Here is a 55067-nt window from a genome sequence, read left to right as displayed (position 1 = left end):
TTAAATACAAAATGAAATATACCAAAACTACCCAATGCTACCCAGAAAGAAAGAAACAAAAACAGGCAAGAGTATAAAATAAAATATCTGGAAGTCTACAACTACAAAAAAAAGTTAGAAAAACATTACTTAAAAAGAAGGCAAGTATCCACCACAAAATGTGCCACTTTACCACAATCAGCTTGCACATCTTTCCTCGAATATAAAGTAATGCAAATACTTTACAATAAGTTAACGCAGGCGCATCTCCCTATGACTACAGCAAAACAGTCTAATGTATCACATGGAAATACACTTTTTTTTCTCCTTTTTTGTTTTGTTTTTGGCAACAGTTTCAACACATCACACAGAGAAATCAATCTAAGACTTCTGGGTAGCAATGTTTTTGTTTTATGTTATTTTCTTGTTTTTCTTTTCTTCTTTTGGTTTCTTGAGAACATATGTTGTGTCCACAACATCACACACTGCCTTTATGAGTTTCAGAGGCTTACAAACTGTATACTATGTATTCAAATCATATAAATATATAATATAATATATATATATGTATATATATATATATATATATATATATATGTGTGTGTATATATATGAACAAAAATATACTAAAACTATTTGTAATACAAAATGATTTAATGCCAAATGGAAGCTTACGATAGAAACTTCAATAACTTAAAAAAAATGAATAGGTTGATACTTTTCAGAAACATGACAATTTAGCCCTAATCTCCTTATTACAAAGGTTTTTGCGTTTGTTTTACTTTTTAAATTCTTGTTCACACAGCACTGGCAAAACAGCACTCCCCCTAGTGCCAAGAATGCGTCAAGTATAAATACTAAGAAAACACCTGTACAGTACTGATTCCTGTCAAACCTACAAAATAAGTTAATGTCAGCCAACTGTACACAGTATTTACATTTACAATACAAATGGAGCTGACTTGAGAATGTAAAGATAAGCATAACATCAACACAGGCTTTGGCCACAAATTTGATGCCAGTAAAAAGCCTCTGTGAAAGCATGAAATGTACGATCTCGACCGCTTGAGAAGTTTTGCGGCCCACTTTTAGCATGAGGACGACTGTGGCTGGATGCCAAATTAACGGTTTAAAGTTTAAGTCAGTGTGACAGTTTTCGTTTTACTCCGAGTCTTGACACCACAGACTGATTTGGTAAAAGGCTACCAAAAACGTATGAAATTAATCACTGACACTTTTTTTTTTTGCCTTGAAATGATAAAACGACAGTCATGGGTGACTAGAGTGACTAGCAGTCTCTAAGCATGGAGGTGGTGAGGAGAGATCGACACATTCATTTCAGCAGCAGCCGTATCCCGTCGGAACGTGGTAGGAGCGTGTACAGACAGGAATGGATAAGGAAGAGACACCACCTGTTACAGCAGGTGCCCAGTAAACATTTCAGTCTCCTGCAGAGACAGAGGGAGTCCGGGATGGGTGTGAGGGTAGTCACAAGCTATTTGGTACAGGAGAGGTACAAATCTGTGTGTGTGGCAGAGAGTCAGAGTCAGTCTACGTCGCTGAGGTCGCTGACTGGCTCGTCCTGCACTATGCTCAGGTGGTTCATGGCACGGCTGAAGGCGATCTGGACAGCCTTACGGATGCTGGATGTGCGTCCTTCCATCATTTTAATCTTGTCTATGGTCTTGTCTATCCCCAGAGGAACCATCTTGGATCTAGGAAGCCATTGCCTGAAGGGGAAAGCAACACTAGTGTCACATCATTGGAAAAGCAGCTAGAGGTCAATATTTCCTATGATTCTTGACAGGAAAATAGCACCCTGCTCACAGGAAAAAGCAGAAGAAAAGCTAAAAACACAACCTTAACATGACAACAACCATATATATTCTGGGTTTTGTTTATTTATTTTAAAGTAACTGACCACAAAAAACTCTTTAAAAAAAAAAGTTTAATATTTATGGAATACAATAAGCATCTATAATTATTTTTCCCTTCACAAACAGCTTTAATTATGACCGTTTTATCATTATTAGAAATGTTAATGTCTACACTGGCCCTGCGACGTATCAGCAAATATCTTGGTATTTACCAGCATCAGTGGAGACTAAGCTGTTGTGTCATATCAACTTTGTGCTTGGTTTAAAAAAAAAAAAAAAAAGAAAAAGAAAGAAAAAGATGTGATGAACAGCTGAAAGACTAACACAGGTCAGTTCTGTCTAATATAGAAAATGTTCTTGTAAGAAAGCACAAAAAAATACATTTTGCAATCAGTGCATCCCAAGTGTACATACAGGAAAGCTAAAAGGTTTTCTGCACGGTGACGGGAGTCATGCCAAAATAAATGTGTGTGTTTAGGAAGGTGTGAGGTTTTGGAGGGTTTTTTGTACACTATTTAAATGATCCAACTACCCACTTTACTGACTGATAAATACAGACACTGGCACTCACCAACTGCGCTTGTTGTCGAAGAAGAGGACGAGGTAGAGTTTCTCTTCTGCTTTGTACTGCATCTGTTCTCCAATGCGCAGCACGTCCAGGGGAGGCATGGGGATGGAGACCCCATTGTGCTGGCAGCCCACACGTGGCATGTGGGGGTCGATGATCTATTTGCAGTAGGGGAGGTAAAAAGGGACGTTACAAACACACACACTTATAAAACATGCAAAGATATAGCAGAGAGACGTTTGCAATTTACACACACATGCACCTCCACTACCAGCTTGTGCCACTAAAATTTTGCTTCCTCATTTGTCCCTTCATGCAAAGCTCAAATTGCTGGTTTACAGAGAAATGCTGCCACCTAGAGCAAAAACTGAATATTTTTACAAGCAGCAATCTAGCCACGTTGCTGCTGAAAACAACAGCTGTAGTGAAAGGATTGCTTCGTCCTGTGGATAAAAGTGTCATAAATTTGCTATCAGTGTGTCCTCAGACTGGGAAGGAGGCAAGAAAACGTCAGAATAAAAAGATTACAGTCAGCGACTGTCATGCTTTCTCTCCCACAAGCACTCACCAAGGCAGGGTAGGAAGGGTATCCACTACATTTGGCCCAAACTAGCTTTAGGGGTTCCAATGCAACAGTTGCAGCACTAGCAGGCATCCAAATATTGCTGTTGCCAACCTCTATGGAAGTGGGAACAACACCAGACAAGTTATGTGTGAGAGTTTAAATGCACACAGAAACACATTTCAAAAAAATAAAGCCATGCTGCAAGTGCAGGGGCACCAAATCAGGGTGGGAAATTAACTTTGGGAGCCACGGTGAGAGACAGATATTAAAATTTACCAGCCACCCTCAGCTGTTAATTAACCAAAAGGGAATTTCAGATGAGGGCCGAGTCTCCAGATGCTGACTGGTTAGATGCCACGGTGGCAGCAGCGTATAAAGACTAGCCAGTCAGTACCAAAATTCACAAGAACTTGGCTGGTAGCTGCAGTTAATTTCCAACCCTGATTTTATATGTATGTATGAATACCAGGTGTCTGCTGGTTAAATCAAGTTAAACCTCTGAGAGTGCTTTGACACACAGTAGCACAAAAACACAGTTCAGCCACATTATTTAATTTCAGAGACGTTTTGAAACGTACGGGACCAGCAGACAACTGGGAGTATACATAACGATGTTACTTATTAGTCGTACCAATTCAAACAGACTACAATACATATTTTGTTAATGTTGTTAATATAATCCCATTTTCACATATTTACACTGGATTGTCACGATACACACTGTATATTTTGGTCAAGAAGAAATTGGAGCCTTTTAACCCTTTAATACTAAGTTAATCATATTTTATGCAGTTTTTTTGTGAAACTTTGGGACATCTATATCATCAGGGTAATTATTTTTCCTGAGAAGGCTGCAAATTCACACGTTCACATATAATCAACCATGTCAACGACTCATTTTGAATGCCTTTTGAAAAAGAAAAAAAATCCATTGTTATTCAGTATTTTTTTTTGCACCTGCCTTATTAAGAAACGGTTAATAGCCAGGAGGCATGGCCGACAAGAGCAAATATAAGAAATTCCCTAAATGTAGGCTGTCAAAATAACGCGGACAGTTAACCTGCCATTGTCTGTCATATGTTTATTATAATAATAATAATAATAATAATGGATTGGATTTATATAGCGCTTTTCAAGGCACCCAAAGCGCTTTACAATTCCACTATTCATTCACACACTGGTGGAGGCAAGCTACGGTTGTAGCCACAGCTGCCCTGGGGCAGACTGACAGAAGCGAGGCTGCCATATCGTGCCATCGGCCCCTCTGGCCAACACCAGTAGGCGGTAGGGTAAAGTGTCTTGCCCAAGGACACAACGACCAGGACAGAGAGCCTCGGGGATCGAACCGGCGACCTTCCGGGTACAGATACGCTTCCCAACCCCCTGAGCCACGGTCGCCTGTTTAGTTAAGGGTAATGTTTTAATCCAATAAAAACAGGAATTTTATCGCCACTTTTTCAAAACCATGTTGATTCTCATCCGATTAGTTTGTTTGCTTTAATCCCATCTGGTTGCAGTTTAACAATAAAAGCTGTCTTTAATATTTGAAATGAATACTAGGATCCCCAAACACCAGCTTCGTCAAAAATAAACTTCTCTAAAGGGATCTTATTTTCTGCTTTTAAGGTAAATGACCTGCTCGGCATTGTTTTCAGCAATATTAATCTTTGGCTCTATTCTACAGTGCGTCTTTTTCCCCGTCTCCCTCCCCTCACCACCAACCGTTCACAGCAGCCTGGACCTGCCAGAGGCTTCTTCCTGTTAAAGTTTTTTTTCTTCCCACTGTCACCAAGTGCTTTGCTCACAGGGGGCAGTCTGATTCTTGGAGTTTTCTTTGTATAACTTAGAGCAGAGGTTGGGGAAATCCAGGCTTCAAGGGCCGGTGTCCTGCAGGTTTAAGATGTGTCCTTGATCCAACACAGCCGATTTAAATGCCTACATTACCTCCTCAACATGTCTTGAAGTTCTCCAGAGGCCTGGTAACGACCTAATCATTTGATTCAGGTGTGTTGACCCAGGGTGCTATCTACACTGGCCCCTGATGACCCCTGACTTAGAGGATATTTATCTTACAATAAATCACCTTGAGGTGACTATTGCTATGATTTTGGATATATAAATAAAAGTGAACAGAACTGAAAAGACTGATAATAACCAAGTTTAAAGACTACTCGTAAAATCTGTTTACACCCTAAAGTTGTTTAAAAAAAAATAAAAAAAAGTTTCCTCTCTGTTGTTAACCTTGCATTTACCTCAAAAACCCAGTTTCACTATGGTTTTAATAGATTTTGTTTGCAGGACTGAGTAAGTTAATAAAGTATATTACAATTTAAAATAGTTAATATTTGTATTTCTGTGAAAGATGTCTACCCACTCCCCACACATGCATAAAAATTATTTTGACAATCTGGTCACGTTACCAGCAGCGATTCGTGCAGCTTTTGCAAAATTCCCAGTTTCGATGCAGGCGATTAATTCGCTCTTGTCATCCACAGTGTTTCTCCGGACTAAGGCGGGTTTTCCCTTCCCACATTTTGGAAGACTGAGAATGGTGCTAAAGGAAAAACACAAGAAAAACACAACACAAAGTCAACTTTCAAAAATATCTGGTGGCACGCATGCTTTGATAATATAGATCAGATACACAGCTGCCTAAACAGGCAAACTGCCTGCAGCAGGCCTGTGTTACATTAGCTGCTCCTTCTTCATTTGTATTCAGCTGCAGATTATCAATGGGGAGGGGAACAAAAATTTTTACCTGGTGTTTCCTTGCAGACTGCTACATGAGGATATGGATGACTCAGAGGCGCAGCGTCTTCGAGGCTCCGCAGGTCTACTAGTTCTGCTGGTTTCTTCTACTTTTTTCTGCTCCTCAACCTGAAGAGCACCACTTGGCAGGCCTAAAAGAAGCAGAGCAGCGAATTCCAAAAATATTAGACTGAGATCTAAAGGCCACAATCAAATGACGATGATCAAGCTACAGATTGTTAAGCCATTCTCTGATTAAAGCCAACAGATAAAAAGGAGTAAACAAGGGAAGTTAATTAGGACTGACTGAGATGACTTTTATGACAACTCTCTGCATTGTTTGTGATGATAGATTAAGAGGTTGGAGGTATAGCTCAATATTAATGTAGTAATTTAATCAGAACCTTTCTATTTGTTAAATACCAGAACACAAAAGCAGAATTTACCCCATGTAAGAACGTTAAAACAAGAGACCATATGCAGAATCAATCAATGTTTATTTAAAATCTTGTGTTTTCAGAGGACTTCCTCAGTAAACTTCTCACCAGTGTCGAGTCGTTTAACTGGAGACTCGCCTGACTCTTCACGCTCTTCCTCTCCACCCTCCTCCTCTGCATCCCTGCTGCCGCTGTGCTTCCTCTTCTTGCCATGAAGCAGAGTCTCCAGCCTGGGTATGACCACTGACAGGAAGGACTTGGAACCTAGCTGTGCGTCATCTTCATCTTGCTCCTCCTCGCCCTCTTTTCCGTCAGTCCTGTCGGACTCTTCGTCTCCGCTCCTGGGTAGCTTCTGCGGGCTGGCTGCCTTCGACTTGCGGAAGAGAACGGCGGTTCTGCGGTTAACTGCGCCTGTGGGCTCTGCGAGGGTCGACGTTGCCACCACGCTCACATCACCTTCTAACAAAGGGTCCTGGAGGCTGTTGTGTGCGTGGCCATTGAGACATGCGGGAGAGGAGAGCAGGTCTGGTATTTCCCCATCCAGCTTGGCTCGCTTGCCATGAACCTTGTCTTCACAGTCAGGGGCGGCATCTATTGGTTTTAGGGTTGGGGGTTCGGGATCTGTGTCTGAGTGGATGAGGGGAGGAATGGTATCCGATGGCTCCAGTTTTGGAGGAAGAGACTTATCTCCTGTGGGGCAGAGAACAATGAAACAATAAACAGTGGTGAGCTTTATCATCACACAGGGTTCTAACAGTGTAGTGGTAGCTCAGTCGCCTGCCAGGCTTAAGTGAACCACTAAGCACAGTGGATATTTTTTAAAGACCAAAGCAACTACTATTTAGTTAGCTATTGTATAGGTCTCTCTGTGTCTCTCCTCCTGGGTGCAGGACTGTTCTGGTTGAGGCACTGCACAATTACCAATTAGCATTACAGTGATGGAGGGCTGCACATGAGTCAAATACAAAATTAAACTATATATGAACCACTAGCGCTTCCCAGTGCTGCAGCAGCAGACGGGTCTAACAGTATTCCTTGTGGAAAAATGATTTTAAACATCTAAGTTTTATACATTGTATTTAATGTAAAGGAATGTTAAATTACTAACCACTGACACAATGAGTTCAACTTACATCCTAAAGTGTCCATGACGGAGACCTTTCACTAACAATAATTTGCTGCAGTGCCCACACTTTCTCCTTGTGTTTGCACAAATGCTGATGTTGCACATTATTATATGACCTTTTGTTTATCATACAAGTAAAACAAGCAGTGTTTAGCATAAACAGGGTGATCTTTATAAAAAAAATGAACAATGAATTTTTCCTTTGCACTAGCAAAGGATGTAATGCCATCTTTGAATTGCAAACTCTTAATTTCAATAAGTGGCTTTAAGCTTGAGAAAGCCACAGCAGTCACACTCTGTGTGTGTGTGTGTGTGTGTGTGTGTGTGTGTGTGTGTGTGTGTGTGTGTGTGTGTGTGTGAGAGAGAGTGTGTGTGTGAGAGTGTGTGTGAGAGAGAGAGTGATCATGTCAAAATGCTGGAAGGTTATTTTTCCATAGATGTGGACAATGCCACTTCCTCAGACCCATTAGGGGTTTGAGTTCCAAGAGGGAACACGCTTGTTTTCGGGATTTAGCAATAACACCATTTATCTGATGCTAAAGCACAACCACCACTGACAAGTAAACCTCGAGTTGTTCCGATTTGGTTCAGCGAGTCGGAATAAAGACTTCGCAAATCGCTTTGTGTATCAGAAAGCACTTTGAACAATTCTAGTTTTAAAGTTTAGCCATCCTTTACAGAGTATAGATCAAAGCTAGTGAGTTTTGTTTTTCACACATCTACAGTTTTTTTTAACCACCTGTGAAACTCTTCCTGAATAAAAATGAAACAATACTGTATTTTTATACATTTTGTTTCTACAGTCAGACTCGTGGGAGTCTGCAGTAACTATTTAGTGTTTTATTTCATATTATTTATTTATCAAAATATACACTCATGGTGTCCTTAAAGCAAGGAACATTTCTGTGACTGAAATTAGAGGGGAGAGGGTGCAAAGGTCTGAGCATCTTTTTTCTCCCCTTACATTCAGGTCAATTTTTATGCACCAATTTGTGGCTTTTCTGCTGCAGTCTTTTTGGTCACATGTTCCAAAACCCTGGACTTTAATAGCTTGTATTGGTTTCTTCGAGATTGCTGCTCATGTTCAAAGACGTTTAGCATAGTAACAAAATCCTAATCACATGTTTCAGATATGTTAGTCAAACTATTATTTTACAATTAATGAGCAAATAAGGAAGGAACCAATCCAAGTTTGAAAAATATCACCTAATAGATAGCTTTGTTGTATTTGAATTAGAGCTGGGCGATAGAACGATAACGATATGTATCGCGATATAACTTTTACTCGATAGAGAAATTAAGCTATCGCGATAGACCTCGCCGCTCTTGTCCTCTTATAAAAAAAAAAAAAAAAAAAAAAAAAAAAAGGGTCAGCCGATCCAAATTCAGTACCGCAGAGCCGAACCAATCACAGCCGCAGCGTCACGCCGCGTGACTTGTTACGTACAGCGCAAGTGCCAAGCCGCACGTGTTTGTTTGGGAAGCAGCCAGCAGGTAATGGAGCCAGCGCATAATGGAGGAAATGAGCGTGACCGAAGAGAAAACAGATGATGGTTCCAACGCCGGAGAGATTGTCGAACGGAAGAGCCATAGAAGTTCCGTAGTGTGAAGGTATTTCGGCTATTTCAAGTCTGACAAAAAACAGAGTAGCGTGCACTGTAAATTGTGCCGAAAGCAAGTCTGGAAATACAGTAAACTGGTGCATGCGTCACACTGTGCGCCACGTTATTGTTTCGGTGAAATGAATTTCTACAATACTGTTACTGTTACTTCTACTCTCTGCAGTGTTTAAATGCTTACATATACACACAGTTACTGTCCGTCCACACATACGACTCGGTTCTGCTTCTGTGCCGCAGCTTTGTTTACTTTTTCCCACCGAGGCTTCTAGACTTCTGATTGGCCAACATTTCTGCACGGTTAGGAATCTAGCGCCACCTGCTGCTTTGGCATGTTCATAGCACCGTTTTCCTTCATTTCTGCCTTTATGTGTGGACGGGATTATTTTTTAAAACGGAAACGGAAAATCTCAGTTTTCAAAAATACCCGTGTACGTGTGGACGTAGCCTCAGTCTCTGACTGGAAGCGCTAATTCGTCATTCGGCTTTTGTCAGACTAAAGTAACTGTTTGAAAAGCTCAGCTATACAATAAGGAGAGATTGAGAATTTCCTTTTAGTTCTCAGTTTATTTGATACTGACAAAAGTTAGTCAGTTTTGTCTGTTCTTCTGTAAAACAAACTAAGATTTATTTTTAGAATTAATATTTTGTTTCCAAGTGGAATTGACAATTTAGTCTGTTTCATTTGTTCTATTTTGAAACTTAAACGCTTTAGCGGCTGCCTTTTGTGTAGTTTGCAATATTTGCCTTTATCTATCTGAAAAAGTCTCATGTTCCTTAAGTACATCTACCCTGTTGAACTTATTATGGGAAATAAATATTTAAATAAAAACAAGCTGCTGATTATTTCACATTTTACTTGTGAGCAACGGCACATTTAAATCTTACAAATATAGTTATTTGGCTTATATCGTGATAGATATAGTTATCGACTGAAATGAAAAAAAACATATCGTGATATGAAAAAATCTCATATCGCCCAGCTCTAATTTGAATGTTTTATTATGGATACCTATGATTATACAAAGCACATACAAATGTTATTATTAAATGAGTAGGGAATATTGGTCTCCTGTGGCTGTAAACATACATAGTTAGCCATCATCTTGCTGGATGACAGACTGTTTTTGGGATCAAAATTCAGATAAATGCAACAACACATGTGTTTTAGTATTATAGGTAGCAGCGTATGTATTGAGCCTGCAGTTCTCCTAGGAAATGACAGGGGCCACCTACACCTTTAAGGAGTCTAATCTAGCCTCACAAAATTAAGAGGGAGGGGGACACCACAAATAGTGTAGATACCACAATAGCTCCACTCCAATTTGCTGATAACAAAGACAGTATGAAAATATTTTTCTTGTTGTCCATTTTGTTTGTTATTGTGAAATCTGCTTTGTTCCATAGGCTAGAATGTTTGCAATGCCTAACAATAGTTTTTGTTGGGTTCTTTGCAGCCAAGTGACCGTGAGCCATGTGATGTTCAATTGTCTGCCATTTCGATGAGTGTGACAGTGTAGTGACAGAGAATAAAGTGTCTGTTACACAGAGTAGTCTGGTGCATGACCATCTGGCAGCTACTGGTCGCTAGGAAAAACATGTACTCTCTGACCAAATGGGAGAAAGCCTCCCTGGGATTGTTTTGCTCACTTACAGATATCTGCATTTACCTGCCACTAGCAGGAAATATGCAGACTTGTCTGAGAACGCTTGTCACACACTCTGAGTGATAGTGAAGCTGTAAAAAAAAAAAAGAAAAAAAGTTTGACTTCAAAGTAAAAGCTGTGTCTCGGGGCTGCAGCCAACACGTGCAACTTTTACTTTGTAACTGAGTTTTCTTCCTTTCTGGTTTGTGTGACATTTTTTAGTATCTCTCAGCTAGTAGTTAGAGAATGTTTGCAGACAAAGGCTCATCTTCCTACAGGTGACTGGAACAAAGCAACCACATGGAGGATGATTGTATGTTTGGGGATGTGTAAACATTCTCCAATTCTACCCAGCAGCAGACAGCATCCTCCAGGAACCCACCAACCAGTCAGGGAATGCACGTTTTACCTTTGTGGTTGCATCACATCCAATATTAATTAAATAGTCTGTCACCAACATGTCAGTGATTTAACACGAGTAATTACTACTTATTTTGATACTGATTACTACACCTGTATTGTAACCTCTCTACTAGAAGTATATCTATTTATCTGTCCATTTATGAATTTGAAAAAGCTTCCTGGGTGGAAAAATTACCAAATTTTACTCTAAACTTGTGTTAAACATTAATATAAAGTAGCTACTTGTTAGAAAATAATATAATAATCAAAATGCTCTAAGAGTTTTCACCTCATCAACATAGTATACAATTTACAAACATCACCATATCTGAAAGTAATGCTCACTTCCGTATAAACAGAGCAGGTTTCATAATCATTCTTAAAACTAAACTGTGATATTGTGATTTTCCCATCCTCCCGACATGCTTTATAGAGAGAACATCATGGGACTTTCTGGTTGTGGTTAGGCTAGGTTAAGACTTAGGTCTGACCTTTGACCTATACTCGTGATTCTCTTTACAATCGCAGAGACTGTGACGACCAGTGGGTCAAGCAGAAAACCAACTTCAAAATAAAGCATTCACACATACCGTCATCCTCGGAGAAATGCCCATTGGGCTTCAGTCTTTCTTCCTTAGCTGTAACCAGCTCTGGGAGGGAGAGAGCTGTTGAAGACGATGCTGAAGTTGTTGGAGATGACGAGGAAGAACAGTGGTGGTGAGAGGGTAGAACTCTCTTCAGGCTCATTTCGTTGCGCACATCATTGATGGTCTTTTTCAGCAACTTGAGCCGCTTGCTGCGGGAGGGGCTGGACTTCATGGCACAGGTGAGATCAAACTTCTCAAGTAGCTGCTGCAGCTGCTTGTCCAGAGGCAGCTGCTCCCGATTAGCTGGTACTAGTAAACGGTCCACTAAGAAGATAATTAAAACAAAAAACAAACAAGGAATCATTAGAAGATAGATTGACCATAACTACTTTATAACTAGTTATTCAGAGAGGCGTGCTCTTCCCTTACCATCCTCCCAAGAAAACGATGGTGGTGCTTTGACTTCCGGAGCATCTGCAAAATGCATGCCGCTCTCCGTGTCAAAGCCAATTTTCTCTGCATCTCGACGGGCCTTTCTGAGCAAGGCCCCACCCTGGTCTCGGAGTCGCACAGCAGCCCGATAGAAGTAGGTGTCCTTTGAGTTATATTTCATACAATTTTCAATAATGAGGTTAAAGTCATCCTCAAATTGATCAAAGTTGTTGTAGCCTTGGGCATCGATGCGTTTCCGCATGGTGGAAAAGTCCATCGGGTGTTTGATGTGGTCGAGATAATCAGGCACCTACGAGAAAGCATCAGAAATATGAATATTTTGTAAATTACTTTTAATAATGTTTAAAAAAAAAGTAAGCAATGTTTGAACTTGGCTTTTTAAATTAAAGATTCTTGACAGCAATTCAACCATATAGAAATTCCACCCACCCAATAACAGAGTCTATTCCAAGAATCAGGAACCTACTCAAACAGATTCAAGATCAAAAGCTGCGCCCAACGTGGGGCTCGAACCCACGACCCTGAGATTAAGAGTCTCATGCTCTACCGACTGAGCTAGCCGGGCTTATGAGGAAGAGCACCCTTCACCTCTAAGGCCTCCCGACCATGCAGCAGACCATGAGCTCTTGTTACACATTCACCCTAACAGGAAGTCACATTGCTTAACACTTTTGCAGAATGGGGGGTGGGGTGGAGTAATGTCTAACATGAGTCACAGAGATCAGAACATGTGACTGGAGCAAGCAGTTGAGCGCTGGTTGCTTGCGTGAAGCTTCTAACAAATGTTTGAGAAAATGCAGAATAGAAAATTCTTTAGTAATTTTAAAAAGTCTTATTTTGTGTGCCGACGATTTATAGTCAAGATGTTCACAGACATAAAATGTACTTTCCCAGAGTACAAAAGTGATCAAATTGACTTCCACAAATAATTTATGTCAATGTACCATTTCTGGTACACTCATCTGACAGTCAGGAAAAAGAACTAAAGGCAAAACACAAGGGAAAGTGTAGAAATCTGAACCAATAAGCCCTCTTTATAGCCAAATTTTACAGTTCTTTTGACCAATAGTCTTCTGGCATCTTAACTCCCTCTGTTCTCTTTTTTTCCCCTTCAGCTTCAACAAGTTGCAGCAGATGGCTGCCCCTCCCTGAGCCTGGTTCTGTCAGAGGTTTCTTCCTTTTAAAAAGGAGTTTTTCCTTCCCACTGTCACCAAGTGCTTGCTCATAAGGAGTTGTCAGATTGTTGTGGTTTCCCTCTGACATTGTAGGATCTTCATCCTACAATACAAAATGCCTTGAGGCATCAGTTTTTGTGATTTCGTGCTATATAAATCCCAACCAGCACACACCTTAACTATCTATCTGTTGCCAGATATTACAGTTGTTCCTACAAGCATGTCAGCACTTTTTCTTATCCACTATTCTTCTTCGAGGAGCTGGCATAATGATACATGGCACATCCCATGTGTTAATCAGTGTTTGAATTGTATGTGTCATTAGTGAAAACACAGCAAGGGACTTGGCAGAAACAAGGCAGAGCCAGAAAGAAGCTTACAGTTTTAAACTTCTGCACAGAATAATTGACAGTACTACAGAGTGAATCAAAGTACAATCATGGATAGAATAGATGGAAAGTGTTTGAATATTTGCTGCATCACCTCAGTGACATCGACAGGCTGGGTGAAGATCCTGGCCTGATCTTTTGCCTGGAGCTGGTCCAAGAGGGCTCTGAGCAAAATGCTAAAGGGTGTTAACTGCATCTCTAGAAGAGTCTCCTGCAGTTTAATCTACAAACAAACAAACAAAAGATAACAGTGAGCATCATCACATTTTTGTTTTGTTTGAACTTTTTCTTAAGATATTAAGACAAGCACAACTCTGTCCAACCATGCATCACTCCCCTGTCCTTACCTCTTCCCGCTTGAGCTTCTCCCTCTTGCGAATTAGTTCCAGCAGCAGTCTGGCTCTCTCTAGGTCATGTCGGAGGCGGTGCCATTCCTTCAGCTGTTCCTTAAGTGCCCTGCTTTCCTCTTCACTCTGCCTCTGGGGAACGCATGGAAATAAAAAAAATATAAAGGCACATAAAAGAACTGAACACCAGAAAATTATCAACTTGCACAAATTCTCAACAAACAAATGCAACAGCAACTTCTTTCATTTGGCACATAAGATGCCCATTTCACAGCAAACTGCTATTGATTCACACAGCATGGTCAAAAATCTCATTAACACAAGCAATAAAGTGTTGAACGAAAACATTAAATTGTAACAAAAGCATAATTTATGACTGTGCAAATAATGAGACAACATATTTGAAAACCTTGGGAAAAAGATAAATGAAGGCTACAAGTCTTGTGCGCTTAACTGACAGAGGAACAAACCGGTTGCACATTCTTCTGTGACTGCAGTCTTGTCTGAAGGCGTCTGATGAGGGGCAACCCATTCCTGGACTGCCGTTTCAGTCTCCAGTAACTGAGGACCAGCTCTACAAAGACTTTCTTCTTCTGTATTGATACTTGATTCAGAATGGTTTGTAACCTAGAGGGATGAAAATGAGGGATTTTAGAAAACCAAAGCCATTTCCCACTTAAGTAGAAGGTTGTAGAAAAATATACCTGTGAGCAGGAAAAGTAGGCACAGTAGCAGGCGGTACAGCTTCACTTTCCACATCAGGCTCGGGCTTCTTGCTCTTACTCTTCCGTTTCTGTTTTCCTTTGGACTGTCCTTTGCCCTTGTCCCCTTTCTTACAAAGTCCATTTCTGAGTTTGGCTTCATCATACATGGCAAGAGGTCTCCTCACACACCCGTTAGGTGTGTGGGCGCCACAATAGGCCGTCTTTTTCACAGAGAAGGTGGGCTCTCCTGTTTCTGTCACCTCTTTGATTGGCTCCATCCTCATGAATAGACCAGCCTTTTGGGCACAGCTGACATGGAAGGCAGTGTAACAGTTGGCTTTGTGGCACTGGATGCAAGCGCCGACCCCTTTCTCCTTGCAGAGGTAGCACGTGAGCTTCCAGCGTGCTGGAGGAATGTGGCTGATGCCGTCGATGGGCTCAATGAAGGTGGTATTGGAGAAGCCCACCTCTGGGACCCAGAGGGCACAGACTACATGGCCCCAGCGGTCATCATCAGTCTTTTTTACTGCTCCGCCCTTATTAGGGCAAAGGATGCACTCTGCTGGCTGAGTCGGCAACTGAAGGCAGTGTCTGCAGTGCCACTGACCCTCGGGAATGTAGGGCACTCCGTAACACTCTTGGTGTACGGCCACGTTGCACATGTCACAAAACAGGATCGCGTTGCTGTTGTGACACTCTCCGTCCATGCAGATGCAGCAGACAGCATCATCATCGATAGGAGCTTGCCTTTCACTCCCTTTGTCCAGACTCTCCAGGTACAATTCTTTCTCAAAGCGATCAATAAGGAACTCAAAAACATTGTGAGACACCTGACTAACCCCTTCGCTTCGTCGTTTTTCATTGACCAAATCCAGCCAGGCGTAATCTTCTTCATCCATGTCATACTCTGTTTCCTCATCTAGTTCTTCCTCCGTCTTATCTATATATTTATAAAAGGCAGATGGGCGTTTAGGAACAGCTGGAAGATTATATTCTACAGTTCGGAATTTAGGCTCTGGAAGTTTTGGGCTAGCGTGGCTACCAGCGTGGTGTCCTCCTCCCTCTACATGGCCTGCGATGGCAAGTGCGGCATTCTTCTTCTCCTTGTTTTTCAGTCTCACTGACCTCAGGAGGACCTGCTGTTTCGATTTTTCCGCATTCTCCTTATTGCTGGTGCATTCCATTATCTCTTGCACCATGGGGTCATCATCCGAGATCACGTCCAGCTTGTCATATATGCTGAGCCGGTGGATGCGGCCATCGAGTTCGAACTCTACCATGCGCTGCGCCTGGGCATAGGTCAAGATCTGCTTGTTGGGCGAGGGCTTGATAGGAGATGGCGGCCTCTGCACCGCAACCCGGTGCTGCCGAGCCTTCTTCTTCATCTTGACGCTCCGTGTTGCTGTGGAGATACACGACAGGGATAGCGGTTAGACATGTGTATGGGATGCCTGGAAGCATCCCAGTTGAATTTTCAAATAAAGGTAATAACAGTTACATTAGAAAATTAGGTTATTTACCTAATCACAGTAAAATACAATAATTTCACTGCAAACTTAAAGACAGACTTAATTCTCTGATACAGCTTCTTTTATGCTCAACATTGCGACGAAAATAAAGTGTTAATACGCAAATAAGACGTCTGGTAAAAATCAGTGTACCTGTTTAACTGACAAGCAACATCTTCTTATTCCAACTGATGTCTTTTAAATGAGAACGGGAGGGGGGAGTTAAACACTCTGCGGGTTAAATGTATTAGAAAGTAACAGAGTTTTGGTGACTAAGAGGGCAAAAGAAACTTACAGTTTTCACCGATGCCCCCTGCCCCCCCCAAAAAAAAAAACACAGATTAGCTGTTGTAAATTAGAACATAGCAGCCAGTTTTTACGTTACAATTTTGTCAATGAGCCCATGCATTTAAATGGGGGAGGGAGGCGGTTACACGGGGCAATATGGGAGCGCAGGAGTTAGCACTTGCCCATTTGCTGCAGAGGTATAACGCCTTTTCAGCAAGGACTCGCAGCCAAAGTGACCAAGGTGCTAACAATAACATTAGCTAGCCAGCTAACTAGCAGACGGAGCTAACCGTCTGCTAAAACGGAGCGAATCGCGTAAAAAACAAAAACAATAAAAAACAGTAGCCCTTAAAAGGCCGCACTATAGCTAGTTAAGCCTATACATATTTTTTTCTTTTTGCATTTGCACAGCATGTCCCCTTTTCGCCAACGCACCGACCACAGCATAGCAAATAAAACCCAGCACATACCTCAAATTCACGAGCAGTTTTGCTAGCCAGCAGTCCTACAAAGCAATGGCAATACGGCCTACTAAGTGGCGCTAATTCCGGGCACAATGTTCTCATCCAACGGGCGATACGGGGCTCTTTTCAGTTGCTAATAAAAGAGGAAGAGGCCGCTTTGTACCTTGAAGTTTCGATATTAAACTCTACACAAAGCACACAAGTATTTGCTGTGTGGGCCATTTACTGGCTAGAGTCACTCGTTAGCCACAGTCGAGCAGAGGCAAATAGCAGTAAGAGCAGCAGCCGCACGAACGGATCATCCCCCAACACAACAATGCGTTTCAGCAGACAACTCCCACCCGTACGCACCGGTCTACGTGTGACGCTGGAGGTCATGTCTGTGGTGAGTCGTAGATTTCACACAAAAGCCCATCTGTCACACAATCAGTGCGTTGCCTTTTGTAATAACCATACTAGCATTGCAAAGACAAAGCTGCAAACCTAACAAAGCGCGAATACGGACAGTAGCGCTATGTAAGGAACGCTGAGACATGTCTGTTTTGACTCTGGGGGCCGTGGCTATCAAGTCATAAGAGCAGCGGATAAGACGACTTTCAGAGTGTCATGCTCTGGCGTTATTATTTGCTCTTGTAGTAATAGAGGACAGGTTGGAGGACACAAGCAGAACATGCCACACCCCAGTGACCGGTCCGCTGGGCCCAGACGTCTTTTTTAAGGGCAAGAACCCCCCTCGGTTTAGCGCAGTTATAATTTGCATTGATTAAAATATTTTGCATTTACTTTTTTTGGACCCCAACGTGGCACTCCAGACCGTGAACGCAACACACGCGAAAAGTTATTTATTAACTGATGTATTATTTCGCAATAACAAATGGATGTGTTAGTTTTTGGTCCTGTTACACCGGCAGCATGCGTAAATTTCTAAAAAAAAATCTAATTATTTTAATTTCTGTGAAAATAGGTTATTAGGTCGTGTAAACGGGTCGACAAGTTAACTGAATATGCAAATGAAGTAATTGAATCTATCATTAGAACGGACTAGTTAAACATTTCTGTTTATAATTAGTGAAACGTCAAAGTAAAACACCGTTTTATGCAACTTAATACTAAAATTTATTACCCCCTTCGCCATACTGGAGACCCAGTGCCCGGTGACATCATTAAAACCTGTTCCTTCCGTCCGTCGCTGTGTGGAGCTGCTTCGGCCGAACGCGAACTGCTAGCAAACCAGGAGACAAAAGCAACAAAAGTGAACCCCCCTCCGGATCAATCAAATGTGTCATATTTAACCGTTTAGGAACCGAAACCCAGTGAACAAGTCGTCGTACTCAACAGTAAGTATACTGAACTCGTATGTGTGTGTGAAAGGGGCTGAATGTGGTGAGGACGTCGCGGTGAGTCTAGGTCTGATTCGGATCCCGTGTGGTTCGTGTGTCGCCACGGCTGGGTTCTGCCTCGCCAGGTTAGCTAGTGTGTCCTGTGTGTGGCCTAGCTGGCAGCTAACCAGCTAGCAGTCATGGTGTGGTCCGAAATGTGCTGAACGTGTTCCTCGGGGTAATGCAAGGCTAATAAGATAGTTGTAAATGCTGTTATTTTTTGTGATACAAATCCACGCCACACAAGTGTTGTGTCTGCGTGGTTTTTTGTCTGTTATTAGCCTTGCGGCTAAGACAGTTAGCACCAGGATAGCCACCGTGGTGTTTGCTGATGATGTAGCGTAACTGCCAGTAATGTTTATTAAAGAACGTATTGGCATATATTGGTGGTGCAAGTTTAATGGTAAGTGTGACTTTTTGTTCGTTAGGGGTCGAGTCGAACGCCGGTGTGTAAATACCTATTCACAAGTTCTCTGCTAAGAGAAGATGCAGGCTAGTTAGCGTTGGCTATTTCTGCTGTCCTCTCGCATCTTCCTGACTAGCGCTTTAGCCAAACCCGGAAAACTGGTTTGCCACTGCTCACGTAGAAAATTACTTGGTTACATTTAAAAGCCCCATCTCGTACTAGTATTTCGTTTTAAAGTTGGTTGTTTTTGGACACATTTTAATGTGTGATTTATGTCTAATCTAAATTTGAATTTTAGATATATTTTTCTCTTTTTTTTGTTTGTTTTACTTTGTATTAGAAAGCTCATATTTAAAATAACCAGATTTACATTTGAGCGAGTACTTAAGCTAATGTTCTCAGAGCTGATGTATTTTTTTTAGTTGCACACATTTGGGTGTTAACACTGAGTGAGTTTTGTAGTTAAGGAAAAATTGCTTCAACACTGACCCTAGTTTCTTTTATTTGGTTTACACAGCATTCTCTCAGTTAGCTGGCACATAGAGGCACTATGTTATTATATGTTATTGTAAATTTGGCAGTAAATATTACTGCCAAATTATGGAACAGAGGCATAACATTAATTTGTCATTCTTAATGGACCACATTAGACCTGACCCCATGGCCTATTATGTGTCTGCAGTTAGGTTGAATTATATTTTTTTAAACACCTTTCAGAATGAAAATGCCTCCACCAATAAGGCTCAAGAGGCTCACAGGAATGATTTGAATATTGAAAGTATGAATGAATCCTATGCTATGGCTTTCCTAGTAACAGAATATAACACTCGAGGGAGATTTTGTGCTGATGTGATAGAAAGCTACTGTTATGAAAACACCAAATGGCAGCACATATTGGACAAGACAATAATAAGAATTTTTCTGTGTTTTTCCTTTAATTTTTCACTTGCTTGTTGCACCTGGGTATATAAAATTGTATTATATCAGATTATCATACTTTTATACCAAAAAAGGTTATTACATTGTTGGTTAGTACTCTCAAAAGTGTTTTGCTTGCAGTTGTACAGGTTTGTTTTTGCTCATAAACTGCTCAAGGATTTCAATACAATTCAATCTACATACTCAAGAATGTACTTGAGTAAAGTTTTAAACAGCTTGGCTGTTGTGCAGCATATTTTTAGTGGTACATAAATGTGATGTGTTACTTAATACAATCAGACAAATGGTAAATGGCCTATATTTGTATAGCGCTTTACTTAGTCCCTAAGGACCCCAAAGCGCTTTACACTACATTCATTCACCCATTCACACACACATTTACACACTGGTGATGGCAAGCTACATTGTAGCCACTGACAGAGGTGAGGCTGCCAGACACTGGCGCCACCGGGCCCTCTGACCACCACCAGTAGGCAACGGGTGAAGTGTCTTGTTCAAGGACACATCGACTGAGACCGTCCGAGCTGGGGCTCAAACCGGCAACCTTCCGATTACAAGACGAACTGCCAACTCTTGAGCCACGACCGCCCCGTATAAGCCAGATACGGGGCGACGATGAGGAAACTGTTCAAATCATTACATGTGTCAAAAGATTTTTTTATCAAGTCTTGCGCTGTGGAAATACGGGATTTTGCAACTTGGAACAATGATCGCGTGAAGCAGCAATTCAACGGAATACACTTTGAGCAGTGCTCTGCTCATGAATTTCCTAGGTAGCCAAGTGCATTTAAAAGCTATGACGCAATACTTGAGCATCACAATGATCCTTAAAAGTGCAAGCTGCACCTGAATACTGCAAGACTAAGCCTCAACCCGTCTGTCTATTCCGACAGAATGGTTTACCCCTTACAAAATCAAAATTTCTATGTTTACTAAAACTGTGCTTGCAGAGTCAAATCAATTAGCAGTCCTTCTTGTAAATTGTACGTTTAATGAAACCTGATTTTACTTAAGTGCTTTTGTTTTTCAATCTCTGTACTTTCTTGTGGCTGTGTGTGGCTAAATGAAAGTACAATCTGCTGTTTATGGCACAACATGTTGTGTTACTGGTTTTTGGAGTCGTGTTTATTTTTAGAATACCCTTATCTGATCTATTATTTCTCTCGCTTCCTATCTTTCTCTAGGTCTTGTAGGGAGGAGTGGAGCTACTCCAGTCATAAATGGAGAGGGACGAGCACACGCTCTGTGTCCTGGACGGCAACACCCACATCCCAACACCTGCTTGAGAGCTGCTGTATCGATGACCACAGTTGAAAAAAGCGATTGCATTTGACACCGCAGACCTGACTATTCTACAGAAACACTTGGGCTGCTGCCATGGATGGGGAGGAAGAGGTCTCACATATGGGCGAGGAAATGGTCAGTGAACCTAATGGCTCCATAGAACGCAGAAAAAGAGAGGCAAAGGGGACCTGCCTGAAAATTGAAGGGCAGGATGGCTATGTGTTCAAATCCTACAGCATTAGCCCCCGTGAAACTGCTGATGCAAAGTCACCTGCTTGCTCCTCAATAACACTGGATAAAGACTCTCTTCCTTGTTTCAACTTTTCTTCTCAGGGTGACGGACTGTTTGAGACAGACATGGCAAATAAGAGTGCTGCAGCTTCTCCCACTCTTTCAGACAAATGCCTAAACATTGACACCGAGGGAAATGGAGAGAGTGAAAAGTATGAAAATGGCAGCGAATTGAGTGAACATGGCAAAGGGGAGATCCAGGATGCTAATGGAATGGAGGAAGAAACCCAGGATGATGACAGACTACCCTTTGGCAGCTCAGTTGGCCCTTTTGTAACTAAAGATGGCGATGACTATAGCAATTTACTAAGTGGATACACAAGCACCCTTTATGATGTCGCCATGGACGCTGTCACTCAGAGTCTTTTGTCATCTATGAGGAGTCAGACCAACCCACGGAAAAAATCTCCAGCATGGAATCATTTCTGCATATCACCACGAGACAGTACCAAAGCAATCTGTTTATACTGCATGAAAGAGTTCAGTCGGGGTAAGAACGAAAAAGACCTCAGCACGAGTTGTTTAATGAGGCACGTACGAAGGGCTCACCCCACTGTGCTTTTGCAAGACGGAGCCGACGCATCCTCAAATAATCTGACTAGCCCTCTTGCCTCATCTTTGATACCTCCCTCCCCAAACTCACCAAAAAACGGAGACTTGACAAATAGCATTGTTAGCTCTGCCTCAAAAAACACTTCACCGTCCACCTCCTCAGCTGAAAATTCAGACCTGTCATCCAAAGAAGTGTTACCCAAAGTCGAACCAAAACTAGAACCGTATGCCAATGCCGACGCTGTTTGCAGCACCCTCCCATCCTCACATTCCAATGAAAACAATGCCGAAGACATGTCAGACGGAGGGCCTGAGCGCCTTCCAGGGACCCCAAAAAGCTCTAGCTCCCGTCGCAGGTCAGCTGTATGGAAACATTTCTACCTGTCGCCTGCTGATAATTCCAAAGCAGTATGCATTCATTGCATGAATGAATTCAGTAGGGGTAAAAATGGAAAGGATCTGGGGACAAGCTGTCTTATCCGGCATATGTGGAGAGCCCACAAAGAGGTTGTAATTGAGGAGAATGGACAGGGAAATCACATTCCGCCACCCTATACTAACCCGCCCTCGCTGCTGTCCCGCACTCAACTACAGGATCCACTGGAACTCAAAAAAGAATCACCCCTTCTTCCATCATCACCAGAAACCATATCAGATGAACTACCCCAAAGCATGGAGGAAAGCATGGATATAAAGGAAGAATCTGATGAGGTGATGCATCTCTCAGGGCAGGAGACCACACTCAACCTCTCCTTCAAAACTCATGGGGAGGACACACCCCTGACTTCATCACCATGTGACCTCTCTGAAGGCCCCAGCCTCAATCAGGATCATTCAGTTTTTCAGCAAAACAAAAAGATCATGAAACGGGTTAAATCAGAAGTGTGGCACCATTTCATAGTGTCACCTGTTGACCAGTTAAAAGCACTGTGCCGTTACTGTCCGTGTGTCATCAGTCGGGGGAAACGGGGCGATTTTGGTACAAGCTGCTTAATGAGACATCTAATGAGACGTCACCCAGATGTCCTCAAAAACCAAAAAAGCACAGATGATAAGGAATCTTCCCCTCATCCCTACACCAATCTCACTGCAACAGATCCAGTTTCAGCCAAAGAAACTGAGAATCCCCTTAGTGAGAAAAAAACACAAACCATGCCTGTGTTCAGTAAAAAGACGTCAAAACTGTGGAATCATTTTTCCATTTCGCCTGCTGACCCTACAAAGGTGGTTTGTTTGCACTGTAGCCGCACAATTAGCAGAGGCAAAAAGACTACAAACCTCGGCACAAGCTGCCTTTTCAGGCACATGCAGAGGTTTCACGGACATGTTCTTGAAAGTAACAATACTATCTCAGGTGATGTGCCGTCTGCTGAAATTCATGTTAAACAAGAGCTCATGGACACTTCTGTTTATGAAACGGAACAGAATCGTGAGAGATTTGATGAACACCACCCGGTTGCCAAAAAAATCACCAAACTTATTGCAGAAATGCTCGCACTGGATCTTCAGCCATCAGCTATGGTGGAGAATGCTGGACTGAATCGACTGCTAGAGTACCTCCAGCCTCAGTATTCTCTACCACCCTCTTCTTACTTTACCAGCACTGCCATACCAGATATGTACGAAAGGGTGAAGGAGGTTGTGTTGACCCACCTGAAAGAAGCTGAAGGTGGTGTTGTCCACTTCACAACTAGTATTTGGGTCAGTAGCCAGACAAGGGAATACCTAACCCTTACCGCCCACTGGGCGACGTACGAGTCAAGTGTCAGACCCCAAGGTCAAGACTTTCACTGTTCTGCTCTCCTAAGTGTCTCACAAATAGACTCTGATCACGATATGCATGACATCCCAAAGCAGCTCGAGTATCTGTGGGATTCTTGGATCAACTCATCAGGGCTGAAAAAGGGGTTCACTGTAACAGACAACACCACCATCAAAAACACTTTGGAGGACCACGGTCACTTCACCATGCAGTGTTTTGGACACACCATCGACCTCATTGTTAGTGAAGCCATAAAGAGCCAGCGAATGGTTCAGAACCTTCTGAGTATTGCACGAAAGATCTGTGAGCGTGTGCACCGCTCAGCAAAGGCCAAGGAGAAGCTGGCTGAGCTCCAGAGGGTCCATCAGCTGCCAGAGAACCAGCTCATTCAGGACGTCCCTTCCAAATGGATGACCTCCTTTTTCATGCTGGAGCGACTGGTTGAGCAAAAGAAAGCCATCGACGAGATGTCGATCGAGTGCAATTTCAGGGAAATGATCAGCTGCGATCAGTGGGAAGTAATGTTGTCAGTCTGCAATGCACTGAAACCTTTTGAAGTTGCCTGCAGGGAGATGAGCAACCGCACTGCCACTCTGGGACAAGTGATACCACTCATTCATATTCTCAACAGAAAAATAGACTTGCTGTTTGACGAGACCGTGGGAATAGACAACATGCTCAAGTCTCTAAAGGAAGCGATGGTGAGCAGGATGTCTGCAACTCTTCACGACCCTCAGTACATATGGGCAACCATGCTGGACCCACGATACAAAACGTCATTGTTCACAGAGGAAGAAGCTGAAAGATGTAAACAAGACCTGATCCGGGAGCTGGACATGTCCTGTTCTACCTCAGTTGCAGTCAAGCCTCTGCTGCACAACGGCTGCAATGAGGCCAATGTTTCATCCAGCACCGCAAATTCAAACAAGGACAACCTCTGGTCCTTGATGGCTGACATCAGGCAAAAGATAAAAAACGAGGAGAAGCCAAAGTCCTCAGAGCTGGCAGTGCTGGAGTATCTTGAGGAAGACATACTTGATCAAAGCTGTGACCCCCTTGACTACTGGAACCTGAAAAAGTTCCTATGGCCTGATCTTGCCAAAGTAGCCGCCCGCTACGTGGGTTGCCCTCCGAGCATTGTCCCAGCAGAGACACTGTTCAGCACAGCTAGTGTCAACTGTGCCCTGAATCAGCCCAGGCCTTTGCTAGAAAACATGGAGGGTCTGCTGTTCCTCAAGGTCAACCTCCCCTTGATTTATTTTCAGTACTGATCATAATTATTTTGTTGAGCATTAACTTGAAAACCCTTTATTTAAGGACCAAGTTGCATAGCTGTGAAATGGGGGGTGGGGTTCTGTCGGGCAAAATGTAAAATATCATTGAATACACTGATTTTCAATGCAAAGGCCAGATCGAGGCTTTATTGTATTCTCTGTACTACTGTTAAAACACTTTGGAGCTGTTGTGATGAAAAGTCTCAGAAGTGTATCAGGGAGGGAGGGTTTTTCTAGCTGTAGGGGTTGGTGATAATGTGTTTGCTTCTAAATCAATGTTTTTCCTTTGTCTACTCTCTCCTTGTGCCTTATCCAAAACTACTTCAGGTCAAAAACGCTGTAAATATTGTTGAAATTGCGCAGATCACGTCAGGATGCTTTTTTTTAATATTATGATTAAAGATAAGAGTTGTTTTCTGAATGAAAACATGGCCCCCAAAAAATAAATAAATGCTGTGACTGAAAGATATTTTAAGTTTATATTATTTAATTTCCATTGTGAATTTGTGGCTCACGGTACTGTCATTTAGAATTAGTTTTTTTTTTTTTTTTTTTTTTTTTTAACTTGCTGATATGTTTTTGAGATCATGTATAATATTGCTGTATTTTCTGAATAATGGGGTTTGTTTGGAATATACAATTTGTCTCTCAAGCACAATTTAAGTTTATGTCCAGGGGTTTAAATTATGGGTTTATTATTGAGTAAAACAATGTACTGTACATTTTTATATTAAATGACTTCTGAACCTAATTTCATAAATGTTTTAGCATTGAGACTGGAAACATGCAAATTTTAGTCATTTGTAAATAAAGGTTTTCCTTACACAATATCGTAGTCTTGTTCTTATCAATGAGACCGAAAAGCTGGTGTTTAGTGTGGAGCCTTAAGGCACACGAGTACAAGAATTCAATGTTTTCACTTCATTTTAAGCATCTCCAGTGTTCAGTGAACTTTATTTTTTTTGTTATCCTCTGAGCTAAAAAATAATAATACAAAGATTTATTCAGAAGACAAAATAATTTCACGGAGAACGTGTGGTAGCTCGTTTCCTTGCATGAGAGCAGATAAGATTTAGATTCATGACTATGTTAATGCAACACTGATAATCTTTTGTAGTGGAAATGTGATACCTGGAGAGATACTTTTTATTATTCTGTAAAAGCACTGGTTTCACAGTAGTGGTCAGCAAATTTAAAGAAAAAAATCCAACACTTGTTTAAGTCACTGTTTTGATGGCCTTTCTCTCCATCAGCACAGTTTTTCTCTCCAAGTGCACTCTGACAGGAGGGAAGTGAAACACACTGAAGGCAATGTTGCGGTAACCTTCTATGAAGGTCAGAGGCTGATGGGTGTCCTGGAGTAATTCTATCTTGGTCGCATTAGCCTCCATCAATAGGTGCGAGTACATCTGCATAGCTGGGCTCGTGGGGCTCAAGTCCTCACGTTTGTCATATCTGTTGAAAACGGGAAGTAAAGTGTTAAAAATGTTTAAAATAATATTTTAAGTTTACTTAAAAAGCTAAGATAAAAAAATAAAGCTGTATTTATTTTTGTCACTTTGATGATGTAACCCGCTTCATAAGGCTTTCACAGACATGTTTATTGAGGTCCAGCATGTCTGACCTGCCTTTCCAAAGTATTTGTACTGCAGTACCTATTCTGAGATTGTAACAATTTCCCCATTTCCAAATGTTACCCATGTTATAATATTTGAAAAAAGCTAAAACTGACAATACAGATACTGAAAACTGAAGTGAGGCCAAATTTTTTTCTGAATTCTAAGCTTAACTCAAAACACACACAAAAAAATAGAAAATTTAAAACTGTATATAAAAAAAAAAAAAAAAAGAAGATTGGTGTTTTATTTTGATCTGAAATCTGTCCACCAACCTCCAGTTTTTGTTTAGTTGTAGGAAGCGTGAAACTCCAGTCTCAGCAGTGTAGGTGTCAATGTGAACAAATACATCTGAGGAAAGACAGCAACAATGAGAGTTCACTAGAAAACCACGATTCTTTATCACCTGCATTTCTGACAGACTTTTAAATATGTAACTGTGTGAGCGCTCCCTTCAGAAAGAAAAAAAAAGCTTGATGTGATTCCAACCTGCTGAGGCTGGCAACAGCCGGTGTAGTTCCTGCATTCCTCTGCCTCCAGGGTAGTTGTGGTGAGAAACATAGAGGCAAATACCAGAGTATGCCGTGTTTGCCAACAGCTGGCCAACCACAAATGCAGAACCCAGTTTGTATATCCAGGATTTCTGGTAGTTGCACAAACTAAATCACATAGAAGGAGGAAAAAACAAACAAAACAGTAAAAAGCATGACAAACAGCTTCAGCTCTCCAAATTTCAATGTCAATTTTAAGAGAAAGGAAACTTTTTAGGATCATTCACTCTTCTTTCAATATAAGGACAGGTGCCGTATGTTTCAGCTTACATGAAAGAGCAACCACGCGCAGCCACCAAACTGAGCACGGGAAAAGTGTATATGATGAAACGCAGCTCTTTGTGGGGCAACAGTGAGTAGAGCAGAATGAAGCCCACTGTGGGCAGCAGCAGTGCTCTCATTCGCCTGTCAAGGAGGCCAAGGGGGACAAAGAACAGCGTGCAGCCCAGGGCGCGAGGTACAGCAGAGTAGAAGTACCAGAGAAATGGAGAGGTTTACTGGGGAGAATAGTCAAGGACTGCTATAACCAACCAACAATAAACCAACAACGTCATAAAATTACCTGAGTTTTAACTGAGCTAGAATGCTAAAGGAGACTGGACTCATACAGGAATATTTTAACAAAGGGCATCAACATGCTGTTCATCAACACGCTTTTAAGATACCATGAAACTAAAACATTTATTAAATTAACAGTTATAAACTAAGAAATCTGTTGCTGTGAAATTGTGCAATACAAATAAAATGACTGAAATATTCAGTCCAACAAGGAAAGTAATTTTTCCACAGTCAACAAAGTCCTAACTCTAACAGTTATCCTCTCCTACTATTTCCATAAAGTGAAATGTCACATTTTCTAATACATTGTGTTTTTCTTGTGGTTGTCATTTCCCCCCCATAGTTTCCCAACTATCAAACAGCTAAGCAAACAGGATGTGCTGGAATAAATCAAAGGATATTCCCCAGTTGGAACTTTTGTTGAGAATGGTGTTGTACCACAAAACCTGGCCTTCAGGCCACAGGAGCTTCCTCCAGAAGAAGGTATCAACAGCCACTGTCAGAGCTGCAGGAGACAAAGGAAAGCAAACACAAACAGTGATCAGCACGTTTTTAATATTGTTAGACATACACTGTATTTATTATAGATGAACCACTAACCTAATGACAATATCCCAGCAGGAACAGTATATTTCAGCAGCTGCAGCAGCCCCAGCTTCCTGCTCAGGAGCGACATCAGTAACATGAGGCCCATAAAGATGCACAACTCTGACCGGAACACAATGATGACCAAAGCAGACAGGGAGATGAACCGGCCATATCTCTGAGCCATCCATGATGTGAATGCTATAAGAACTGGGCCGAGAATTTTACTCATCATTATAATGCTCGATTATTTAAGTTCCAAAAATAACAAAGAAAGAAACTAGAACTCAAATGAGAGCTGATGGGTTACCTAATGGCAGGGCGAATACATTGGGCAGTGTCCTTGTGCTGTAGAACATTAAATGAAACTGAGATGCACATATAAGGCAGAAAAGGTCTGCAACTGTGGAGCCAAACTGCCTCCTTGCTTCTCTCTGCATGTGCCACAGTGCACCGATGACGCACACTCCCAGGGAAGCTCGGACTGTGCAGAAAGAACAGCACATTAAACATCTCTTTAGAGCTTTTAATTACCTTTACATCTCAGTGGTTTGGATACTAAACAACAAAAAGTGAGATGGTACGCTACCTATAAGCTGTGTGTAGAATTTTGGTGCATCCAGCAGGGAAGAAAGAAAAACAACAGGGGAGGAGAGCGTGGAGAGGAAGAGGGGGCCAAGGAAAGTCCGCGGCACCACACCGGGGAACTCATGATGGTCATACTGGAAAAAAAAAAAAAAAAAAAAAAGGTACTTTCTAAGACTTATACAGCCACAAATCACTGTGATTTAAAGTGATTTAAAATTTATAAATGTGATTTATAAGTGATTTAAAATCCTTTAAATCACCGTATAAGTGATTTAAAGGAGCTCAAAAACAAGAGTAGATAAAACAATCTAATCTCTCGCTTTCAATCAAATCACATGACCCTAAGCAAGACCTGGAATTTACCCAGATGTCATGGATTTTTTTCTCCCTTTTTATCAGAACAAACAAGTAAACTGTCTAAAGCATCTCTGTTATGTTAAAGTCAGGACTCTCTTGGCTGTTCTAAAACATGGATTTCTTCTTTCTAATCATCCTATAGTTGGTTTTTCATTGTCTTGACTCTTCTAAGCTTCAAATCATGGAGTGATGCCCCAGTATTTTACTGTATGTATGTTTTTGACTGAATTTTGAATTTATTACTCTCTGCATGTCCAGATATCCAGACCATAAAAAAACAAAAATAAAAAGCCAAACCATGATCCTCCCTCCACCGTGCTTTACAATGTCTTCACAGCATTGTTTCACCCCCTACACTGTACAGTGCATGCTTCTTATAAAGGTAAACCTTTGTCTAATCTTCCCAGAGAAGATTTATCTAGTAAAATTGAGCAACATTCAGGCATTCTCATGCAAATTTGAGATGTGTTGCAATGTATTTTTAAGTCATTCTCACAGTTACTCTGTCATCTGTGGAAGGATACTACTGACAGCTCTGTACCATGTTGTGTAGTTCATCTTGTAGTGAACACCTAATTAAAAATATCACAAGCTGTAAAGACTGCTGCAAATATTTTTGCTGTCTATTGGGTTCGTTTTTGTTTTTCCTTTTTGGGGGGTCCAAGTTTCCTAAGCCCTAGTCCAGTCCTAAGTTTCAGGACTGCTTACTGTGCTCTTGACTTATTATTTTTCAGGACACCCTCATCACAGGGAACACAACAGTCCTGCATGTTATCAAGTTGTAATATATTGTGATAAGCAACATTGTAATAAACAATAAAATAGAACAAAAGCATTGATGCCACAACAGAACAGAATAAAGCCCAATAGATACTGATATTGAGTAATTTAACAATTCCGATATATCAACTTATTGTTTTTCTTTCAGGCACACAAAACATAATAAATGTCAGGGAAATCTGTTTATGTGTAGTTGTTTATGAGTCTTTACGAAGGTTATAAGACATTTCTGTTTAAAAATGTTTTATTGTCATAACAAGATCAGCTGGTTGTTGAGTTTGTGGCATTTCAAACAGGTTTTGCCAGGCTAGCTTCAGAGTGCCCTCTGGTGTACATGCAATGCAACATCAATACTCCGAAAGGTGATTCTCCAGTCTCTTCTTTGGATTTTTTAAATTTTAAATTTCTTATAAATCTTGATAGTGATATATCAGAGCACTACAATGAAGGCAGAAAAGAACTGCAAAGCAATGTTAATGCTGAAAGCCAACACTGTAGGTCAAGTCTAGTCAGTTACAAAATTTAGTGACCCTAATATTAGTCCTCATTAGGACCACAGTTATTGGTGGCCTCCATGGCATAAATCCAATAGGTCTCTCTTTGTTTGAGGCTTTGATTTTATCCCCAACCCTGGCATCAAAGCTCGTAGTTCCCAGTAGGGTCGAGTTACTCCCATGATGTGCTTATGTGTAGTGCGTTTTGCCTTACAATAAATCAGGTTAAATAGGAACAGTATACCTATGTTCAGCCACCCTGTCCCTCAGTTTTGGTCATATTTTTCCCCATGTTTCAATAGAGCTCCTGTTATGTTCTCTTGTTTTATTGTGAATGAATGTATTTTTCTAATATTGTGACGTGAATGGGTGAGGATAAGACCACATTTATTTTTTTCTTGTAGCTATAGGTTTACGATGGAACAGTCCACACCGCAGTATAGCTGTCAAACTACTGGTGTGTATGATTTTTATAGCAAGCATCAATAGCAAGCAGAATGTTTGGGACGTAGCATTACATCAAAAGTAGGATTTAAACTGTACCCGCAGCTGTCACATTTTTTTTTTTCATAATGTACCTTATATTTAACATCTTTAGGGCCGTAAGAATGGTATTCTATTTTTTAAAATGACAAAAAGGGAAATTGAATATTACGAATGTTTTATTTACATCCACGGGTGCTTTCTGTGTCCACTTAGCTTATTAACACATCAAATGGCTGCATGCTTACCTTGTCAAAGTCAAGTCTGTGATACAGAAGGTCGTGTGCCGCCTGTAAGTTGAAGCTCTCCTCAACCTTAGTGAACGGGCAAATAAATAAATGCAAGAGAGCCACGGAAGCTAATAAAAACAACAGTGGTAGCCCCAAAACAGTCCTCTTTTCAGCCATGACAGCTGAAAAAAAAGAGAAAAGGCTAGTTTTCACTTCCGGCAGTCACAGGAAGTGAACGATGCAACTTTTACTTTGGCTAAGACGTTGAGGGGTTTTTATTAGTAGGGCTTTTGAGAAATATTATTGAAACCTAATTTTAAAAAAATGAAAAAAATTATTTTGAATTTACCTGCGAGCTTCCTGAATTTTCCACGTGGGGATGGGTTTTTTTTCTATTGTCCCGCGCGTGGCGACTCACGATTGGTTTTCCATTTTATTGACAGGCGGTTACAGCCAATCACCACAAGCCACAATTCGATTAAGACGCTGACGCGGAAAACTAGAACCGCTTCAGGGTTGTTGTTTTTTTCCCCATGTAACCGGCATGTAAATACCATTTTGTCACGCTTTGCATAGATAACGCTATTTTTCATCTAATGTTAGGAACACCTCGCATAGATGTGTCCGACCGCTGCAGCACTTTAACATCAGTGAAAAGCTTGCGTGCTAGTGGCTGGAGCGCTCGTCTCCTGATATGAAATTGTGTGAATTGATCTGCTGAGATGCTGTCCACCGGTCCAGAGCTGCGGCTGCTGCGCCTTTTGTCTTGCTTAACTCTTGTCTTACTTTGTCAAGTTACTGACGCCAAGAAGGATTTAAAAAGCGCCTGCAACACCTGCCGGCAAATCACCGAGAACTTCAACAAGGTCAGTGAGCGTTTGCAGACCTTCTTCCTTTGTGTTGTTTTTCATTGTGTTGACATGAACATACGTCAGTCTAATGTAAGATGCCTGGGTGTCCTTTACTCAGTGCAGGGTCCTTCTTATTTCTGGGCTCAAAAATTAAAATGTCTGCGTTGTATGTCAGGGCTTCGAGAGAACAGCAAACCAGAACTTTGGAGGAGGAAACACAGCCTGGGAGGAGAGGAAATTGTCTAAATATGAGACGAGGTGAGACAGCCAAGAGCCCAGCCTACAGGTCACCCTGCCACAGGTCCTGTGATCTGAGCTGTTTACTTGTTTACTTTTCACCAGACCTGCTTTCCATCAAATGAAGTTGTTTTCTTTTCTTTTCATGCAAATATAAATCTTCTTGTACATTTTGAGATGTATGTTTACAATCTCAAATTAACTTGTGCACTTGTCTCGTCTGCTGCTTTCCTTCCACCCCAGCGAGATTCGGCTGATGGAGATCGTGGAGGGGCTGTGCGACAGCAGCAGCTTTGAGTGCAACCACATGGTTGAGGAGCACGAGGAGCATTTCGAGACTTGGTGGTTCAAGAGGTGGGTTGATGCAAATGACGTGGTTGGATTTTAAAGGGGACCTAATGAGTGATGGACACATGGTCAGGCAGGCTGGCAGATGCTGATCAGGGTTGTTTGCGTTGTTAACCTGCTGTTAAACCTCGTCTCTTCCTGCCTTGTTTTCCTGTTGCAACACAGGAAAATGAAACATCCCGATCTGCACAAGTGGTTCTGCATAGAGACCATCAAAGTGTGCTGTCCAAAGGGAACATTTGGACCCGACTGCAATGGTGAGAATTTACAGATACACCCCCCAGTGCTCCAGTTATTCCCCCCCCCCCCCCCCCGTGTTTCATCTTAATTTTAGGGCTTCCAATGTTATTATGAAAACAGGTTGCTTGTGTCATACAACTTTTGCATTTTTCCAATGCTGTCCCAAGTCGTCAGATCTGTAAAACATCTACTTGCAAACAGTCCATTTCTAATTTGCGCCTCCTGTCTTCACCCAACTGTCACTCAGGAATAAATGTCGGTGTGTGTGCAAGTGGCCCTAAACATGAGCTATGTCATGAGCAATGTTACACCTGACATCTTAAAGGCAGTTTAACAAAACAGTTTACGATGCATCTGTGGCACACATCTTATTATACTGACATCACTTTAAAATGAGGCTCACTAAGATGTGAGATGAGGAGTCAGGGACAGTATAGAGTGGGGGGCCATATTTGCAACTTATCAGCCGTATTTGAGCCTCCTTTCAAACCAAATTAACATGGACAACGACTACTTGGCAACCACCTACAGAAGTGCAACACATGAGGAAAAAGGATGTAATACAAATTTATGATTTCACACATTACCGATCTTCTATTTGTTGTGCCACAGGACCTTTAAAGAAAGATGCTTTTATATTTAGTGAGAGTTTTTGACATAAACATTACCATTACTGAACTATAGTGTTCAAACATCAGTGGTCTCTGTATTACTATGTATAGAAAAACAGTGGCATTGAGTGTTTTTGGTTTTTTTTGTTTTTTTAAAAAGAAAAAAATCTACCAAAAAAGCTGCAGAAGCTACCGTGCACAGAAAAAGAGAGATCCCAAGAGCGAGTTGTAAAATTTGGTTTAAAAGCACAAAAATAATTTGTCTGTCTTCATTTTTAAGCCTGTGTGGGGGGTTCTGAGCGACCCTGTCACGGGAATGGTGCGTGCGATGGAGACGGGACCCGTGGGGGAAACGGGAAGTGCAGCTGCCACCACGGTTATACGGGCGAGTTCTGCCTAGACTGCATCGACGGCTACTTCAACGAAGTGAGGAACGACAGCTTTTCTCTGTGCACAGGTAAAAAAAATAAATAATAAAAAACTCAGTTTACCTAAATAATAGAGGTGGGGATCACCATACATCCCACGATACGATATTATCACAATACTTAACGCACGATACGATATAAAAAATTTTTTTTTTTTTAAATATTTTGTGATATTCAGATTCTGTACATAAAGGTAAACTTTATCAATATTCATTTTATCTAATATGAAAGTCTCACTCTCAGTCTTTCTCTCATTTCAGTCAGTTTTATTGTTGACAAACTGAACGGTTTGTATTACAGTCTAGTCCAACTTAACTGAATGCAACCATCTGGTACAATTATAGCTATTCTGAACTATGCAATTTATGAAAACTATGCAGCCCATTCAGCAACTGAAGAATTTGAAAGTAAATTAAAACAAAATATAATTTTACGTTAAATAAAAAAGTTTTAAACTTAATTAAAATAAAACATGTCTTAAATTAAAATAAGTAAACTGTCATGTTGGTGCCAAAAAAAAGTTAAACACATTTGGACAGTGAAGGAATGTCAGGATTCTTGCTCAGAAAAAGGAGCTGATCAGTCCACAAAAACTTTTTTTGTAACAAAATATCGATTTCTGCTGTCCCTGTAACGATACATTATTAGCAAACAAAATATCACGATACTACACAGTATCGATTTTTTTCCCCCACCCCTACTAAATAAGTTACCTGCTGTTGCACCAGAAACTCATCACCAACATGAACGTACTGATGGAAATTTGGTCTTCACTTCTGCAGAATGTCACTTCTCTTGCAAGACCTGCACTGGAGCAAACAATCAGGACTGTGATGAGTGCAAGGAAGGCTGGGAGGAAGACGACCAGGAAACTTGTGTAGGTAAGACAACGTGTACTGGCTCTCCATGCTACATGACATTCTCTTAACAAAAGTACTCAGATAAAGAGGTCATCTGAGCTATTGTTCTTGCTGTTTGGGTTCCATCATTGTTCCAACTTTGATTATTATACCACTGGTTGGATAAACCTGCAAATCTCCGATCTTTTTGCTGTTTCATAACAATTTATTGACTACACAAATTGTTGCGAAATCAACCAATAATGGACGGGTTAGTTATATTTTAAACTCAGAACAGTACCAGACCTCGTAAATTCTTGAAAATGTTATTTTTAAGTACATTTATGTTCATTTTAAAACTTGATGCTAGTAGCACAAGTCAGAATGCTAGCACAGGTTCGTCCAATTTAGCCTCAGTTTTCTGTTCTTGGCTAATACCCGGTGTGGTCTTCTGCTTCTCCGAGGTTTGATCTGCTGTTTTAGAGATGCTCTTCTGCATACCTTGGTTGTTTGTTTGAGTTAATCTTGCCTTCTTGAAGGCTTGAAGCAGTCTGAGGGGTATATTATGAAGTGAGATTAATGGCCATGTCAAGCTAAAAGTGGACTAAAAGGCTACATGTATAAAGGCCAATTTATACACCATGGAGTCCTACTTTAAAGAACTGTCATAGGTTTAACATTGTCTATTAGCCTGGATTTAAGAATTAAGAGTTTAAAATCATAACTCAGTGGAAAAATGAGACTAAAACTAAAACGTGGTGTTTCATGTCTACTTTAAAGCAGGGTGACGCGCCTTCACCCGTACCTCTGCCAACCCCTGCTTGATTCGTTCCTTTATGTACATTTTCCAGTGTCTCACACACACTCTTTTGGCTGTGTACACAAATTATGGGGGCGTACGCCATAATAAGTAGGTTTGGTTGAGCACAAGAATGACAACATTACAGGGCGCAAGTTTGATAACATCATGGAGAAGCTAACGGCTCTCCAACGGGAGATTTAGAGACCAGTGTTGGACTGTTAGAATTGCTTTGAAATTCATATGAGCTGTTCGCACTAAAGTAAAAAGCACCATCACTTCATGTGGATACCCTTTCAGCGCCAGCTGCGGTCGCAAGGCTGGAGCCGAACAAAAACACCCTGATAACGACTGTGTTTAGACTGTTCCTTCCCATTCCATGCAAGGCCACCTGGGTTGGCTGGAAGACTGTTTACTTCAATACTTCGTTAAAATGCTACACTAGTGTAATTACAATCAAATGAGGTGTGTGTTAAGTTGCCTTAACCAGATCCTATACGTCAGCGGTCCCCAACCCACCTGTTGGGGACCTGTAGTGGGTTGCAAGAGGTCAGGGTGTGAAATTTACCGCTGCTATGTGTGGTGTGAAAATGAATGTTGACCTTTTGGCTGGGGTCAAAGAAGGCATGCCCAAGAACATCCAAGGGTTCGATCCGCCGGTTAGCATCCAAGTCCAGCATTAGTTTAATCAGGCTTACCAACAAATGCTGATCACTGTGGCATCCTGTTCTCATTTTCAATCAGGTCAACAAGACACTTAAGCTTTAAGTGTCGGGTTTCTTGTGGGTGAGTCCTGTCTGATATTCAAATTATTCTTTTGTTTTAAATATATTCAGCAGTGAACACTGCAGCTTTCTTCTTTTTCTCAAGGACAGTCTCAAGGATAGCCTGGTGGCTGGCCCTGAGTGTGTATGATGAACCGGATTACCCGGGTAAAGCAGCAGCCTCGTAGCACGCTCCAAAGCTATTTAGCCCAGAGACCACGTTTCAATAATTAAATGGAATCTGAAGCATATCCTCTGGTGGCCTGTACCAAAGAGCCTGTGCACAGACACGAGGAACTACTGCAGACACATGACATGATAGGCCAAAGTCCATAACTTTGACTTTGATGGGACACTGATAGTGGTCCACAACCATTATGTTATCAGGTTTGCAGGCAGCACGTATGATTCTCATAGAACTCAAGTGGGATAGGTCAAACGGGTTTTATTCCCGGAGTTCATAATTTAAGAATATACATTGCTCAATGTCAAAGGAAAAAGCCGTCTCACTTTACAACATTGGAAGTGTCTGGATCCAAGCGTTTCAACTTCTCCAGGATGGAAATGTCACATTTTACCTGTTTACAAAAGTTTCATGGTGATTCTTGCTGTGTTTGATAGTCACACATTGTGTTGTGGCATTTGGTTACAAAACAAAGTTGCCTTCTGTAAGCAAAGCCTCCACCAAAACGGGACCTTGACACTGTCAGGAGAGTGACTGATGTCCATTTGATCAGGTTCCCCTGGAGACGGGCACCAACTGCTCTTTGAATGGTCACAGGTGAATCTTGAGGTAGTGTAATAGTCAAACATTTTTGCTTTCACCCTCATTCTGCACCCACAATAGATAAAGCCAGAAGAAAAATGTTTTTGAACACAATTAAAATATAATGATCTATATCATATATATGATGCATATAAGAACTCTTTGAGGTTTACAGAGAACGGTCTGAAACATAGAAAATGTCCAGTGAGCTGCAGTTCTCTTGATGAAAATGCCAAAGTTCAGAAGAGAATGGCCAGACTGCTTTGAGCGAGTGGAAAGGCAACAGTAACTCAAATACCCGCTTGTTATAACCAAGATATGCATAAGAGCATTTCTGAACGCACAACACATTGAAGTTTGAAGCAGGTGGGCTACAGCAGCAGAAAACCACACCGTGTGCTACCCCTGTGACCTAAGAACAGGAATCTGAGTTCTCACCGGCTCACCAGAAGTTGGAAACTAGGAGTTTGGAAAGATGTTTCCTGGTCTGACGAGTCTCAATTTCTGCGGCAACATTCAGATGTTGGGGTCATAACTTGGTGTCGTAAAATGATAAGTCCTCAGTATCCACAATGTTCAGAAAACCTTGGAAAATACTGATACTGAATATGATCGCAATTTCATATTGGCACTGATGGGCTGCCCCAAACACACCCATGTGAAGACTTAGCATTACCTATTGACTGTGATGATCATCAGTTCATCATTATTAATAGGTGGATTTAATGCTAGTTCAGTCCCTCTAAGTGTTATATAGGAAGCATTTCCTATAAACAAAACTCAGGTCGGTCAAAATGAAAACCTACGTGACAGCTTTATAAACTGCCATTTTTAAATAGTTATATAGTATGATTCATTTTGCATTCACTCAATCAAAATTAATTTCCTATCTTTTTGGGAATACAGTATAGCATATGTACACACAGAGCCTGAATCAAAACGCCTGGCTTAACAGGGAAAGTTGATAACCACAGAGGTAATACTTATTATGTCCAGCCAAGGTTTTAATTTTGTCAAACCATTCCCCTCTGACCTCCACCATTAACATCCAGTTTTGCCCCTGAGATCTAATCTGCAGACACTCACATTTTTTTTGTGTTTTCACTCTGTGGTAAAGCACACAAAGAATGATCAGCAGATGGCGCTGTGTGGTTGCCAGCCTGTTTGATGGCTCTCTGTCTGATGTGTTGCAGATGTAAATGAGTGTTCCAAAGACCCTGTTCCATGCAAAGAAGATCAGTACTGCCTCAACACAGAAGGTTCCTACTCTTGCAAGGGTAAGAGGTCATATGCCAAACAGTAGCTTTTGGAGCAGTGTGGAAATTTGCTTCCAGTGAACTTATCGCTGTTAGGTGTTTCATATTACAATGTCTGATTGTTATCCATTTACTGACAGTTTTGTGAGACCTATCTAACTTTATTCGGTATGTTTGTTCCTCAAAGCCTGTGATAAAGTTTGCTCCGGCTGCACTGGAGCCGGTCCCGATAACTGCCAGGCTTGTGCCAGCGGGTACCAAGACACAGAGGGAACCTGCACAGGTATTATTCACTATTTGAAAGATTTCTGACACTACGTTAAAGTATCAGTCTCCACTTTGAGTTTAATACAAATGAAGCCAAAAGAAGCAGTCCTTGGAAGTAAATTCTTAGTGCTTCCATGCTGGCGACCTGTCCAGGGTGGACCCTGCCTCTCGCCCTATGACATGTCATTGATGTGCATACTGTAAGCATGAGTCTCTCATCACAGTAGGATGCAGGCTTAACTTTAGATCACTTTATATTTGCATATTTACATCTTCCCTTTATGTGTCTTTAATTGTTGTAATAAAAAAAGATATTGTGAGCTCCAGACTGCTGTGGATGGACAGAACCTCTTAATTCTACCCTTGGAAAGTCTGTTTTAGTTCCCCTTAACTGATGTCACATTTGTAAGGATAATGCATTTTTGGGTTGCACCCATGAAAAACTTCTCTATACATTTTATCTATATATTCGATTTTTATTTATTTTTTTTTTAATGTATTTATTTAAATCTTTGCCAGATGTGGATGAGTGTTCGCAGTCAGAGCCAGTGTGCACAAAAGAGCACCAGGAGTGTGTCAACAATCAAGGCAGCTACACGTGCATCTGCTTTGAAGGCTACGAGGAGCAAGATGGGGAGTGTGTGCAAACACAACAGCCAGGTGAGGATGAGTGTTGGCATGAGGTAGCACAATACCCATTCTAACAAGTTTTCAGTAGTAATGTAGGATGTGAGGATGTTATTTAAGCAACATGTTTACTTTGTGTGCTTCACTGACTGCAGTGTGATTAATTCTACAAGTTTTCCTATGTTAGATACAGCCGAGGAGTCGGAAGCATCTGAGGCAACCGCGAGTCCACACGGAGAGCTTTGATGTCACAAACGGGGACCAGGAAGAACAAACTGTTGACATTGCTGCACATTCGAAGCCCCTCCTTCATAAAACTGTCAACCACATGCACTTAACGAAACAACGAGAGCCGAGAGGACGTCGATTTCCAGCAGAGGATGATTAACAGAGAAAAAAAACCACACACCTTTTACGCTCTCACCATGCTGGGTGTTGCTTTTCTCCAGTGTGCTCAGACTCGTTGTCTTTGTCTTATATGGTTTTAAAAAGCAACGATGTTTCAATAAAGATTCATTATGTGAAGTTTATCAAAAACTGACCGACGTCATCGGAATGTGGACGCTTTCAGCTTTGGGAGTTTTTGTGTATGTTGCAGCAATCATACATTACCACAGGATGGCAGTATAGTCTTATGAAATAAAGACGCTCCAGCTTTAAACCATCTGGACAGGACTAGACGGTGCTTCTCTTGCCCTGGTATCGCATAAATATTTTGAAGCTAGGCCAGATCACAGCTGTGTATTGTCCATTATATTCAATATCAACATCATTCTTATTTCCACCAACATTAACCCTCACTTATACCACACGGCCCGGTTCTACATGACGTCTGCTTGGTCTTGCAAACCCGAACCATCACCTACCCTTGATTGGCATGCTTTTTGGAAAGGCCCTTCCTCTGGCCCTGTGGGGATCAAAACACATTTTTCTAACCTAAGTCTCACCTTGCGGTAAATCTTCCCAGCTTCCTCTGTGATGATGTCAGCTGTTTTGACTGCAAGGCCCTCTAAGACATAAGAAAGGGCAAGTAAAGGCCTGTCTAATCTAGCAGTGAGGCAGCAGAGAGCCCACCTCTCTGCCTACTGTTAACTCCACCATATGGAAAGGGGTTTTCTGGAGGCATAGGAATATGGGGTTCACCAAACATATAGATATATATATATATATATAGATAGATAGATAATTGCCAAAGCAGAAAATTAGTAGAAGGAAAAAAATGAGCAAACTTGTCCTTCTTTAAAATTCATGACTTATAGCTCTAGCAAGACTGTTTTTTCTTTAGGAGAGCACCAGTATGAGTCAGCGTACTGACTAATACATGAGTCAGTGTACCTATTATTGATGCTACAACACCCATCTAGGTGAGTTTAGCTGTTATGAGATGTACACTGTATTTGTTATGATGCTTCCACCGCCGCCTCAGCCGCAGACCAGCTCAAGCGGGGATCATCATGTCGCGGCGAGCTGATGCAGAGTGACCAGGCACCATGAGTAATCACTGTAAATTCACCTGTTTTTTTTTTTTTTTCTCTGACGCACAGGGCTTTTCTTATTTATTGCACTCCGAGGCAGTGGCGCAGCAGAGATTTTGTGATTCACTCACAGCGCCCGTCTTATCAGGCTGTGGCACAAAGTGGGATTCATTTCACTTATCTAAGATGCACAGTCACTCTGTTTGGACTGCTGACTTTCTGGAGTCGGGGGTATTTCTTGAAGCTGAATGCCAAAATGTGAGATAATTTTCTGTGGTTCATGCTCACTTTACTTCCCCTGGAAGTTAATCATCAGTGTCTCAACAAAGTCAGAGAAGCAAGTTTCACAGGTCTGAGGCTATCTTGTATTACATCTGTAGACTCATTTCAGATTCTTAGTACCCTTTCCTGTAGTAGGTTTTACACGTCATGTTAAATACTGTGCAAAAGTCTCAACCCGCCTATCATTTCTTAAAATATTTTGTTTCCAAAGAGCCAGACCTTCTTCTCACTTTAAAAGTGGCTTTGAGCAATAGCTCTCCAAAGGTGTCTGAAGGTCTTTCAAAGTTTTCTTTGTCCATTGGTTAGTTTTTCACTTATGGTCAGGAACTTTGCGTTTTTAGGGCTTTGGAAATCGAAGTGAGTGACGTTAGGTTGAGGGTCTGAGGACACCTGAGGAATGGAGAAGAAGTGTACTGGTGTGTGAGCATCATTCTTGTCTCAGGAACAAGAGTGATTTGAAAAGCTGTAGTGACTACAGAAGGTTTTGATGAGCTGTACCATGAAGACATGGGAAAGAGTTTTCCAGGTTAAGAAGAGGTGACGAGTTGCACTGTGTCTTTCTGGATCTGTAGTACTGTAGTGCAGGGCATTTTTGAGGACAGTGGTAAGGTGTGCAGTAGGAGTGATGGATGGATTCGAGTTGGGGGTGGGACTATATCAGGGATCGGCTTTGTAAGAGAGTGCCAGGAGGGTGGTGACTGCTTGAAGGATAGCAGATTTACAAAGACGGTAGTGAGAGCTGCTATGATGCATGGTTTTGAGATGTTGGTCAGATTGAAAGACTGAGGTGGCAGAATTGAAGATGTTATGGTTTTAGTTAGGAGTGGGCATGACAGACAGGATGAGAAATGAGTACATCAGAGGGTCAGCTCAGGTCGAGCAATTTGGAGACAAAGTTGCAGAGACAAGGATGAGATGGTTTGGAATGAGAGGAGAGATAGTGGATATGTTGGACAAAGGATGCTGAAGGTGGAGATGCCAAGCAAAGGGAAGACCACAGAGAAGGTTAATGGATGTAGTGGGATGATCTGATATCATCGTGTTGGTGTTGTTCCCAGATCATCATGAAAATGTTGTTCCAGGTTCAACATTGCAAGTGACCAATCACATTGTTGTGACGTTATTCTTTTGCGCACCAAGCTATTCGTGCATTTATGAAATTCCAATGTTGCAAGGACAATATCAATTCTGCTTACCGTTTATTAAAGGGTTAGGGTCAGGGTCCGTTGATCGGCGAACAGAGGCGGTTTCTCGCAGTTTAAGTACAGTTTTTTTGTTTTACGGTGGTTTTTCTCGAAGTTGCAAAAGTCTGACGTCACAACATTCTGATTGGTCACTTGCAATGTTGATCCTGGAACACCATTTAGTATGATGATCTGGGAACAACACCAACACGACGATATCAGGTCGTGCGATGTAGTGAGGCGGGATTGGCATGATACAGGAAGATATTGGGGATAAGGTGAGGCAGATATATCGCTATGGTGACCCCTAAAGGGAGCAGCTAAAAGAAGTGTCTCTAGGCACTTTATTACTAGCAACCTGTTACAAAAAATCATTGTTTTCTTGTCACTTCTTTAGTTGAATCTATGAAAAGGTTTGTACACTAGTACAGTAATAGAACATTAGTTCAGTTGATAAATCTACTGTTCACCGAAGCCTCATCAGAAATAGTTTCGGTGAAAGGGAAGAAAACACTGAGGAACACTGCCTCAGTGAAGACCTGTTGTCACTGCCAAATTGTCACCAGTATGTATGTAGGAGGTCCAGAGTGATGTAGAACAGTGTCTATGGCCATCTGTAAAGCACAGTGAAGGCTTGTGATGGTTTGGTACTGCAGTTCAGCCTGTGGTGTTGGGATTTGTCAAAATTGATGGAATTCTAAACACAGAAAAATAATACCTGGAAAACACCTGATTGGCAGTGGCTTCATTTTTCAGAGTGACAATGCTGTCAAACACACTGCCAATGTGGTAAAACCATAGAAAACCATAAAATGAACCACTATCAGTCATGGATTGGCCTCCCCAGAGCCCTGAAGTCAACATTATTGAATCAGTGTGTGATCATCTTGATGGAGAACAGAACAAAAGTCAGACAACATCAAAAAGAACTCAGAATGTCCTTCAAGAAGCCTGCTCACAACTACTTAAAGAAATGCAAAAAGAGAGTTCAGACTGTGTTGAAGAATAAAGGTGATCCTGCCTCTGATAATACATAACACTTCAGGTCTTGATGCATGCTCAATCATCCAGGTAAGTAAATCCATATCTTTTTCAGTGGGAGAAACGTTTCGTCACTCATCCAAGTGACTTCTTCAGTCTCAGCTGACTAAGCCGGACATTAAGGAGTGTGCAGAATCTCACACTCAACTTTTACCTGGTACCTGGTGGCAGGAGCACCTGTTCCAAACACTTTTTTGATTGGAGCAACATTTCAGTGTTTTGCACTTGTGATCTTTCAGATACAGGCCTTCTGATCACAGGACTCGCCCACTTGTCTGCTGTTTAAATGAGGGTATTGTTTATTCCTGATGCTGGCCTTCATTTTCGTGCAGTGTAGTGAATCCCTGGTCAGTCTCCACACACACACGCAAGAAAAAAAAGAACTAAAACGTGCATCAAGATGTGTTTATGTGTCTACTCATGCATGTGGACCAATCCTCTGTGGTTGGAGGGGCACCCTGCTCAATTTTCTCTCGACTTTGTGGTGGTTTTTTCTCCTGCCAGTAAACTCAGCTGTGAAACACATGGTCCGGCTGTAGCGGGGTGACTGCGAGGACGCTGACGGGGTTACTGAGAAAGCCTAGCATCAAGCAGAGCAGGAAAATACACTGACAGTAAGCTGATGGCACCAGGATCTTCTACACTCAGAAATGCCTTTTCTTTTTCTTTTTTTGTTTTAGCCTGCCAGGACACTGTGCCCTCTATTTCCTGGCATCTCTGATTCTCCTCCTCCTGCTCATTCATCAGCGGTTAGATCGCAGGGCTGCTGTTTCTAAAAGCTATCCTTAGACAACAATCTTCATTGTTCCATTGTAAGGCAGTGGGACAGCGATAATCACAGTCCTGAGGTACACTGAGGGAAACTGCATGCTTAACTAGAAGCCAGATGTGGCACCATGTGTTTTTGTTGTCTGTTAGTGGTCTGCGCCGCCTCTGATGTGAGGCACTCCTTAAACTTGGTTCCCTCTCTGATGCGGTTGGGTTTGCCTTCCTTTTACCCAGCTGGATGCTCAGCCGCCAACAATTAAGCCTGACAAAGTGGAAACTCTGCAGGGCTGACCCAAACTGGATGCAGGACTCCTCAAGGTGCCGCTTGGTTGGTCACTTTGAGGACCCTTCAAAAGATGTGCAATGAGCCTGAGTGAAAGAAACCAGCACTCCTGCTTTAGTATGCTTCATAAAATGTAGGCTTTGGAGAGAAGTGAAAGCATGGGATAGATTACAGAGAAGCAGCTGGGGCCTAGCTATAGCTGTTTGCTTCAGGTGAAGGAGGGGGAAATTAGAAATTTGGTCTGTGTGAAACAGAGAAATAACGCACTGACTTGCAGTCTGTATGACCCTTGAAACACAAATGACCAAAAATCCAGTTTGGCAGTTTATTATAAAGTCTGTATCCGAGGCTCCAAACAGGGAAGTGTGTGCACTTTTGTAACCAAATAAAGGCTTTAGATGAGAAGGTTTAATGGTTTAAAGTATATTGGTGATCTAGACTGCAACATGAAAGACTCCTGGGATAGCTCATCTGATATGAAATATATAAATCTGAAATTAACTTAGTTTTCACTCGTATGTACTTATTTGTAGGGAGCAGACTATCATATTACACAACAATACCAATCCAGCACACAGTGATATTTAGCAGTCAGTTTAAACAGCTCCCATTTGAATATGTTTATTTGTTTCATATACTTTGGTTAATCTCCCCTTCAAGTTTGCCTTTTTTGTTCACCTTGATGATTGGATTTTCACTGTGTGCCTAAACTAGAGCCTGATGAATATATGGTTTGTAAGACCAACACCCGATATTTGTTCCTTTCCAATGTTCCAATACATTGGCCAATTTTTATTTCTAGACATATGAACTGTAAAAATATTTACCTAACCTTTGTTTTTTGACTCATGTACACTGCGTGACTGTGCTCTGATCAGCTGCTTGGTGTGTTTGTGTTGTTCCAAATATGTGTTGTCATCAGGGACGAACTAGACAACATCAACACTTGTAACATGGCTGAAGCATGTTTCTTCTTTACTCTTTAAAATTTTCATTTATCAACTGTTAGAAATGCTGATATCAGTACATCAGTAAATAGTTGACGTCTGTCCATAACATGAGTGTGCCGATAAATCAGTTAGACTCTAGCCTCAGCTTCTGTGTCACACTAATCGCACTGCTCATGGGAGCAATTTTGGTAAAGAATTCAAAGCATCCAAACATGAATGTGGTGCATCAGGTAAGAAACAACCTTGTCTTAATCCTCAAAATGCAATTAAAACACCCACCATTTTGAGAATGGATGAGTTCCAATGAGATTCATCTTAGATGCACCAGTGCAAATGCTCAGTGGGCTTTGTAACTGCACATCCTATGCCATCCATAGCATCTACTACAACTGCCTGTTAAGAGGAGCCTGTGTGGAAGTGTAAAGTTGTATCGTTACACAAAAACACTAAACTGGAAGACGCTAAAATGCTGATGATAAAAATGTAAAATCTGTTTATATCAGGGAGAAAAAGTGGGAAATTACCACTAAATTTATTTTAGTGGTACGTTTGCAGCCCAGTCTAAAGATGAATGTTGAAATGTCACCCCCAAAATACTTTTGTTTGTGTACCAAAAAGCCATCCTTTCATTTCCTGCTTTTCCAATTCAGGATTTCGGGGTTGCTGGGGCGTGTCCCAGCTGCCATAGGGAAAAAGGGGTCAACCCTGGACAGGTTATCTGTTTCTTGTAGGGTTTATACATGTGCATGGACATGAATCATCCCATCCATCCATCTGTACATCCATTTTTTTCCCACTTATCCAATTCTGGGGCTGGAGTCTATCCCAGCTGTCGTACAGCGAGAGGCTTGGTACCCTCTGGACAGATCGCCAATCTGCTGCAGGGCACGGCCATGAATGAATCATCCCTACCATCACGAATCATCAGTTTTTGTTTTTTGTTTTTATTTTAACAGACAGCTCAGCTTTGAAGTGAATGTTTCAGTTGGCAGGATGTTTCATGTTCGTGTGGTGATGGATGTTCTTGAGACTCCTTATAGCGCTGTCACACTAGTATGAAAATGCCCTGTAATGAGGAAAAATTAGTGTTTGACTTTGAATGCATTGCAATTTTTCATATTTAGAAACCTAATTTATAAACGCAGACAGATTTCCAACATGTTACAATCAATATGAGTCAGTCTGGACCGATGAGTGCGTACCTCCTTGCAACTCAGTTGATTGCCACCCAGGTTTCTTCTAGTTAAAATAGTATAAAACCAAGGTTGAAGAGCGTGTGAATCTTTCTGCAGTTGAATATCAACCAAGTCAATATTTGTGAAGGAATTTCAGAATTTCTCTTTCAAATCTATCAGGTTCTGTCTGGTCTCCAATTGTAAGTAGTTAAAATGAATTTTTTCGAATGTAGCTGACAGCAGATTTGCAGCAGATGGCAACAGATTTGCGATTTTCACTGATTTATCACAGTTAATTGCTTTATTTGTCATGGTCCTGGGTCGTTGACCCAGCGTTTTGTGTTTTGTGACTATTTCCCTCTGTTCTAGTTATTCTGTGTCCTCCCCCCTTGTGTCCGGTTCGGGTTCTAGATTTCCTGTTTTACTTTGTAGGTCTGTGTCTCGTTATGCCCATTAAGTTCCAGCTGTGTCCCCTCCTGTGTGCCATTTCCTCATTACCTGGTGTGTGTATTTATATTTATTTATGTAGCTCTGCATTCTATGGTGTTTCGTTCCTGTCTCTGCGTCTCTCTGCCCCGCACCCCTTTTGTATGGTCTCAGGTTTGTCTTTAGTTTCTCCCAGTTTAGGTTTGTAATTGCTCATGTTGAGTTGCCTGTTTTTGCCACCACCTTGTAAATAAACATCACTCTGTCATCAGTTCGCTGCATCTTGGGTCCTCCTTTTCCTCCACACCACACGGCTCCCTCCGCCAGCCGTGACATTATTATCACAGATTACATATAACTGTCATTTTGACCCCATGCACACGAGACTGATTCCATTCTTTCTCTGTTTTTTGCAATAAAATGCCAAAAAGACAAAAGTTGGTCTGAAGACAGTAACTGACGGTGAGCGGTCAACCAATGGGACTTCAGCATTACTGGGGCCTTGCTGTCCTGGCAACCAAGAAAACACGAAATAAGTGGCAACTCTCATTTTTAATCTAAAATGCTGTCTTTTTCTAACCCAAGCCATGTAGTTTTATTTCTTAAACCTAAGCAAACAAAGAATGACAAAGTAATTGGAGATGAAGTATCTGAATTTCAGGAGTGGGACCACGCCTCCAAACAAGCTCCTTCCGGTTCTCATCTATATATGTTCCCCCAGTTCTACAAGCTGTTCGCTTTCATTTACGTGCCCCACCGTCCCTCCCCTTTTCAATTCTTCTGTTTAGTACGTGGGGATCTGCCAGGCCCAAGCGCTGGCGCCAGTCCCCTTCGAGGCCTTCCCCAAACCGCAGCTCAATTCATGTCCAAGCCATTCACCTTTATCTACTATAATCAGGGCTGCACATAAGTGGTCCGCAGGTGCGCTGTCAAAATAAAAGACACGCACCAGATAAGTTGCAACGCGCGTTTGCGTACATAAGATTTTCTGGAGGAGGACAGACATTTGTTTAGAACTCTTAAAGATGTCGAAGAAGCTCCTTTAAGCAATTACTTTGGTGTTCCTCCACCTCCACAGAAATGTCAGAAGGAGTCCGAACCGCAAAAGAAGCGCGTATTCTCAGAAAAGTGGTTGCAGGTGGTGAGCTGGCTTCAAACAAATGATGAACGCACAGAGATGTGGTGCAGAATGTGCCGTGAAAATCCCACTCTAGCTGACAAAAACAGTGCCTTTTATATGTCTTTTATTTTGACAGCGAATGCGCACCTGCAGACCACTTATGTGCACCCCTGACTATAATCCTGTCAAAACTAAAATGAGGACCGTTAGAAATACTGTTAGTATTTCAGTTTTTTATATGAATCAAATGAAAATCTAAGTGATCAAAGGTTAGTTTTGCTTAGAATATTCAGCTGCTGATGCTAAAAGTTAATATGTAAGACATCTGGAATCAAGCACAGCTGCACAGTCTGCTGACTTCTGTGTTTTTGGACTGATAAACATGTTTTTCTTTAGCAGATTCAGTTCACTTCTGATGAAAACAAACAGGGAAACAAGATGTAAATCTGAATTATTTAGGTTGATGACTTTTTTTCCCCTTTCCCCCACAACATGTGCCGGTATCTGATGCATTAGCCAAGCATTCAATAACACTGCACTTTTCCTTTCATGTGTAAAAACGATACTCTACCTGGGACTGCTTGGTTCAATAAGAGAAATCCAAACATTTTTAATTATTCAACATGTTATTTGGCTGTGTTGGTTCATCGGGCTGGGAACAGGAAGTCAATGAGAAAATGGTCACTTTTGTATTTTTCTTTTTTTAAATGTAACCCCAGCTTCTTTTTTACCTGCTGATATAGAGTATGAGTAGTAAAAGTGACACTAGGTGTTTTGCTGTTTTCTTTTATTAAAAGCACAATGATAGCACGAGTTTAGGACTCATCATTTTCTCACTACATCTCAGAGCTGCGTTTATCAGCCGAGCAGGAGGAGGATGAGGAGGAGGGGAGGGTGGGAGAAGACAGGGAGTGGAGCTGCAGTAGCAGGAACACTCTGTGCCGTGCAGAGATTTCACAGACAGGTTGAACAGACTGACACTACCCACCTTTGTTTGATCTTGAAGCCAGCGCCCATGTCTGTTTGTGTCTTTGTGCGCATGCAGGTATCTGTGTATTCTGCGCCTGCATATAGCAGTATGATGAGATTTGGCTTGCGTGCGTATGTGCGCAGCACCACCGTGCGACTCGGTCGTCTGGCCTCTGATCTCTCGCGCCCGTCAGGAATGAGAGGAGACAGAAGGGCGACTTTGATCTCGTTTTAAAGAGATCGCTGAGACGGAGAAGTCAAGAGAGAACGAGCACTTGAATGAATCTCCTCCCTGCAGTGTGTTGTCTCGTTTTTCACACTGACTCAAATCAAACATTCAGATTAGTGGCTGGCCAGATGTGCACGTGCGACACATTCTCGCTCCCACCTTGCCACATTCTGATGCTTGGTCTGAAACGGCTGCTTTGTTTCATTTTAAAGTGTCACTTAATATTAGCCTTAAAACACTCAATTCCTATCATGTACCAATGTTTTCTTTGCACTTCCACTTGTCACTCATTCTCTCCCCCCCCCCCCCCCGTTTGGTTAGGTATGGGCACTAGGGACATTCAATTATGCATGTAGGCTATAACAATAGAAACACAGTGGTGCAGTAGTTAGCACGATAACCTCATGCCCAGAATAGTCTGGGTTCAAATCCAGGTGTGACCATTGTTGTCTTCCACACTTCAAAGATGTGCATGGGATTAGGTTATGTGATGGCTAGGTTTAAGAGGGAACTCACAGTTTTGGTTCAAATATGTACTTTCACTTCATTAAAGACGAATGGCTAAAAGATAAACATGTCCTGTTTGAAGCATTCATTGGTTATCACAGTGATAACCACGGGTCTCGCTGCATCCATTTTAGATTTCCTATCAGGATTGTAGTTTATCATCCAGGAGACCGCGGTGAAGAATCTAATGTTATAATGCTGTGTTTAGATCTATTATTTTAAAAATGAAATACATAGCATGCAAATATAGCAAATTAAAATGTAACGACATCGTGCATTTGCTGAGCCATATGGCCCCTCTGTTGAAGTCCACCATATCACTTCATAACTAATCGAACAGATTTTGATGCTGAAAAGATGACTCGTGCTTGGATATCTCCAGAGCCTAACAAGAAGCTCGCATAAGTAAACCCAGCTGACAGTTCCAAGCAGATGTTCAGCACCTGGTTGGTTAGATAAACGCAGGACTCCACAGTGAGGCATGTGCTTATTGCTGGGAGCTGCATACCATTTGAATGCTCTTTCCCCGTTAGTTGATCAAAATGATCAGTTTAAAGGTAAAACCTAAGCCTGACAATAGGCATGTCACTCACCTGTGATAGCACGACCTGGCTTCACACTGAGGCTGTAAAACTTTTTGCTATGAGTAGGCAGAATTTTGCACTGTTAACCATTTTAACACCTGCAGTAACATAAAACATGAGCTAGCAAGCCACATCAAAGGCGTTTTTCTCTCTTGCTGTTGGACCCGACTTCAAAGTTGTTTCTTTTTTTTTTAACCGGCGGAGGCTGGTGTTCCTTTCTCCTCACACTGGTGTGTGTTGCCATGGTGCTGAGCCGGTGTTGACACTGGAGGGTGTAAACAGGGAGGAGAAGGAACAAGGTGGTGGTGTGTAAGGAGGCGTCAAAAAGATGATACAGTCTGGGCGCTAAGGTGGAGGGGCGAGGCTGGAAGGTCACAGGTTTGATTCTGTGTTTAGCTTCAAGCATTTTTTTTCTTATGTAACTGATTTATGGTTAAACTCTAACAGCATGCACAGTGAATACTTCTGTACTTTGATAATCGGTGAGCATGTATACAAAAGATGGCCATCATTGAAATACCTTATTTTCTTTCTGATGACCAACAGAGAGCAACACCTCTGGTTTCAAAAATGAGTTATGACCTCTGTAAACATTTTGCTGATGAGTTTATAGACGAATCATCTTAGTCACCAGTTCCAGCTTTTATTTAGTACACCAAGCATTAAACACAATATTCAGCTCATAAAATTACTCAACTGGGCCATTTCTGCTGGTTCCTTTTCCAGCATTGACTTAAATGTCCACATTTGTGGATCATTAAATCAGGATCAGCAACAGCATGGCTTGAATCTCCGCCATGTGGACTTATTAAACTGGAGCAATCTGTTGTATAGTTGCATGATGACAGTTTCGTGGGTCTTTTAGATCCTTGCAAAAAGTCCCTTTTACAAAGATTTCTTGGTACTTTTGGGTAAAAACGTGGCTCGATAAAACAACTAACATACACTGTGCTTTTGATCATGTTGTTATCTCCACCATTTCCATAGAGAGTTATGTTGCATTTTAAGCTAAATGCTTTACTTTTTGAACCATTCACTTGTGTGTATTGACTGTGTATCACAATCAAGTTGTGAGTCTGACTATAGATAACATATGATAACAACTAACAGCTTTATCAACTATTTTTTGCTTGAACATCATGTTTTGCTAAATGAGTTTGAGACCATAACTAAGGTCATAAATCCAGTGGGCACGCCCCATTATACTACAATACTAAGGAGATAGTTGTTGAGGTTTTGGAAACACGTGACTGAAAAGGTGACATTAACATGTCTCATTTGGACGTGGAAGAGTGTGCTTCACCATTATTCCAATCCCAACATCACCAAATACATCTGCAACCATCTATTATCTACAAAGGAAAAATATACCACAATGACATCTAAAAAATGAAAACAAACAAACATCACATGAACCCAAAGATCCCAAGCAGCTTTAACGTACAGTGAAGATCAAGATCTAGTTGCAATGGAGATCATCATCTAGAACCAGATATCATGCAGAAAAGCCTCCCCAAGAGCCGAACACACACCTACCAAGATCTAGCAGAGGCGAGACAGCTCATCCTGGACCCATACTGGCAGCACAGACAACCAGGAAACAGATCCCACAGCACCAGAACCCAGGAAGGACACCAGCTGGCACAGCCCTGGTGGCACCACAGGGCATCCACCCAGCCCCCGATGAAGCAGAAAGGACACACTCAACCTACAGGGGCCAGGCAGTAGGACCTTAGGCACGCACTGCCAGGCCAGCACGACTCAAGGAGGAAGAACAAGGGAAGTGAAGAGACAGTTGGCAGGAAGCTGGGAACAAGGAGGATGGGACCAGTGCGACTGACCCAGAACCTCCACCAATGAGCAACCCTTCTCATAGCATATGCAGCTGTTTGATCGATTTACTCAAAAATATTTAGATTCATGCAGCTTTGACATTTGTGTCATTTAAAGCAGCGGTCCCCAACCCCCGGGCCTCGGACCGGTACCGGTCCGTGAGTCGTTTGGTACCGGGCCGCGAGAGTTGAGGTGTGAAATGTATGGTTTTCAGGGTTTTTATCGGTTTTCAGCATCATTTTGTTATCGTTTTTATCGTTAACTCGGTTTCCCTGGGTCTTTTCATGTGTGTTATGAATAAATCTTCTTTTTTTCGGTACCGGTACTAGTTTTATTTTGTTGTATTTATCCGCGACACCTTAAAGGCCGGTCCGTGAAAATATTGTCGGGCATAAACCGGTCCGTGGCGCAAAAAAGGTTGGAGACCGCTGATTTAAAGAAATCATATAAGGGTGAGAAAACACCCTTGGCTCCTTGTTGCAAACTGTGATGGACTTGCATGTTGATCTGGAGGCAGGCTTTTTGGCTGATGAATAGGTTGCTGAATGACCATATGTATATATAACTTCACTTATAAGTCTAATTAGTGGAGTTTTTTTAAATGTCAGAAATGGACTCAATTCCCCAGACAGCTGCAGAGTCAAAATATGGCCTTCTGCTTCTGGTCGGTCCCCAAATCACTGTCACATCTTCATCCAGCTTCCTAAACGTGACTCAAGTTGATCCATGTTTTATTGGTCAGTTTAGTGGATTTGTCTCATTGCGACATAATAAGAGAGGACAAGAGTCTCTTATGAATCTTCAAAGCCACGTGGCCACATGAAAGCAAGCAGCAGCCTTTTGCAACAGCCATCAATTCCATTTTCCCCTTATTATAATCGCCTGGATATGAAACAGGCCCGGCTTCTGTGTCGTTCTGTATGAAACTCATTTCCTGGCTGTTATCGGTTCATATGGTTTTGTTTTTTCTGGATGGGAACCCTAGAAAAGAGAGAGCAGCGATCACAGGAGGGCTAGGCAGCTTAGCCACGCTGACCACCCCACTGATGGCAGTTATGCAACCGGCAGGGCTACTTTCGGTCAGCGCAATGGGTGATTCACGTTCAGGTCAACAACCTCAGGGTAAAAGCAAAAATCCTCGCTTTGTGACTACAGCTCTTGTGAAGGAAACGGTGCCTGCTTTAGGCTGAAGGTTTGATGGTTTATTAATACCAATCACACTCAGTCTTTTTTTTTATTATGAAGTGTGGCTCAGACAGTTTGCAGGAAACCTAACTTTTGTGCATTTTGTATTGAGGGCTATGCTTGATGAGTCTGCAGTCAGACAGAGTGAGGCGGAGACAGGGCAGCACTGCTGGGTCAGCTAAGCGCTGGCTGTCACCTCTCTGTCAGCTCAGCACTTTTAGACGTATATCTGCCACATAGAGCCGCAGGTCCAGCGACATGCCACTCATTCCCCACTTAGGCCTGCTCTGCTAAAGCCTCTTACTTCCCGCATCGCTCTGATGATAACTCTGCTATCTCTACAGTTTTTCTTTATTATGGAGGGCAATGTTACTTATTGGACATAATGATGCTAATTGGGTACTGACTGGAGAAGAAGATAAGACACCTTAACTTTAAATCAGCTGAAGCACCTACTTCACTTAAATGAATTATTTGTTTCTTTTTTGTTATTTCTTTTAAAAAAATATTACAGAAAAAATATTGAAATTATGCAACTACTTATAAAATCTAACAAAGTGTGTCCAATTCCCATGGTAGGTATGTTAACTGCCTCATTTTTATCTCTTGATTGCTGATATTGTACATTTGGACCAAACCCCTGATGATTTCTGGGAAAGCTGCTCTTCCACCTAAGCCACAGCAGCTTTAAATGTTCCAAGTGTAATGATCTTATAGATCAGAATCACAAAACACATGATTTGAGTGTACACTGAGCGAAATTAATTTTATGTGCAAAATCAGGGGAGCGCTGCTTTAATGGAGAATGGCAGATTTTCCTCAGGGTGCTTTCCGAATACCCCTGTCTTTGTAGAGCTGACCACTAGGGGGCAACCTTTTTGGAAGACGCAGACTGTCCGCTGTCCCACTGTGGCCCAGAGTTAATAGCTGGGAACATCTGGACACACGTGCAATTCAAAGGCTGGACACAGCTGTAGACAGAAATCATCCAGCTTTACTGCTCTGTGTTGCTGCCTGCACGAGCTTCTTTGCCTGAGGACCTGAATTTTTTAGTTTACAACACGCTGGTAAAGGACACCAAGAACACCATGACTTCCTGTTATGTTCTCTTGTGTTAGAACATGCCCTTGGGGTAATGATCTTGAGTTGGATAAGTCTTGAGTTTGTGCTCGTTTAAAGAGGCACACGTAAGGAGTCTGATGTGGCCTAACTGAAGCAATGACTGGATCCTTGCATAAAACGCTGTGCATACGAGGTGCCGCTTTGGGTGAAAGGTCTTCAGTGTTATCTGGTAACAGAGGAAAAATGTGTATTCTGAAACCAGTTGGTTAGTGGTTGCTGGCTGTTGGTAGATGACATCAGTCAGAAAGTGGGTGCTGCATCAAAACACTCCTTGTGATTTCCAAGGTCACTAGAAGATTGCTGCAAACCATTTCTGCAAACACTTGCCTTATAACGACTGATCAATAATGAAACTGGAAATAGAGAATGTTTATTTTCAAAGTCAAAGCTCCACTTTACCAGCATGTTGCAAAAAGTGTGGCTTTTACTTTGAAGGGGAACGATATCTGCTTCTGTTTTTTGTGTGATTCTTAGCAAGGAGTTGGCAAATGTTTGCAGAGAAGTCAGCATCTTCCATAAAAACCTCCTGGCTACCAAAGCAATGGTCACCAGAGCGGTTCAAAGCTGCACTGTATACCTCTTTGCAAGCAATTTCAGCCAACAATGGGCAAGCAACTTCCGACAACCACTTGCCATTTAGCTGGAGAATACACATTTTTCCCTAGCAACCTGTGTTTGGTGGCAATAACTGGTCTCTAGACCAACACGATTAGGGTCTTAACAGTCAATTTCACAGCGAATGCCAGCAACCATTTCAGGGAATACACAGTTTGTTCCTGGCAACTGGTGGTTTCAAGGAGCGTTCAACTGGTCTCTTGTGAGATGAGTTTGTCACCACTGGATTGAGCTGTTAATGAAGCTGTAAGATGAACTGAGCATGTGCAATTGAA

At 41.7% G+C, this 55067-nt stretch overlaps 4 protein-coding genes and 1 non-coding gene across 12 annotated transcripts; 2 read left to right on the top strand and 3 right to left on the bottom strand.

Annotated features, from left to right (window-relative positions):
- Positions 1-1169: 1169 nt before the first annotated feature.
- Positions 1170-18070, bottom strand: brd1a (bromodomain containing 1a). Of its 7 annotated transcripts, none has more exons than XM_085436759.1 (13): positions 18006-18070; positions 14623-16024; positions 14377-14545; positions 13919-14050; positions 13666-13794; positions 11984-12296; positions 11558-11878; positions 6283-6864; positions 5748-5889; positions 5410-5543; positions 2993-3102; positions 2428-2582; positions 1170-1709 (listed from the first exon to the last, which is right to left on the bottom strand). In XM_085436759.1, exons 2-13 carry the CDS (start codon positions 16005-16007, stop codon positions 1526-1528), a joined length of 3756 nt encoding a protein of 1251 aa, XP_085292885.1. In that variant the 5' UTR covers positions 16008-16024; positions 18006-18070; the 3' UTR covers positions 1170-1525. The 7 variants fall into 7 exon arrangements, with proteins under 7 accessions (XP_085292885.1, XP_085292884.1, XP_085292881.1 ...); XM_085436758.1 differs by lacking the exon at positions 18006-18070 and adding an exon at positions 17234-17431; XM_085436755.1 differs by lacking the exon at positions 18006-18070 and adding an exon at positions 16889-17218.
- On the bottom strand, positions 12500-12572 carry trnak-cuu (transfer RNA lysine (anticodon CUU)). The gene has a single exon. It is a non-coding gene; the product is annotated as a tRNA-Lys (tRNA).
- A 7-nt stretch (positions 18071-18077) lies between the features above and the next one.
- zbed4 (zinc finger, BED-type containing 4) lies at positions 18078-25597 on the top strand. Of its 2 annotated transcripts, XM_085436754.1 has the most exons (3): positions 18080-18219; positions 20791-21025; positions 21224-25597. In XM_085436754.1, the coding sequence occupies exons 2-3, from the start codon at positions 20984-20986 to the stop codon at positions 24764-24766; spliced, it is 3585 nt and encodes a 1194-aa protein (XP_085292880.1). In that variant the 5' UTR covers positions 18080-18219; positions 20791-20983; the 3' UTR covers positions 24767-25597. The 2 variants fall into 2 exon arrangements, with proteins under 2 accessions (XP_085292879.1, XP_085292880.1); XM_085436753.1 differs by having other exon boundaries at positions 18078-18219; positions 20791-25597.
- Positions 25598-25693: 96 nt separating this feature from the next.
- Positions 25694-31223, bottom strand: alg12 (ALG12 alpha-1,6-mannosyltransferase). The gene is made up of 9 exons (XM_085436763.1): positions 31030-31223; positions 28669-28801; positions 28390-28563; positions 28095-28289; positions 27897-27999; positions 27207-27431; positions 26875-27044; positions 26661-26736; positions 25694-26224 (listed from the first exon to the last, which is right to left on the bottom strand). Exons 1-9 carry the CDS (start codon positions 31186-31188, stop codon positions 25987-25989), a joined length of 1473 nt encoding a protein of 490 aa, XP_085292889.1. The 5' UTR covers positions 31189-31223; the 3' UTR covers positions 25694-25986.
- A 259-nt stretch (positions 31224-31482) lies between these two features.
- Positions 31483-39714, top strand: creld2 (CRELD disulfide isomerase 2). Its single transcript, XM_085437318.1, has 10 exons — positions 31483-31877; positions 32038-32120; positions 32343-32453; positions 32613-32704; positions 33579-33755; positions 34509-34607; positions 38088-38171; positions 38338-38433; positions 38937-39077; positions 39232-39714. The coding sequence occupies exons 1-10, from the start codon at positions 31734-31736 to the stop codon at positions 39288-39290; spliced, it is 1086 nt and encodes a 361-aa protein (XP_085293444.1). The 5' UTR covers positions 31483-31733; the 3' UTR covers positions 39291-39714.
- The last annotated feature ends 15353 nt before the right edge of the window (positions 39715-55067 follow it).

The sequence above is a fragment of the Copadichromis virginalis genome, linkage group LG17, assembly GCF_057382275.1.
Source record: "Copadichromis virginalis isolate Kocher_CV1m ecotype Utaka linkage group LG17, C_Virginalis_male_GT1.1, whole genome shotgun sequence".
NCBI lineage: Eukaryota > Metazoa > Chordata > Actinopteri > Cichliformes > Cichlidae > Copadichromis > Copadichromis virginalis.
The sequence above is the reverse complement of the archived record's forward strand: the minus strand, read 5'-3'. Positions and strand labels throughout refer to the sequence as shown.

Coding starts and splice junctions, on each gene's coding strand:
- brd1a (XM_085436759.1), bottom strand. CDS start 16,007: ATGAAGAAGAAGGCTCGGCAGCACCGGGTTGCGGTGCAGAGGCCGCCA. Junction 11,879..11,983: donor ATCGTTTTCTTGGGAGGATG/GTAAGGGAAGAG, acceptor TTATCTTCTTAG/TGGACCGTTTACTAGTACCA. Junction 6,865..11,557: donor GCATTTCTCCGAGGATGACG/GTATGTGTGAAT, acceptor TCTGCCCCACAG/GAGATAAGTCTCTTCCTCCA.
- zbed4 (XM_085436753.1), top strand. CDS start 20,984: ATGGATGGGGAGGAAGAGGTCTCACATATGGGCGAGGAAATGGTCAGT.
- alg12 (XM_085436763.1), bottom strand. CDS start 31,188: ATGGCTGAAAAGAGGACTGTTTTGGGGCTACCACTGTTGTTTTTATTA. Junction 28,290..28,389: donor TGTATTCGCCCTGCCATTAG/GTAACCCATCAG, acceptor TTCTCGGCCCAG/TTCTTATAGCATTCACATCA. Junction 27,045..27,206: donor GCGCGTGGTTGCTCTTTCAT/GTAAGCTGAAAC, acceptor TATGTGATTTAG/TTTGTGCAACTACCAGAAAT.
- creld2 (XM_085437318.1), top strand. CDS start 31,734: ATGCTGTCCACCGGTCCAGAGCTGCGGCTGCTGCGCCTTTTGTCTTGC. Junction 38,172..38,337: donor AGGTTCCTACTCTTGCAAGG/GTAAGAGGTCAT, acceptor TGTTCCTCAAAG/CCTGTGATAAAGTTTGCTCC. Junction 38,434..38,936: donor CACAGAGGGAACCTGCACAG/GTATTATTCACT, acceptor AATCTTTGCCAG/ATGTGGATGAGTGTTCGCAG.